General features: G+C 43.2%; 6 protein-coding genes and 1 long non-coding RNA gene across 12 annotated transcripts; 4 read left to right on the top strand and 3 right to left on the bottom strand.

The window, feature by feature from the left end:
* The first annotated feature begins 4,160 nt into the window (after positions 1–4,160).
* Positions 4,161–9,478, top strand: rpz (rapunzel). The gene is made up of 3 exons (XM_068735166.1): positions 4,161–4,253; positions 6,830–6,912; positions 7,364–9,478. Exon 3 carries the CDS (start codon positions 7,415–7,417, stop codon positions 8,096–8,098), a length of 684 nt encoding a protein of 227 aa, XP_068591267.1. The 5' UTR covers positions 4,161–4,253; positions 6,830–6,912; positions 7,364–7,414; the 3' UTR covers positions 8,099–9,478.
* Positions 4,221–11,768, bottom strand: LOC137890875 (uncharacterized). The gene is made up of 4 exons (XR_011105315.1): positions 11,635–11,768; positions 10,951–11,067; positions 5,471–5,529; positions 4,221–4,670 (listed from the first exon to the last, which is right to left on the bottom strand). It is a non-coding gene; the product is annotated as an uncharacterized lncRNA (long non-coding RNA).
* A 312-nt stretch (positions 11,769–12,080) lies between these two features.
* On the top strand, positions 12,081–14,955 carry LOC137890873 (protein rapunzel-like). Its single transcript, XM_068735165.1, has 3 exons — positions 12,081–12,165; positions 13,271–13,767; positions 13,933–14,955. The coding sequence occupies exons 2-3, from the start codon at positions 13,274–13,276 to the stop codon at positions 14,621–14,623; spliced, it is 1,185 nt and encodes a 394-aa protein (XP_068591266.1). The 5' UTR covers positions 12,081–12,165; positions 13,271–13,273; the 3' UTR covers positions 14,624–14,955.
* Positions 14,956–28,631: 13,676 nt separating this feature from the next.
* On the top strand, positions 28,632–32,397 carry rpz5 (rapunzel 5). Of its 3 annotated transcripts, XM_068735281.1 has the most exons (3): positions 28,632–28,782; positions 29,241–29,279; positions 30,304–32,397. In XM_068735281.1, the coding sequence occupies exon 3, from the start codon at positions 30,371–30,373 to the stop codon at positions 31,550–31,552; it is 1,182 nt and encodes a 393-aa protein (XP_068591382.1). In that variant the 5' UTR covers positions 28,632–28,782; positions 29,241–29,279; positions 30,304–30,370; the 3' UTR covers positions 31,553–32,397. The 3 variants fall into 3 exon arrangements, with proteins under 3 accessions (XP_068591382.1, XP_068591381.1, XP_068591383.1); XM_068735280.1 differs by lacking the exon at positions 29,241–29,279; XM_068735282.1 differs by lacking the exons at positions 28,632–28,782; positions 29,241–29,279 and adding an exon at positions 28,807–28,873.
* Positions 32,398–32,688: 291 nt separating this feature from the next.
* Positions 32,689–38,854, top strand: rpz4 (rapunzel 4). The gene is made up of 3 exons (XM_068735283.1): positions 32,689–32,773; positions 35,959–36,022; positions 36,205–38,854. Exon 3 carries the CDS (start codon positions 36,225–36,227, stop codon positions 37,398–37,400), a length of 1,176 nt encoding a protein of 391 aa, XP_068591384.1. The 5' UTR covers positions 32,689–32,773; positions 35,959–36,022; positions 36,205–36,224; the 3' UTR covers positions 37,401–38,854.
* A 6,505-nt stretch (positions 38,855–45,359) lies between these two features.
* LOC137891708 (high affinity immunoglobulin epsilon receptor subunit beta-like) lies at positions 45,360–48,763 on the bottom strand. Of its 2 annotated transcripts, none has more exons than XM_068736457.1 (6): positions 47,815–48,763; positions 47,624–47,734; positions 47,353–47,409; positions 46,673–46,837; positions 45,903–46,019; positions 45,360–45,664 (listed from the first exon to the last, which is right to left on the bottom strand). In XM_068736457.1, the coding sequence occupies exons 1-6, from the start codon at positions 47,917–47,919 to the stop codon at positions 45,593–45,595; spliced, it is 627 nt and encodes a 208-aa protein (XP_068592558.1). In that variant the 5' UTR covers positions 47,920–48,763; the 3' UTR covers positions 45,360–45,592. The 2 variants fall into 2 exon arrangements, with proteins under 2 accessions (XP_068592558.1, XP_068592559.1); XM_068736458.1 differs by having other exon boundaries at positions 45,360–45,661; positions 47,815–48,744.
* A 14,620-nt stretch (positions 48,764–63,383) lies between these two features.
* Positions 63,384–66,731, bottom strand: LOC137891226 (membrane-spanning 4-domains subfamily A member 8-like). Of its 3 annotated transcripts, none has more exons than XM_068735741.1 (6): positions 65,847–66,731; positions 65,656–65,766; positions 65,385–65,441; positions 64,705–64,869; positions 63,925–64,041; positions 63,384–63,686 (listed from the first exon to the last, which is right to left on the bottom strand). In XM_068735741.1, exons 1-6 carry the CDS (start codon positions 65,949–65,951, stop codon positions 63,615–63,617), a joined length of 627 nt encoding a protein of 208 aa, XP_068591842.1. In that variant the 5' UTR covers positions 65,952–66,731; the 3' UTR covers positions 63,384–63,614. The 3 variants fall into 3 exon arrangements, with proteins under 3 accessions (XP_068591842.1, XP_068591844.1, XP_068591843.1); XM_068735743.1 differs by having other exon boundaries at positions 64,723–64,869; positions 65,847–66,730; XM_068735742.1 differs by having other exon boundaries at positions 63,384–63,683; positions 65,847–66,725.
* Between the last annotated feature and the right edge of the window lie 3,673 nt (positions 66,732–70,404).

Below are 70,404 nucleotides of genomic sequence, written 5' to 3' on the forward strand. Positions count from 1 at the left end.
AAGAAAAGAAAGTTGCTGCCATCTTGGTGCAGACTACAGAGCTCCATGTTTATTTATTTATTACTATTATAAAGTATAGGCGCAACATAACTCTCGGCTACAATCGTGTGTTTATGAAGAAAAAAACACCCCACAGAGTCTTCTTTGGGTCCGAAATCATGTTCATCAGGCAGACTATATATAACATTACATTTTACATGTTTAAGTCATGTTCACCGCTAATTGTGTTATATTACATATAAAATGCTGATTACTGAGCTTGATAAAAAAAATAATTTAAAAAAAATCTTGGCAAAAATGCAAATAAGCATGTTTCCCAGATCTTCTCCTTTTAACAGTGCTAAATTCAAAATTGAGATCACATCTGTTGCCTCCACACAGCTCTCAACCGTGTTATCTGCTGTAACCTGCTGTATGAGAGCAGCACGCTAACCAGTGGGACAAGATCACATGCACTAAAAGACAAGCTCACATGCACTAAAAGACAAGCTCACATGCACTAAAAGACAAGCTCACATGCACTAAAAGGCAAGCTCACATGCACTAAAAGGCACACAGCCCAGCTATGTCAACAAAGCACATGATGCTCTGATAACATCTGTGGTGGAAAAAACTATTCAATAGTACAGAGTGAGTCCTATGATAGTGAAATTAAGAAACACACATTGAAGTATTTATTCTCTGCGCAGAGAAGGTCCAATTGTGCAATGCGGTCTGAAGGAAGAAGGCACCCAGAGTGTTGGTTGTGTACGACTTATAAAAGCCTTGAGCACATGGTGGGCTAGGAGGAGTTCATCATTAAGACATTTGGACAACAGTGACCACTCTTTGATTGACCATTGAAAGGTTCAATGGCTGCAACCCATTCAGCTCTTATCTAAGATGACAATATCATGATTAAGCCACACACACACACACACACACACACACACACACACACACACACACACTTTGAGTGGACCCTCACTGACCATGTCTGACATTGATTACAAAAAGGGCCAAAACACTGAGTGGTCAGACAATAAAAACAGATAGATAAGTCATAGTGGAAATTAGCCAACACACACACACACACACACACACACACACACACACACACCACACACACACAGCTACTTTATCCTCTGCTCAGGTAGATATTACTCGACTATATCTTTACATAATAGTTATATGATATATTGGCTCTGAATATAGAATAGAAAAGCTTTAAATGTCAGTTAGTGGCTATGTGTTGCACTGAGGGTTCATGAGATTTTGTCTGATCTGCTTGTGTGATTACAGATGCCGTCTGCCATGAAACAATCATGTCTCCCGTGCCGCAACGGATGATGATGATTCTGAAGCACTCAATGAGGTGGTTCTACCTGGCAGCAGACCGGGGAAGTTCAAGGAGGCGCACCACTGTCGACATGCTTACTGAAGAAGCCTGAACAACGTTTTAAAAGTTTACATCGGTTCAAAATGTAACAGGATTCCCTAAAGACGTTCAATGTCTTGTGTTCTTTTCATTTAATAAACAAAACTGTTTTTGATACTATGGTCACATTTATTATTTCCATTAAAACCTATTTAATATATGCTGTAATGACCTCTTGTTTAAGATTATTTTTTGCCTTTTATTAGATAGTCAGGACGGACAGACAGAAAAGGGGGAGAGTTTGGATTAGAAGCCAGGGAGCTGCTGAAAGGATGTTTAAAACCTAGGAAGGGAAGTCATTGAGTCATTTTTTTTTTTTGTATGAACTGTCATTTGTGTTACATCATAGTTAAATTCTGTAACTATCCCTGTGACGAACACTGCATTCATATCACTTTGGTTATGGTTTCTCAAAGTTATCATTTTCTTCCTTTAAACCTTCTTTACTACATTGCATGCCTCTATAGAACACCAACCCCATTAAGATTGAATACACATTTTGAAGCAATATAAAGCTATTGTACAGTAGTACTCAATCAATACAGCGCCCCTAGAGTCTGACATCTACAACTACAACCAAGGTAATGGTACAAATATGAGAACATCTCCATGTAAATTACAGATGAAGAATTACTTTCATTTTTACTTGAACGACTTACATATTTTATCTTTCTTGGAACATGTTAAATAACAAAAATAATGTAAAACATGATTCTGGTATTGTCTTTTGTATTGTAATCAAACAATCATGTCTAATCTTTGTCTCATATTTTTATTCTGGAAATGCTGCACATTAAAAAAAACAACCAACATTTCCATTTGTTTTATTTTTTTTATTTTAAAATGTTTACACATTGGGTGAAATCAGACAATATAACGTATGCTTACAGTATATTGTGAAATAAAGTGTTTTATACAAAGTCGTATCGCTTGATTTGTAATCACACGTCTGTGCCTCTCGTGCTGTTTATACTCACCGCCTCGAGACATCATTAACGCGGCTTTCAAACCGTCAGCAGAGAGCTCCTCCTGCCCCCCAGCTAAAAACAAAACAAAACAAGACAATCTTGCAACAGAAGTGGGTTGTCATCCTTCAGCCTAAATATTACGCATGTTGACCGCCGAGCGACGCACAGCTGATCTTGCACAAGAGAGGTTATTACAGTATTATATAGGACCTGTGAGTATTCATCGCGCTGTGACTTCAGTCTGAAATGTGATCTGTCTGACAGCTGCTGCGGCAAATGCACAATGAGGACAGGCGTGCGTCCGGCTCAAGCTCCGGCTGCGGTGCGGCATAAAGAGGCTACACATTACATGCGCCTGCTTTTACCGACAGTACGGTCTGAGCGTTGATGTGGACGGTCGTTTCTGAGCAGACAACGGAGGCTTTCTTGTTTCTAACGGACACTCGTGTTTTTATTTCTATTTTTTCTTCCACTACAAACCGCGGGGAGGACAGTGACTCTCTTGTGCTGCTGTCGCCTGAGGCTTGGTGTCTCAGAGAGGGGATGCGGGGTCTTTAACTTGCTGGAGGCTCAGGTCTGGACACGCAAGGAGGCAAACGCCCATCGTGTTTGTGACTATCTGCTGTGGTAATACACGACGTAAACATCACAGGCATTAGTTAGGCTTTGAAGGGAACAGGGTTGTTCTTTAACGCTCTGCTGGCAGCTGCCATCAGAATTTGCATAGAGGTTTGTTTTGGGGAAAACAGCTTCAACTGCCGGCGCAGTCGCTCCACATTTCAGAATCCAGTAGATTTGTCTGCATGGATGTTCGTATATAAAGCATATACATTTAAATTTTGTGCTACAGGCCTAAATTATTGCTCATTCAGGTCTGGATACAGGACCAGGCAAATGGCTACTTTGGCGCACTGAATTGGTGCGTTTACAGCTCAGGTTTTTGCCTGTTTGGTTGGTAAGAATAGACGATTTCAATGTCTGAGCTTCGCTACTAAGTATTAACACAACTATATCTAAGTAATTAATATATATTTAAATACGTTAAGTTACTTACATCAAGGTCCAAAGCACTATCTGTGCGATTTGGTGTATTTTTCAGAATCCGATTTGCTTATGAATACACTTTAAATTCGACAATTATTGAGTGTAGCCTTTAATTTTTGAGCGCAATTGGTAAAACTTAAACAGAATTATTATCATCATTACTTTTTAAGCCGGATAAACTTCCCTTTTTAGCCTCCAGGAGCCTTTAGAGAGCTCTCTGTGTCTTTGGGTGCACCTGTGCACTTTTGGAGAGGTCCATTTGGTTCCATAGCTCTCTCCTTTCCTGGATGGATTCTACGCTCGTGAAAGTATTTTCCTTCCCGTTTTTTTGGTCCAGTCCACATGATAAGGGTCTCTTTGACTCATAAATGCCACCAATGGGCTATTTGTAGCCTCCCAAAGATGCTCCATGGCTTGACAGACGCACAAAGGGTAGCAGAATGCGCCGGAGTACTTAGCTGCGCATGGACTGACAAATGCTCTTTACTATCAACTGTATGAGTACTAGATGGGCCAGAATAAGTTGAAACAATAGGGGTGGGACATGGTGTATTTGAGGAGTGGGTTTTACTTTTTAATGTTATTGGCACGTCATTTTAAAATGGCAATTTGGAGCTTATTGGTATTTGGAGCTAAAAAGGCAATTTCTGGATTTTGGAGGCTATATGGGCTCTTTATAATTAATTTAGTCCAATTTGTTCACCCCTACATATTCAACATACATGGAAGTGTCCTTTTTTGCAGGGATTGCTGGGAAGAAGAAGGAGGCTACCGAGGTTGAGACTTTGGAGAGGGAGGTATAGCCACCAACCACTCTCAAAAAGGTAAGAAATCCTCTCTTTTGCTGTGGCCAATGGTGCCCAATGTTGTCTGAGACGCAGATGGAGACTATATACTCCACATTTAGACAGAGAAAGTGAAGTTATCAGGTATATTTTTGGTGTCTCAGCAGTGTGATTGAGCAGGGAGGGCCAGGGCACTATGGTGCATTAACAAGGAAATATGGAGGCACGGCTAGGGGGAGCCATAGCTGGGCCGGGAGGCGGCTGTCTGGCCCTGAGCTCTTAGCAGAGGAAGGGGGTTGTTTTGCTTGTTGTGGTACTCATAATCAGAAGAACTCCGGAAGATACTTCATTGTTGTACGTTAGCTTTCATTAGTGAACGTATTGTTTGAGCCGCAGTAGCCTCAAGGCTGTTCACTTCCTTAGGAAAGTGTCCCAACTGCCACACAAGGCTGTGATCTGTAGAGAGAGAGCAAACCGCCAATGAACACAAAGAAAGTGGCAGGAAATCATTCAAATACGTCATGAAAACGTGAATTATGTGCCGGGGGGACACTTTTAATAGATAAACAACGTGTAAATGTGGGTTAGCCTAGCATTGCTGCTATCATAGAAAACATTCAAGATGGCCACTTCACTGAAGGGAATACAGGTGAGGGCAGCGTTACACTTCCTGATTAGACACAGAGCTGCTTCGTTGACAACCGACACAGAGTCAAACGTTTCTTCCCCAGCAGGGACTCAAAACTTCAGATGTTCTTTTAGTTTCTGTTTGTATAGAAGCACAACATTGCAGAAGCTGAGTCACCCATTCCCCAACTTTTAGGCCGAGACTTTCTCGCTGAGGTGTGGAGGTTCTGTGCTTTCTTTAAAAAGGCCATGCTGCTAGAGAGCAGTGATTGGTTAACCCACGAGGAGCTGTTTTTGGTGTTATCATCTCTTAATTAATATTTTTTATTAACATGTAAAACCAATATGATTACACATCAATCCTTAATGGTCTTCAGATTGATTATAACATGTATTAAGACAAGTATTTATAGGTGATGATTGAATTTAATTTGCACAAAGGGTTAATTGTCTGTTGCAGATTAAAATGCAGCTGCAGTAAGATGTACGATTCACCAAAAAAATCATCCAATTTGTTATTAAATATAGCTCGGATCATCTAGTATTAATAATGTATCTTCCATTGTTTGGTGGTGTTGTGCCAGAGAGGTAAGTAGTGTAAAATAAGCTGTAATTAACCCTTTCATTACCTTCCTCACCTCCTGTTTGATGCGTCGAGTCACGGAGCACTTCTGTGGTAGAACAGCCTCTGTGAAAACAGGGACACAATAATTAAAATATAACACACATGCATTTCATTTTAGCATTATTTTGCAGCTGCAAAGTACCGACTGTGAAGCAAAAAACTTTTTTTTATCAGTAGTTGTTATTTTTCATAATAGGAAAATACAAATAAAAAGGCATTTATGTCTTTCAGCACAAATGCAACGGTGATGTCATGCAGAAAGAAATGACGGCATTTAGCAAAAGTGACATTTCAGAAGCGTCTCGTGTGGATTTCATCTCATTTTACAGGATTTGTTTTGTGTGTAGGTTTCACTAGTATTTAAATAAAGTTAAACATTTGCTCATTTTTTGTTGTTTGAATTTATGCATTTAAGCACATCGTCTACACTCTGAAGCTAAAGGGTTAAATCCTGCTGCAGAGCGTCACTGCTTTCAGTCCACAGTGATGGTGCTGAAATCAGATGGTGGATATTATGGGTGTCTTTACAGGTTAAGTTACCGCCATCCTCTGGTGGACACGGGTATTTAAAAAAAATAATAAAAGGACGAAAACAAAACAGAAACGCAAACCGGTCTGTTTCTTACTGCGTGTCTCACGGCCTGTTTGAACGTGCACAGCCTTGTGGTCATCAGCTGTGTGGGTCCCCAGTGTCAGCACAACACATTTGTTGTGATTATCTTTGTGGTTATGTTGTAATCTCAAGGCTGGTATGTGTCTGTGGTACCATGGCACGCATTGCCGAGCCATAACTGACTGACTGAGGTGTAGAAGAAGATAACAGGGTGCTGTTCCTACTGCTGGGAACACGAGTCAAACTCCTATATTATGCTTGTATTTGAGGGAAGACTCCCCTGTTTAATCCTGCTTCAACAAACACAAGTATCAGGTGTGAACAGAGCTTTTACTGCGCCCTCTTGTAGTCTTGCAGCTCTTAATTCTGCCTCTAAAGTATCTTGAAACCATGTCGTGTGTTGAGCGGTAGCATCGCTTATGTAACAAACAAGTCTCACGGCTCAGTCAGCCGTGGCGTATTTGCCTTTCCACCGTCCCGCCCTTTAGCTGCTGCTTAGCATGCCTTCCCTTATTTAGCTGTGAGGAGCTATCGGCTCTGTCCATAGAAACGCACACGGAGCAGCCTGGTGCTGAAAGGCTCCAAGTGCTGAATGAAGCTCCGTCAGACAGAAGCAGAGAGGCTGTTAACTCCTTCACTGCTAAGAGCTGCAACCAGCAAGGGACAGGAGTCTGTTCACTTCCTGGTTCAAAGAGAGAATGAATGAATGATGCATTCTGTGTTTGAATCCCCGTGTGTCTCGTGTTTCAGGAACCATCCTGATCAGGACCAGAGTCCCTTTCTCACTGCAACAACTCCAGCACGAGGATCCTGAAGAACAGAAGAGATTTGATGTAAGAAGCCACGAGTCTTCTCCAACAGTTGAACAGCAGATTCATTTCACCGACTGTCGTCTGTCGTGTTCAGATTATCTGTGAAGCTGCCGTGAAAATGTGTCTGTCAGAAGACTGAGAGGAACTAATCAGTGATAAGCTTCTTTGGAGCGCAACTAAATACAAGTTGCTCTGTGTAAAGAGTGTCAGTCCAAATGTTATTGTTTCTGTTGGATCAGTTTTGCATGCAGGCTTCAAGCGGATTTAAAGCTGTGAAACTGTTGGTCAAGCTGAGCCTTGAGACGTTTTGTCCCTTTTTCATGGCTGTTTTCTGCACATTGATTCACAAGTGAATCTCATAACTGTTAATTACATTGTCTACCTGCCCTTTGACTTCTTTGATGAATCTTTTTGTCCATAAAAACGCAGTAGAATTTCACAGAGCCCAAATATGATTCCTTCTCTTTCACAGAAGTCAACATCTGCACACAGTGACCTCAACATCTGCACCAGCCTGAACAATATGATGGAAGAGGAGATCCTCGAGGACCACGCCAAGCTGAAGCAGGGCCTGGTCAAAGTCCTCCAGTGTGTGGCCACCATCTCCTCGGCAGCAGCTGTGGTCAACCCCATTTTTGGCGTGGCCGGCTCCCTGATCCGGGTGGTGCTGCACCACATCGACGACGAGGACATCCGCACCCTGAAGCGCGAGTTTGGCTCGGTGCACCGGGCGCTGGACGAGCTCTCTCAGATGAACCGCAACACGCTGGTGCAGATCAAGAAAGAAACGCTGGACGGGCAGTACTGCCGCGTGGAGGAGAACCTGAAGAACCAGTTCAGGAAGTTCATGGAGATGGTGGAGGCGCGGCCGGAGCACCGCGAGCGCAAGAAGGACGACTTCGAGGAGAGCTATTCCAATGACTTGGGAGACCAGAACCTGCACACGCTCTACGACGGCGTGGTGGGCAAGCCCAAGCTCTTCAGCAGACCAATCCTGGAGGTGTACCTGAAGCACTCGCAAGGCGACCGCCGCACCCTGGAGCGACTCTGCACGCGCCTCACCTACCTGTTCTGCATCGGCCTCATCGCCCTCATGGGATACGCCGCCGTCATCGGAGACGACGAGGAGAGTCTGAGCGAGGAGTGGGCCGAGAAGATGGAGCACGTGCAAGAGAAGATGCAGGAGGCTCTCTGCAGGTGCAAATGAAGAAGAAGAAGAAGAAGAAGAAGAAGAAGCCTGAAGAAGAGCGTTCTTTCTCCTCTGCTGCTTTTCCTTTCATAGTCAGGACTCGCATGTCCACATTCCCTCTGCAACTGCTCCCTCTTGGCCATTTCTCTCCGTGTAAACGTCTACAGCCACTGCTTGAATGTTCAGTGATAATAATAATGAGCAACATGTATCATTATTTTCCTTTTGAGGTAAAGAAAACTAAATTAATTAATCACAAGTCTACTCTGAATGCTACATTTTGAGAGGCAACTGGATTTTAAGGAGGAACGAGAAACAAGCCGACGCTGCCGTCATTCTAATATGTCTCCACTAGAGGGCCTCATATTCAGTCCGTGGAATTTGAAAAGGCTTTCATATATTTGGTCTCATGAACAACAGCACACACACAATCTGGTCTATTTGAACACTACATCACCATGGAAGGAAACACAAAGTCAAATATTAGAATGAATTAAGATATGCACTTCTATTCTCACTACCAATTGTTTGTTTATACACAACTGAGATGTTCTTCACTTTATTTTCTATTACATGTGCAGGAGGTGCACCGACTCTGGCTGTGATATATATAGATATAGATATATATAGATATAACTATCAATGGGCTTATTATGGGGTAAGGCAATTAAGAGCCTTGAAAACATTTAATATCCATTATTAGAGTTTTTTTCTTCTTTTGTTATTACAGGTAAGCCGGAGCATTGGGGTTAAAGTTGTGTCTCTTGTCGTCCGCTCACTCGTCTGACCAACAGTGCCTAAATGTGCCAATAGTTTTGTATTATTTTTGTATTGTCATTTTAAGGGTTTTTGTCTTCATCATTTAACTGTGATTGTTTAATGCATTGTGTTTTGAACGGTCTTTACACTACAGGTTTGAAATGTGTGGTTGAAATATTTTTTTGTAAATGTGTGTCTTCTTTGCTTGTTTTCAGCAAACTGGTGGTATGGGTAGTACGGGTGGGTTTAGATCGCTGCATCAGGACCGTTCAGTCAGCAGAGTTGTAAATTAGAACAGTCAACCAAACATGTGACCAGTAAACAATATCTGATTGTCATCACAGGCTTTCAAATCTATCAGTTTCTATATATTTTCTTCATATTTCACATATCTGTCTAGCCCGTTTTGCTCTCATCCCTTCAACTCGACTCTGTTCTAAACTGCTTCATGGTTCTGTGGCGTTGTGCCACATCTCTTATTGTTACAACGGGTTCGGTATACGCGACATAAACATGCTGTCACAATGCTGTCGATGTAGAGGAATATTATATGAACCTCTTGAAGGCTTTATGTGAAATGCCACATATGTGAATATGTTGCCCTTTTTTGTTAAATAAACGTTGAGTGAATAAAACTGAGTTGGAGTCGTCAATTATTTAAGAGTTTGACCGGCCGGCACAGAGACCTGACCTGACCTAACACCCCCCCCCCCCCCCATCACATCTGGAACATCCGCTGGGAGCCAGTCTTCAGTGTCGGACCTCTAAAGGGGAGCAAACCCCTGCAACCAAGCGCCAACATGTTGAGGATAGCATCCCTGAAGAGAACGGAGGCTTTTGTAGCACCAGATGCCCTTGGAATGAAATGTTAAACTATTGCATTTGGCCATATATTTAGCTATATGACATTTATAGTGAATCATTTTGAAAGCACTAAACAAATGCCAAAAATACATTGCATGTGTAGAAAATATATATATATATATATATATATATATATATATATATATATATATATATATATATATATATATATATATATATATATATATATATATTATTACTGCTGTGTTCAATATAAGCCAATTTCTCCCTAGAAAGTTTGGTGGAATGAAAGATTTAATATTTGCTTTCTAACTGACTTGTACACACAAACAAACACACACTCTACTGCCAAACAGGCGCTGATGTTGAATCACAATTATGCACCGAGGAGAAAAATAGAAATAGAAAAACAAGACAAAACTCAAATAGTTCAATGTAAGTGGAGAAAATATTTGTTTAGTTTTATGGCAGGTTTTGCTTTTTGATGCAATTTTTTGGTTTTAAAAATATTTTCATTCACTATCAATGTTTGTTGTTGGATTATTTGGATATTTTGTTAAAATCGAATTCAGCTTTTTTCCCCCAGTTTTCCAACTTCAAATGTATTTATTTTCTACTTGTTCCAACACTTATTTTTAATTGATACGATACTTACAGAGTAACATATTAAAAGAATACTTATTGTTTTGTATGACTGGATCATTCCAAATAATATCAATAGTTTAAGAGACTTTAATTGTTTTATTTTCCCCAAAATTGTGCCTATTTGGCATCTTTGTAAAATGAGAGCTTTTTATTGGTATCAAATGTGAATTTTAGAAAATGTCCATAGATGGTGCCTATAGAAGTGAGCTCAGGGGGGAATGTAAAAGGTGCAATTTACTGGTTTGAACGCAAGAGGGCGTAAGTACTTCACTTGCTTCATCGTTACACCTGTTATCGCTGAACTCCCTGAGGGCCAACAGGAATGAAACACCACAGCTTCCACACTGACGAGCTAAAAGAGCCTACACTTCCTTCTAAGAGCCCAAACAGATCTGCTACACGACCTGTCGAACGCAATCCAAATTATTAACAGGATCAAAAGAGAGGGACATGATTTACCTCAGGTGAAGTAAAATGGGCACACGGCCTGGGTTAATACCTCTGGTATGGCCCTCATGCATCGTTTTCCAGCTGAACAGGTTTGACTCACAGCTCAGAGTTAAGGGAACCGAAACCGGAAAATGTGCATTGCAGGCGTTTGAAATGCAGATCACTGAGAAACAAAGACTTGAGGTTCTCACCTACTCCGCAGACTGAACGATGAGTGTCTTTGAGCCACAGACGCACGTCGTCCATCATGTGATGGAGCTCATCTTTCTCTCCATGACAGGAGCTCGTTTCGGAGAATCCATTTCCACCTGAAGAAAATAAATGTACTACTTCAGAAATTCAGATAAAAGTGTTTAGCATGAAACGAAGATAACGTCTTCGTATATGACGTGAAGCTCTCCGTGGTTTGGAAGACAAAACGATTTGCGTAATGATATTTATTTTTGTGAGGGAGGTTCAGTTGGACGCGCAGGGCGCGTCGTGTGCGCGCAGATTTAGGGGATGTGAGGTTTAATTTCACTATAAAGTCCTCTGAGTGATAGAAAAAATAAACGTTATTCAGTGTTCATTTTGATTGTAGAAGCGTGCTTTAACCTGATCTATTTGTGACGAAGTGGAGCGAGGTGGCGCACACATAAATACACGCTGTGTGGTTGACTAATTCGCTCCCTGAACATTTATATCTTTATAATATTTAACACATTCTGATCTTATTACAAATCCAAACGTTTAGCGTGTATTTACTTCACACCACACCTTGGTGTACAGCACATCCAGTTATGGTTTAAGATGAGGTTGTGGGTACAATACAATAAAAAGATGATATCAATTAAACACTAACAAGACAAAACAAATTCGTTTCTCAATCGTCTTACCTGAAGTTTGGATCCTTTAACATTCAACAACAGCTGGACCGCATGATGGTGATGATGAGACATTTGCACCAAGAGCGCAAGAGACCTCTCAGATTTAAAAAAAATGCGTCGAAAATATGTTGAAAATGATAAACAGCAAAACAGAAAATTAAATTCAGCTCCGGTTAGTTGAGAAGAGACTGAATCGTCCTTTCATGGTTCCACGAAGACCGAGAAGAAAATGGAACCGACCACATATGTCACCTCTAGCAGTTTGTCTGTCTGTGCGTCTCTCTCCCGCTCTCTCTCTCTCTCTCTCTCTCTCCCCCTCTCTCCCCCTCTCTCCTCCTCTCTCTCTCTTCCTCTCCCTCTCTCCTTTGCAGATATTGAGTGCGCATTTCTTCTTCCTCTCTGGATCCTACTTTTGGACCCCTCCTCAGAGAGAACCGTGGGAAAATCCTCAAACTTGCAGGAAAAAAAAGAAAAAAAAACTTGTTTGGCAGCTGTTGGAACTCATCACGCGAGAAGGACCATCCGATTTATTTCATTCAGGTACAGAAACAGCATTGTTATTATAGGAATGTGATGAATGTCCTTATCTCCCATCAGAGGGGGTAAATATGCTGCAAGGTGTGTCCGATGCTCAGGGGAATTGTGCGTAAAAAGCCTCTCGTTGCGCATTTCTTTTGGGTGCGCATGACAGTTAAACATGGTGCAGCTTGTTCACATGACAAACCCTTTTTTTAGTTAAAGGATATTTCTGTCATATACACTATGTATTTATTTGATGAATTGATTTTCAGTTGTTTGCTTATTTGCCACATCTAAATATAGAAATAGCATTTTTAGATGAACCAAATTAAAGTCGATGTTAATTTGTCGACGCATCATCTGAGGTCCATCGCACATCTGAACAGAGAAGAGCTCATTTATCTTGTTGTAAGCGAGGGGATGATATTTTGAAACCTGGTTTGGCCTCGGTCTGTTCTGTTCTGTTCTGCTCTGAAATGAGTCATAGGCAGACCCAAGGGCATGTCTCATCCAAGTAATCTCGGCCCCCATTTTGTTTATATGACATCATTACCTTGTTCACCATGTCAAGGTAAGGTTTTTATATCCTGCATTGAAGTCTGATGTCTATATTAACCTTCATAGTTATCTCCTGAAATGACAAAAACAGAGATTTTGTAATTTGTCTTCTGGGGCTGCAACTAATTATTTTCATTGTGGATTATTTGTTTAATTGTTTCTTCAATCAAAATGTAAAAAATAGTGAAAATGCTTCAAATGTCTTATTTTGTCTGACCAACACTCATAAATTGAAATATATTTAGTTTGTCATCACAAAAGACAAAGAAAAGCAGCAAATCATCCCAGCAGAGTGTGTTTGATTTGTTTTTCAAGCAAAAATGCCAAACAAGTAAGACGATTTGTTTCAGTTCTGGAATATTTCATATTAGTGGTTGACAAGCCTTAAAAAGTTGAAAACCACTGTATTAGATAACGGCCAGTCCTTCCTCATTATTGATGAAAACGTCTATTTTTCATCAATAATTTAACAGTATAAAGACTTGGACCCATTTTGTCACATGCTTCATATCATTCTCCCCGATGTTTATTCGTATCCGACGCCACTTTCTGTCCCTCTGTGTCTCAGAACATGACCACTTCATTGGAGAGGGCCGTGGCCCAGAAGAAGGAGGCCATCGAGGCAGTGATGGACATGTTTGAGAAGGGGGCCGAGGTGTTGGCCAGCGCTGTGGGCGAGCTCTTCCCCCTCTGTGAGGCCGCCGCACCGGTTCTCCGCCTGGCCTTAGACAATGTCCACAGCAAAGAGGTCTTCTACGTCAAAGAGCAGTTCCTGACGGTGAGGAACAAGCTCGACGTGCTCTCCACCCAACTGGAGGACATCGACTGCGAGATCAAGAAGGGGAGACTGGATTCCCAGTACTTCTCGGTGGAGGAGAACATTAGGAACCAGTTTCGGAAGTACATGGACATCTTGGAGGCAAAACAGCAGTTCAAAGAGGTGAAGACCAGACTTTTTGTGGAGCACTTTGCCAAAACTGGAGGCGAGAAGAACCTGTTTGTGCTGCACGATGCTCTGATGGGGACAAACAGCTTTGGGGAGTCGGTTTTAAAGTTGGTTGAAAGGTAAATTGTTATATTTCATCATATTGATGTTTCTGGATTCATTGCAGCGGTCATGTCGGTTCTACTCCTTTGCTTGCTTCTGACACAATCATCACTGCAGGTTTCTCTGGATTGGAACACAAGATTAACTTCAATATAAATGTAAATGGTTCCTGTGTTTTGCAGGTACGTAGCGAGGAACCGTCGTCTCCTGGAAGATTTCTGTGTCCGGATGAAGGAGCTCCTCTGTTTGGGTCTGATTGCTCTTTTGGGCCACTGTGCCTTAACCCAAGGCCAAGAGGAAGAGGACAACAAAATCCAAGAGTGGAGCAGCAAAATTGAAGAAGTAGAGTCCAGGATGAAGACAACCATCGAGTCCTGTATCGCCGCCTTCCCAGAGCAAGCAAAACTAGACGCTCAGCGCCTCCTGCAAGAAAAGGAGGACGAGAACCTGCAAGACACGACTCAGCAGCTGCTTGAATTCTTGATGAAGAAGTATGATTGGGTCAGCTGGTCAGTGCGGCTGATCAACCATTCAGGGAGTACCTACCGGAACTGGCGAGCAGGGGAGCACTTTCACCACGTGGCGGGACAGAACTGGTTCGAGGTGCTTCAGGTGAACAACATCAACCTGGTGGTGTCGTACAGCACCAAACCCCAGGCGGTGCCTCGTGACTGCATCCGGCAGGCGATGGAGGGCCAGGGGAAGAAGGGAAACGCCCCGGCGGTGGTGGAGGTGTTGGAGAAGCAGCTGTGCGGGTTTGTCGTTCACGCCGTCAGTCGCCACAAGGAGTCTGCGGCTGCGTGGAGCTTTCCTGAAGACTGCCACTACTGGGAGAGACACAAGAATGTGGCAGTGTGTGTGCACTCAGAGTAACGCTGACACCTGGTTAAAGTTTTACGCTTTTACAGCAGAGGGGTGTATTTAAATTGAGATACTGTAGATTTTTGTTGTTTGTCCAAGAGTGAGCTGATAATATCGGCATGTAAGTTTACCATTAGAATAATGAATCTCAGAAACTAAGGATGCGCTGATCCGTCTGACGGGTGTCAGCGCCGGTACTGACCTGAAAAGAACCGGGTATCGACCACATGTCACCAATCCAAATTAAAACCATTTTCACATTTCAATGTGCAAAATATTTTATATTCATCAATATTTGACAGCTATTATTCACTTCAGTCACTCAAATGACACTCACAGCAGCCCCCCCCCCCCCCCCCCTTTTTTTTTTAGCTACTCCTTCACCTTTGAGGTGTAAGTCATAGATTTTTCATAGATAGTTAAAAAGCAATGTATAGCCAATGGTGGAAGAAGTATCCTGATCCTTTACTTTAGTAAAACTACCAGTGCAACAATTTATTTTAATGAAACCATGAAGTCTCTTTGGTTGAACTGCGATCGGCTGACACACATCTCAAACGAGACAAAGGGACCAAACTAGACACTGCTTTCCTGCAGCGGGTCATAAGCCAAAAAGGTGGGTAACCACGGGTTTAATCTTGAACAATTCATTGTATTTTACAGGCATATCATATGTTTCTTAATTTAAAATCTTTATCTGAAGAGTAACTATAACTGTCAGATCAATGTAGTGGAGTGAAAAGTACAATATTTTCCTTTGAAATGTTGTAGAGTAGAAGTATTAAATGGCTTCAAATGGAAATACTGAAGTAAAGTACAAGTAGTACATTACAGTACTTGATAAATTCTACGATATGACTCCCATCAGATCCATGTGAGGTATAAAGATTTTAAATGGGGGGGGGGGGCAGCATTGGTTCTGGATCGGTACTCTGTATCGGCCGTTACATCGAGACTACATATTGATATCAGGAGAGAAAAAGTCAGATCGGTGCATCCTTATCACAAACAAGTATTTCAGAAAATGTGTTAAAATCAGAAATGCACTTTTATCAGCTTCCTGGGTTGTGTCAACTTTCTCTAAAGTGAAGATATTTGAATTATGACGCAAATTTATTTTATGTCGTAGCTTTTTAAATATCAACTGCTTGCATATTATGAACCGTGGCGCTGTGCATCTGTTTGTAATTTATGAGTAACTAACCAGGCCCTTTTACACTAACACTGTACTGTCTATAATAATGTGAAGTGTCTATGCTTTTACCGCAGCTGCATACAGTAATAATCCAGTCTCCCATGAGAAATGGCTTCTGCACCTACAGCTCTAAAGAGATGGTTTTGCTGAGGCTGCATCTACTGAGCCGTGCTCCCATTTTGTCTCCGCTCAGCAGGCTGGCCTACATAACTCTGACAGAGGGACAGAGGTTACTTTTTCAGACGTGAAAAGACAAAAGGCTTGGAGTTTGGCACCGGAGAGGCAACAATGTGCCTTGTGTTCTAAACACATTTAAACCCCTCGAACCAAAACCACCAAACCTCGCTGCTCACCAGTGCTGTGCCTATATGTATGGAATGGATGAGAAGGGATTTCATCTGCAAGATTCTTCACCTGTGCATTTTATTTTTTTGCCGTTTTGTTTTGCACTTCCCAGCCTTATGTGAAGATTTTTTCTAAACGATTATATATGATTTTTCTTTGATTTTCATGATATTCTTCTCATACTAAACACTCATTTTTTTATGCTTATTTAAAAACAAACCACCGTGATTTTTTTTTGCCAGATGTGTAAAATAACTTCACTCCCTGCACAGCCATAGATGTTAGAAACCTATTACAACACATACTACTTTTATGAACAGTGTAGGTTGAAATCCACTGTGTTACACCGATCAATGACATAAATGGGCCTTCAATCATATCAAAATGTCATGCATTCTTACTTAAACCACATCAACTTCTATGTTCAAACTAAACACTCTGAATAAAGTCAGTGCATGATCAATGTTCAGCAGACTTGTTATGCTTTATGACAATTATTGACCAAATACAAATAGTTAATGGATGTGTAAACAAGTATAATCTAATATCTGCCTCGCTTTTCTTGTACAAATGTGATTTACGCATCACTGTTAGCATCTGTGCCCATTAAAACAAGGCAGTGCACCCTCAGCAACAGGCACGCCGACTAATTCAATTGATATTTTACACATAAGTCAGCATTTCCTGACCGCAGCTCTGGTTTGATAGTCTATGAATAACCTTTGGCTGAGCTAATATCCTGCAGACGAGCTGCAAAGTGCTTGGCTCAGCAGGATGGCATCAGTCATATATGCCTGCCTGGTGTAGGTGCAGAGCGGGTAGAGACGGCCATCATTTCATATCTCGGTGGATCTGGAGGGTCTTTAGCTGCTCGTAAATCCAGCCTGTCAGAATCCATCAAGTGCTGTCTGTTATATACAGCGCAGTGCAGGAGGAAAGCAGTGTGCGGAACCATCGGAGGTTTCTGTGTCTGCAGTGGAAAATAGCTCCTGGTGGGAGCATGAGGTTATGAGGATACAATTTAGGCATATAACCAAATTTAAGGCCAAAATAATTCATTTGATTTTGAATGATAGACTGGCTCTGGTTCAAAATGATGCCTGCGAGCACATCTAAAGCTCACTGTATTTACATGATGTGTTTGTTTTGTGCAAAAACAATGAAGTGAAAAAACGACTAAATCTAAAAACTAGATTGTTAAATAATAAGACATGTTGGTTGACACATTGTATCACCTTTCGACGGATTTACAGTCTTATGCTAAGCTAAACTAAGAATGATGTTAGCTTCATTTTTAGCGCGCAGACATGAGAGCGTTGACCTTCTCATCAGCTCTCTAACGCTCAGTATGGAAGCAAAGAAGCGTTTTACCGAACACGTCAAAGTATTCCTTTAATTAGTGAGCTTCAGCAGTGTTGGTAGGTGTATTTTTTTTTAGCTTTGCATGGAGCCAGGCTAGCTGTTGTCCACTGATTGCCGTCTTTATGCTAAACTGAACAAATAATTTCCTGACTCCAGCTCTGCATTTAACACAGACATTCATTATTTCATTCTAAATGAAATAGACAAAACCAAAACAAAGGAAAATGCGTCAGTGTCTAAATACTTCTGGACGCTGCACCTGCTACCTCGTTGGCACAAAGCCTTTTCGTAATTGGAAATCCCAGACAGGTGACTAACACGCTTTGATTGATCAGTTCTTAAATCCTACGCTGAAAAAACAGAGAATATGGAGCAGACAGCGAGATGGGTGTGCCAGACAACAAGCTCAGTCTTCAAACGCACCACTGAACCAGTCCGAGACAACGGACCACTGAAATGTTGCAACACGACAAACAAAACTGGAAACTTGCTGTTGTCAAAACGGGTGTTGCCCGTTCACCTGCTATGATAGCCGACATGTACAGTTTATTTAAATTAAATTCACCCTAATCTCTTCATTTGTATCTTTTAATCCAATGTGGTGGATGCATTTGGATGCTAACTTCTACATTATTACCAGGAGCGTTAAGTATTTCTGAGGTTTTTCTCCTGTGTGGACTTAAAGAGCAGCGGAGGAGGCCTGCACTGTAAGCCACAGGATTCATTAGTGGTTGTGTGGGCTTTGCCTAGGTAACAACTATTGATCCAAGAGGCTCTTCCCCCTGCGTAAAAGGCTTTGGCTGTGGAAGCACGTCAATCCTGACTGTCAATATGGGAAGACTAAAGCATCGGTTTACTGACAAGATCGACTGCATCCATCCTGTGGCGCAGGAGCCAGAGTTAGCTTTGTTTTGTGGTTAAAGGAAGGTTGCTGTAAGGTTTTCTGGACGACAGAGTGACGTCTGATGAGGGAGCGGTACCAGAGGTGGTTTGCAGACAGATGGCGCTATCAACATTCAGATCTCAAGGCAATCGAGTTTTTAACAAAACCAATTTAAGAAATGATCTGTCAGCCTGTTGCTATGGGCCTTATTGATTGACATTTGTAGAGTTACCCTACCTTTGATGGTAACACTTTATTTTAAGGTACATCTATTCACCATTAATTAGTTGCTTATTAACATGCAAATTAGTAACATATTGGCTCTTAATTAGTCATTATTAAGTACTTATTAATGCCTTATTCTGCATGGCCTTATTATACAACCAGTAAGCCATTAACTAAGAGTCTTCCCTCAATAACCGGGAAAGAAAGAATTACAATTTTATTTTTATTTGGCAAATTTAAAAACAATATTTTGAGATTTCTTGTGTAGATAAACCTTACACTTAGGCTACATAACGTAGGTGGTAGGCCTATTTTGAACGTGAACGTAACCACTGCATTTGCAGAAATATTTTCTCAAAATATTGTTTTTAAATTTGCCAAATAAAAATAAAATTTTAATTCTTTCCCGATTTCAGTTCAACAGAAAACATGAAATACCACAATGTGCTGTCAAGATGGGTTTTTTTTGGGGGTTTTTTTAATGGTTAATCGGGTAGACTATAGGTCAGACTATGAAAACAGTCTGCTCTGATGACTCACTTCACCCTCTCGTCATTTAGCGAAGCGACCCGGCTCAATGCAGTCCCCAACCATAGTTTCGAGGGGCGAGGGAGCTCTCCTCAGCCAGGGAGATGCTGCTGTCCACCATCCGATCAGCAATGTCAGATCTTGTTTCATCTTCTGTTATATTATATTAGAAAAGGGAAATATTTGTGCACAGGGGAATAAATCACCTGATGCAGTAATTATAGAGCAAGTTTAGGCTGTGGAAGTGCAATGTTTGTACAGTTCAGTACATTTGTTCTAACCTTTGACAAGTCATGTTGAGCTGTGCAGGTTTTATATTTTTTTGATTTCAATTTTTTGTATTTTTGTACTTTATATTGTGCAGTGTTTTTCAACAATAGAGTACCTGTATTATCATACTGTATGACCTGCTTATACATTTGATATCATATTGTATGACATATTTACATACACTGATACAGTTGTCAGTGTTTGAAATTTCAGGAAGACCCCATTACCTGTTCGAGCAGTATTTGTTGTCAGCCTTGGGAAAACCTGAACCAGTGGTTTAATAAATGAGGTATTTGTACTTGTGCTGTCTTTGTTATTCTACCACTGAATGAGAGGGAACCTATAGATAGATCCATTTTTTCAAAGGTGTAACCCATCACTTGTTTATTGCAGTAGTTATGTGCTATAATATATTAACTAATTGTGAAAAGGAGGCAACTTTAGATTAGGGAACATGTGTTGGTTAATAAGTGTTCAACTATTAGTGAATTAGTAATGATCAAGATGTCACTTTAGTATGGGGAACATATTCTAAGTAACAAAGACTTAATTTAGAGTTATTTGGACACTGTTAACATTTGTAGTTTTGTGTTTTGTTATGTAAGAACAGACCATATTCACTGAGTGGTATTAAGGGAGAATAACTATTCTTGGGGTACTACCACCTTATAAAGTCCATACTAAGCAAAACATATTGAGATCGTAATTCATATACAACAACTTCCTTACTTAGTACTAATAAGCAATAATTCTGAGGTTATTGAGGGAAGACTCTTAGTTAATGGCTTACTGGTTGTATAATAAGGCCATGCAGAATAAGGCATTAATAAGTACTTAATAATGACTAATTAAAGAGCCAATATGTTACTAATTTGCATGTTAATAAGCGACTAATTAATGGTGAATAGATGTACCTTAAAATAAAGTGTTACCGTAATCATTTTAAAGCAAGAAGATGAATTAGAAACATGCAAGTCTGCATTGCTTTTTGGACTATTTCAGGTTTTATTTCATTCATTCATTCAGAGTTAACATTGACTTTTACTTTGGAGCTTCAATGCAATTAAAGTGCAAAAGGTCACAGTGTCATACTGTCGATCACTGGTCTTCACCATTTACCAGAAAAAGTATTGGAAGCAGGTACAAATGTTTGTGTTTGCACAAAAAGCAAAAGCCTCCATGATGTAAACCTGGAAATAATAAACTTACATCCCATCGAGAAAAAAAACAAACTACTTTCAGTTCACAAAACCTTTTCCCAGCATCTCTAAACGCTGTCCTTTCCATCAAGCTGAATCTCCTCATCTCCAAGAGGAGATAGAAAGCCAATATCAATATTTCATAAACAAATGAAACACTGGATGGAAGCTAGCATCAGAGTGGCCCTGGAGGAGAGAGTCGATCAATGGTAGGATAGCTCTGTCCGCTGCTGTCTGCCAATCCACAGGCCCACACAGGATAATGCTATTACCCATCAGTCCGAGTGGACCATCGACCAGCCTGCTGCTCTTTGAGTGGACTAATCCGATAAAAAGCATTAAAACATTTGTTCGGTGACACACTGGCTGCAGGTCTGAGCCCAGAACCTGGCTGACTGTTTTAGACGTAAAGGACATGTGATTTTGTTGACTTTAGTTTTAGAGTTAAAACTTTAGAGTTTATTTTAGGCTACAAATGTCCTAGAGACCACATCTGGCACCAACATGGAAGTCCAACACATGACTGAGTGTTTGAGGGTTGTCTAGATACAACAAAAAAAACAAACTGGATCTGATAAAGTGTGACTTGGTGTGGGTGATTTAATAAATGCTCTAATTTAATGGATGCAGGGCAGAAAAGTAAACAGTAAGCAGGAATAGCATCTTCTCACTGTACACTCCTCCCAAGGTGTCACGACACACATATGTGACATCTTAAGTTACACTCTCCAAGCTGACGAGAGGCATTTAATATCTCTGATGACAAACTTAGATGTGGTGTTAATTACTTAATATAGGGACCAGCAGTGGTGGAGGAAGCGCTCATATCTTTTACTAGTACTACTGTATTAACAGCAAGCAAAATACTTAAAGTATTAACAATACTTGTTGGGCAGACTGGTCTCTTTCAGAGAGTTATAACCTGACAAAACATTACTATTGTGTTTGTAAAGTTGTGTCACCATATTGTTGGTATTACAGCAAAAATGTCATTAATGGAGGAGGTAACATAAATGTAAATATATATTTGTTAAGCTAGGAATTGAAGCCATACAATGTTGTAGCTTTCAGTATTGACAGCAGTGTTACCTGCTGTATGCTGTACCTTCATGTGGATTGTGAGTGGAATGTCTGGGGAATCCATCTGTCAGTAAAGCTTTTTAAGTGGAAATCCACTGGGTGGTAAACATGTGTTTTAGTCATCTGCAGCGGAATATCAGAATATTAATTTGTGTTCTTGTTCACCCTGACCTCCACTTACCTCACGCTCTGTTTCTGCTGCTAACCCATCTGTTTTTTATATTTTAAAAGAAACTTTACGGGGCGAGAAATCCCCCCACTTCCTCTGGTTTCATCAGAAACCGAAACTAGGTGAGCCTGGTTGTGCAACACTTAATGGAGGAGGTGAAGTTGTGGATCAAGACCCTAAGGGAGTGAGAGGTGAATGAGCAAAAGCATGAGAAAGAGGAAATGAAAGAGAGGAGAACCAGGAAACGCCACGTCACAGAGAGTCATTGCTTTCAGTGGGTTAATCCTTCACCATCTGAATCAAATCCTCATGAGACCATCAACAAATACAGAGGATCAGATGCAGGAGCGGACTTAATGATTTAAGGGCCCGAGGCAAATACTTACATGGGCCCCCCAAGAGCCTAAACTCTATTTTCAAAAACAAAGACAAAAGTTGCTGCTGGAGCTGATCAGTCTTCACTGATCACTGTCTAGGAATTATGATTAATACTGCTCACTTGTTTTGACAAATACATTTTGAGGGAAATGTAATTGCTGCCCAGATTGTTCAGCAACATAGTTCTCTAGTGGAGGAAGGGCTGTGTTTTTACAGCACACACAATGAGTAAGGGTGTAGTCTGGCTGGATGGTGGGCGCACAAAGTGCAGGACTTTGATAACAAACCAGGTTTAAACTCAAACTGACCCTGACCTAAAATGTAACCGTAAGTGTAATATCAGAAATCATGTCTATTTTTGAAATGGGCTTCTTCTCCTCCATTTAACCAGCTGTTTACTGTAAGTTAATGCTAGCTAGCTAACACTAGTTAGCTTTTCCATCAACACAACTGCAAAGTAGAGTTTCCTTTTGTCCAGCTGACGTCTCAAAGGAAACTGCTTTAATGTGAAATCTGTCATGACTGCCATCAGCTGGTGTCTTTGCTCTGCCCAAAGCAAAGACTGGACAGTTGCTACTGTTTTATCATTTGGCATCGAGGATGGAAAAGTCTTTTACGCCTCCAGATGAAAACTATTGACAGCCCTTTGCATTTATTATCGGCAGGCCTATTTTGCCCTCTGCTGGACAACACAGAAACGCAACGCACCTTTGTTTTCTGTGTTGAGATTTGATTTCATGTCACAATGACAAAAAAAACACTGCATTCAATAATTAAATACAAAAGGCAAAAGGAATGTAATTTAATGTGTATTTTCCAATAAATTATGACAATTCTGTGTTTGATTTGTTTCCATTTTGGCATTTTAAAATCCTCCATATTTCCTCCATTTTGTCTATTTACTGCATTATTTACCTTCGGCCCTCACTAACAGTTCAAACAGAGCTAATGTTTGTTTAGTAGAACTTGATTTCATAGCAGCCATCGTAATAGTTATAGCAGCAGACGGACTCTTTGTTGAAAACACATTGTGGCACAACTGAAAGGAAGGTGAAACGTAATGAAGTGTTTATTCAGTTCAGAGTTATGGCTGATATCTGAGGTGGATGTCATAGGACAAGGAGATTCGTTAAAGCAATGAGCTCCTGCATCCGATTGTTTTTCATTTGAATTTTTGTGTAGGAGTCCACTCTGTAACTAACACAGTGTGGTTTTCTAAAGAAGCGGCGGTATAATTTTAGGAGGAGGCCTGGTGGATGACGATGTGTGACCTCAACATTCAGGCAGGTTCTGGGAGTTCCCCCCCCCCAAGCAGGAGTATAAATAGCCCCCCAGGCTTATTTCTCTGTCCACAAAAGCATTAGTGAATTACAGATGTAATTGCTGCATTGATCTGCTCTGTGAAACATATCCCCAGCATCAGTTTCTATTGTTTTGTCCCAGCAGTATTATCATGCAACACTACATATGTCTTGTCTCTATGAATAACTGTAGATATGACAGACTGCTCTATAAAGGACAGACAGGGGAGCATGTTAGAGCCACAACTTTTATTGTGGAAATAAACTGATCTAAAATAATATATCATTAAGTTAACATGATTAGAGAATCTTGAATTAGTTTAACTCCTGTATGTGCAGCATAAAGAAGAACATAGAGGGCCTTTTTTGGAGGCTTTCGGTAAATCAGGAGTACAACAATATGATTAAACAACAATAATCAGTTGTGAATCATGAGCAAAATGTTCTTGTTGCTTGTAAACCTGAACGTCTCTTTGATTATTTTACAACTGGAAATTGTTGTAATTTAAAGGACTTTAAACTCACTGGTCAAGTTACAGCACAAGTTAATAAATAGTGATAGCGATAACAGTCAGCGAAGAGGAACTGATAGCAGATCTGTCACTTTTATTTGACATGAAACCGGCCTTGAAATGCACTATGGAATTCCTTCTGTCCCTGCCCTCCCTTGCCTTCTTTAGACCAAGTGATGTTGTAGTCTGTCACCGAACGCCATGTTCTCTGTGACCTGGAAACATCTGGAGAGAGGAGGGGGAGGGTTGACATTACTCAGTGAAAACACCACCGTTGAACCGAAACTACAAATATAGCTTCCATGCTGACGTTCAGGGTTGTGTTACATAATCACCAAAAAAATCCCTGATGGCAAGATTTTGATGCAAAGAAGAACTGACACTCTCAGTATGAAAAGTTTGTGTGATGCCATTTTTCTTATGCCCACACTAGCAGCTCTGTGGCAATGTCTGTCAGTCCACTACTATGACCCAGACTTAAATATCTCAACAGCTAATGGATATATTAGAAATGTTTAAAAGATATTCATAGTCCCCAGAAGATAAAACTTAAGGCGATCCTCTAACTTTTTACCACATTGACATTTGCGTTTTTTTAGTAAAATGTCTCTATTGAATGGATGCCATGAAAGCTGATGCAGACAATCACGTTCCATACAGGGTGAATAGTATAATCTAAATCAAATGTTTATTCTCACTTTAAGGCCCCATTTACTGCTGGTATTTAACATGTAATCTGGCCTGGGTAACCAACTAGCTGGAAATAAATAAACCGCTGTGGTGACTCTAAACTAGAACAGCTGAAAGAAGAAGAAAATACATTGATATATATTGGTGGGTCTTTGCATTAAAACCTGATGTTAAAATATGTTCTTGTTATCTGGATTGAAGGAGCTTTTGCTTGGCATTTAAAGAATTCGACCAGCTCTTATCATGGCTGCAAGTCATTTCACTCGGTTAGGAACCTTCCAAAGAAAAAAAAATAATTCGACCTCAGCCACTCCCTGCAACTACTTTTATCTTTTACTGGGATTGTTTAAGCTCGCAGGAAGAGGCAGAGTTAGTTGACCTTTCATCTTGTCGGGTGGTTTTTGTTTCTTAACAATGTGGTCTTCATCTACACTTGAATGAGATCTGATCACAAAGCCTTCCACATGAATTTACACCTTCCTTTGATATGCCATTCTTTTCTCAACATAATGATCGAGATACAGATCGCATTTTAATTTTAAGTTGCGAACGGGTCATAAGACAGATCATTGTTCGTGTGACGTTTTAAATGTTTTGGGATGAAAGAGTTGTAACATCACTACTCAGTCACTGCAGCATTTCACATGCCTGCAATGTTCACCTTCATCAAATCTCACGATGTGGCAGCAAGAGCATAAATGCCTTCATGAAATATTTACACCTTTAAAAAGGAAATAGAGGCCACAGTCTTACTCTGTCTCTTTAAAGACACGCACTTTGTGGACATGTTGGAGAGATATTTATTACCTCTAGAAAGCTGGCTGATGTATCTGATGTATCTCATTATTTTACTAAACCCTGCTTAATCAGCTTGTCTTCATCCAAATACCTCTGTTCTATTTGCATCAAGTCCTTGTGAACACAACCCTGCTTTTCCTGCAACTCAAATCAAAGCAGTTTAAGAGGAAATGTTGATAGGTAATGATCTGGGCACGGACCAACTTTGTGTCTGCTGTTTGGGGCCTCTGGCAATATCCCACAATCAAGCATCCATTACACAAAGAAAGAAGTATAAATGTTACAGCTCAGCTGTATTCAAAAGACCCGTCAACCCCCACACACATTTCTTTTCCCATGGGAGTCAAATCCAGCATGACGGGTACTAAATCCAATCTTTCCCACAAACAACTTTCTATCTATGAAGCAATCCTACTGATGTAATGCGGAGGTGTGGATACATGCAACCAAAGGTAACGTCTGTAAGCACACGTCCCCTTTTTCTTTATGTGACTATCTTGATTACTTACTCAGCCTGTTTACCTACAACCAAAATAGTTTCCAAAAGAATTATGTTGAACAGTTTGCACAATTAAACAATTGGCAATATATCCTGGTTTGAGCAGGGCATCAACATTTTTTTATGGCTTTGTTTAAAGCTCTGCCAAAATGAAGTCTTGTATTTCAGGCTGAGTATCTTTGTATTTTTCCTGTGAAGTTCTGCATTAGAAACATGTCTATTTTCACTTGTATGTGTTGTTCATGAAAATACCAATCATCAGCAAGGAATTTAAGTTTCACCCATGTTTCCACCTGGGGAGCATGAAACCACGAGCAGCAAAGGCAAAACTTTTCCACAAATTCAACACTTTTCCGTTGATGCTGGAGCTTCTTTTATAGGCCGCGTTGTTTGTTTGGTTCCGAGCTACGTGTGTTCTGCAGATCGGACATGAAAGAAAGTCATGTCTTTTACGAACGACATGTCTAGAGAACAAACACGCAGCACAACACCCATAAAAGCAAGTGAGGTCGTCCAGCTGAGTGACGTCACGTTCAGGCCTCTACGGTGTGTGTTTACCAGCGTCAGCCTGTGCCACCCATCACGCCACATACTGTTGAGTCCCTGCGAAAGCCACTCTCCACTTTCTGATGGTTACGTCAAGTGTGAGATCTGACTGAAAATAGTTTCCAAAAGAATTATGTTGACCAGTTTGTACAATTAAACAATTGGCAATATATCCTGGTTTGAGCAGGGCATCAACATTTTTTTATGGCTTTGTTTAAAGCTCTGCCAAAATGAAGTCTTGTATTTCAGGCTGAGCATCTTTGTATTTTTCCTGTGAAGTTCTGCATTAGAAAGATGTCTCTGCACCTCTCTTTTCTTATTATATGATAGACAACGATTCAAAGTTCCTCTTATACAGAAGTGCTTTCTCTTGTGTGCTGACTGGGGGCTTTTCCTGTGAGCTGAAGAGACATCGTGTGGCGAGGAGGAAACACTGGGCATTGGCTAAGGTCAAAAAGATAAAATGTGGTCAATAGCTTCCTCGGACCAGGAAGTAATTTATCTTTTCAGCCTCCCAGACACAAACAACAAAGACGGCACAACCTCTGTTACTGGGTTTTGTCATTAGATTTAGTCTCATGAGACAAAACAGCCATGAACTTTACATAAAATGACATAAATGCCCAAAAAATACTTTGAAAAGCTTCTTTTTTTCCCTTATTTTTACAGATTGTCGATTCAGGATGCAGCTGCAGTTCACAGATAATGCATGAATTTTCACTTGTATGTGTTGTTCATGAAAATACCAATCATCAGCAAGGAATTTAAGTTTCACCCATGTTTCCACCTGGGGAGCATGAAACCACAAGCAGCAAAGGCAAAACTTTTCCACAAATTCAACACTTTTCCGTTGATGCTGGAGCTTCTTTTATAGGCCGCGTTGTTTGTTTGGTTCCGAGCTACGTGTGTTCTGCAGATCGGACATGAAAGAAAGTCATGTCTTTTACGAACGACATGTCTAGAGAACAAACACGCAGCACAACACCCATAAAAGCAAGTGAGGTCGTCCAGCTGAGTGACGTCACGTTCAGGCCTCTACGGTGTGTGTTTACCAGCGTCAGCCTGTGCCACCCATCACGCCACATACTGTTGAGTCCCTGCGAAAGCCACTCTCCACTTTCTGATGGTTACGTCAAGTGTGAGATCTGACAGAGGGACGACACAGGAACAAGGCGGCGGCGGACGTGCTCGCCTGACCCGCCTGCGGCCGGCTGACCAGTATCAATTTGCAGCAGACATCCTTCCCTCCTCTTCCTGTTCCCGCCTCTTTATGATCCATTAAAGAGCACAGTTGAAGGTGACATCGGGCCGCGGGTGTCACGGCCTGCTTTATAAAGCACAAAGGCCATGAGTGAGCTACGACTGTCATGGCGTGTCCTCGGAAAACACAGGCCGCCTTTCACTGAGCAGCACTGTGACGGCCTGAGCACTGCCCCCGCAGGGCTAATGTCATCCCACTTTGCAATGCTTGAAACCAGTAGCCAATCGCTTTCCATCACTAATTATCACATTCAGAGTGAAGTAGGTCAACATTTACAAAATCATCTCAAAGGGCCTTTCTTAAAAAGTACGATTTATTTTAACATTTAGGGTACAAACTTGCTGGGAATCCAAACTTGTTGCAAGCAGAGGTAGCTTAATTGGGCTTTTGGAGCATAGCACAGTCTCTCACAAGTTAAAGGAACCAGTGCAGTGGCCATGGCAACCTTGTACGAGCCATAACAAGAGGGGTTTTGTGCTCATGGGTCGCTTTGCTGAACCCTGCTGCCATTGGTCTCCTTTTTATTCTCTCTCTCACTCTCCTTGTCTGTCTGTTTCTCTTTCTAACACACTCACACACACACACACACACACACACAAACCAGTCTTTTTTTTTTTTTATTTCCCAGGGTGCTTGGTGTCCCTGCATGGGGAGTGTTTACAGGATGTTATCTGTGTCAGTGCCGGCCCCTCATCCCTCTGAGTGGGTTTTTTGAGGAATGCTGGAACGGGATGGAGGAGTTCCAAAGGGGGAGTGACGAGAGAGAGTGAGACAGACAAACACCGGGAGAGAGAGAGAGAGAGAGAGAGAGAGAGGGAGAGAGAGAGAGAGAGAGAGACTATATATACATCCCAAGGAGGCTGGTGCTCACAGGCACAGCTGGACTACTGGATAACTGGACCGTAGCCCACTGGATATTTAGTTAGAAAGGTGAGTTCATCTTTTTCTGCTCTAGTTCTTTATTCAGCATCTCCATCATCTACTTCACCACTTCACCATCATTCATAGTTTTCAATAAAAGGTAAAGAAAAAGAAAGGAAGAAAGAATGAAAAACTTAATATTCAGTGTTGTTTGTTCAGCTTTTCCCACTCGTATTAAAGCTGGCCTTCTTTTTTTAATTTCCTTGAAAGTAAATTGTTTTTCTACAGGAAGAAAAGTCAAAATGTAAGTGACGTTTAAGAGGTAGTGATGATTCCTTTGGGGGATGTGGTCTTGTGGCTTACGTGGTTCCTATTGAAGCTCTGTAGCTCTGTAGCAAAGCATATCACATTGAAGGGGGAGATCAGTGTTTGTGTGCTGTGTTGGACTCGCCTTTTTTCCTTTCACAAAATATATTTCACTTTTTGAGCTGAAAAAAGACAAACTTTTTTCTTTTTGGTTTTACAAGGGAAGATATTTTCAAATCACAAACCAAGAAAATTACTCAGTAAGTATTTTCTTTCACTGTTTTTTATACCTTACAATTATAATGGAATTGAATTCTGTTATGTAATTACAAATTTTAATTGGTGCACTTTTTTGTTATTGTTATCACACGGGAATGTGGATAAATGCTAAAAGCATTGATGGCATGTGGCTGAATAAAGTAGATCTAATTAGTGTAGTGCTGTAAAATGACTCCACTGATCTCATCACTGCAGCAAATATTGGTGAGTCTATTTTCTGTGGTTACACATATAAACTTCTCTCTCTTTTTCATACCAAAACCTCAAAAAACACATTTGTATGTGTTGGGTTTTTAATTACATTGGCGCTGTAATGATTAGAAAAGTGTGATTGCATTATTGAACAAGTGCAGCGGTGGGGATTTTCTTCTCTCAGACCTGGGTGTGCCTTTTTCTGAACTGGATATGGGCTCCAGGGAGCGAGAAATGAGTTAGGTCATCTCTCTTGTGTCTTTTACATCGAAAATCATACTATCGTTACCAAAGTAAATCCCCTTTCTCTCACCATGTTGTGAACATCTGTGTTTGCTTTGCGTCTTGGCTATTGTTGGAGCAGTTAAAAAAAAACGAAGACATCCCAAAGGGCCAATACTGCAATGTTGCACAATACGTCATAATTCACGAGCACACACATCATGTTTGATATTTGTTCTGAATTGCCATCCATGTGTGCCTCGTTTGTGTACTTTCATGAGCTTTTTTGTCAATGCCACCAAGGCTTACAAAAAAAAAAAAAAGTGAGTCCCTGTCATTAGCGGAGGCTCTGAGGGTGCGGCATGAAACTGGATGCCAACATGTGCAGACATGACCTGCCGTTTGCTTTATTGTAGGGTTTTGTTTGTCAGGAACATGTCCTGTGAGAAAAAAAAATACTCTATGTCAGCTGATTACCTTTGTTTTGCCAAATTTAAGTTGAAAACAAGCACCGAATGTTTTCTGAAATGTCATCAAATCTATAAAACTATGATGAACTTTACAAGGGTTTCATGTTTCTTCTTCTTTCAGGCACCAGCAAAGTGTCTGGCAGTGGAAAACAATTTAGATTAGTTAGTGTGAAACACATAATACGAAGATGAACAGTGTGGCAGATTGGCTCGTGCAGAACAGGGACAAGGTCGAGAAAGGTGTGAAGATCATGGGGCAAGCCTCGGAGGTGCTCGCTGCCACTGTGGGCCAGCTTCACCCCATCTTGGAGGCCGTGTTCGTGGCTTCAGCAGAGCTACTCAGCAACCCGGACAGCAAAGAGGCTCGCTACCTGACTCAGCAGTTCGAACTGGTCAACCAGCAACTCGAGGGAATCCAAGATGAGATTGAACAAATTGCCCTGGAGCTGCAGAAGACGTCGTTGAACAAGCAGAACTTCGATCGGGAGGCGCAGATGCTCAGCCAGTACGAAAAGTTCCAGGACTTTGTCAACGCCAAGCCAAAGTTTAAAGAGAAGAAAATGGAGAAGTTCCTCAGCCATTATGAGAACACCGATGCCGACTTGAACTTGGACGCCCTATACAATGCCGTCATTGGGGACTGCACCCCGGGAGACCCCATGCTTGAAACAATAGTCACCACAGAGCAGAGAAGCAGAAGGGCAGTTGAGGATTTCTGCGCCCGGCTGAAGAAGCTCTTCGTGGTGGGCATCATCGCCGTCATGGGCCACTCCGCCCTCAAGGAAGGGGTGGTGGGGGAGGAGATGGCGAAGAGGTGGCAGGGACGGATGGAGGAAGTGGAGAAACGAATGAAAGCGGCCGTGGATGACTGCACAGAGAACTTTGCCGATCAAGCCAAGCAGGACATGGAGCACCTGCTACAGGAGAATCCCGGCCCCATCAACCCCGATTTCCCCAAATCCCTTCTGGGTCCTCTCATTAAGAAATACGACTGGGTGAACTGGTCCATCAGGGCCTTCAATGACAAGGAACGCATTTTCTTTTTCAACTGGCTGGCAGGAAAGAACTGCCACGGAAGTGGAGGAGACAACTGGTTTGACATTTTGACCAAGAGCAAGATCAAAGTGATAGTCTCTTTCTGTGTCGACCCCAAGCCCATTAACAAGAGTCAGATCCAGGAGCAGATTGAAACTCTGAAGATAAAGGGGAACATGCTTGATGTGGCTCATGTTCTGAAGAGGAGCTTCCCCAACTGCCTGGTCCATGCTGTCAGCCATTACAAGGAGGTGGTGGAATCCAACAACTTTCATGAGGATTGTTACTACTATGCAAAATACAAAAAAGCCTACCTGTGTATCCACTCTGAGTAGGCTCACAGCCGCATACAGGAAGAAAATGAGCAACACATACATTTATGAATGTCTTTACCAGAGACCTGGAAATATTTCCATTAAATATAGAAAATTAATTCATAAATATTATCTTTGAAAATATGCTCTGTCAGGTTTCTGGTTTGTGATTCCTTGTCTTGCTTGTAATGATTTTTGATTCTTTTACATATATATCTTTTATCTGTTGATGATACAGCAGCTTCAGGGTGTTTTGTTTTTTTTCAGAGCCGTACATCTCTATGCCAGCTTTGACATAGAGTTGTGACTCTCGTAATGATTCTGTCCCCATTGGATATGACTAGGGTTGGGCGATGTGACGATATTAATCTGTTAACTGTGAAGGGCTTTGCCATATAGTTTATACCAAGGCACCCTTCCCCTTCAATACCTTTAAACATCTCTAGGTGTATCGGACCATTGTGGGCAATGCAGTAAATCAATGAGCAGGACCCAGATTTGTCCATTTGGGTTATTTTAAGCTTTCCAGTTCTTTGAAGCTTTTTTGAAAACTGTAGAACGAGTAAATAATTGGACCTTGAGTTGGGGTTTGTTTTGTCATTTCTTGTATAGTTTCTCAATTTAAGAGAACGTATACAGAATATCACAAAACGAAAAAATGAAATACTGTGTTTGCGGATTATATCGATATCGCCCACTCCTAGATATAAATGTGTGTAAAACAAAATCAATTCTAATATTCTTGCTGTTTTTGGTGCAATATATTGCTGCAGGGCAAACGCCCCAAATCCGTATCTCACAATCAACTTCATCAAGATACTTATGTATATTTTACTTTAATTTGTAATAAACAAAACAAATATGAAGGGTTTTGGCATCATTGGTCTTCATTACTCAGTTATTCAAAACGCACTTTTTGAGTTTAATTAGAATTATAGAAAATCATGATTCATTTGTAAGCATAATGTTCTGCTGACTACAATTCAGAACAAATCTCCTTCAACAGTAATAATGCTTTAATAACAGGCCTTTGTTTATCAAATGCGTGGAGGTTGATCTGTAATAATATCGCCACAGCAACAATCTATTATGCTCACAACTTTTTTTTATGCTCCACCACACAAGTTTTCTTTTTTTTTTCTCTTTCTGACTGGGTGTGCCTCTGTAACACGAGAGCCCACATGACCAATAGGAAGACAAACAGTCTGGAAGTTACTCTATTTGTTCCGCAAACTTTTTAAGGTGAGTCCATTTCTGTTCAAAATGCTTCGTAGTAAACATGCTCATATAGGTAAACTGTGGTGGTAGCGTTAAGACACTTCAATAGAAAACGATCGATTCAACTTCATCGACTCCATTCCAGCCTCTCGTTATATAATCGAGCTTTTTCTTTTCCCCCTCTTTGACAGCGTTTAATGTGTCAATATGTCAAATGCGCGTATTTTGTTAACGCAGCTTCATTTAATAAAGTGAAGTGGGTGATTAGACGAATCTGCAAAAAAAATTAATAATGAATGCAGTTTAAAACTAAAACGTGTCGATTTTTATGGGCGTTGGTTGCCAGATCTGGTGCCACCGCTTCGCTTTTTTCCAGGAAGTGCTTTAACTTTTTAAAGGCGTTATCCACTTGTGTTGTAACAGAAAACCCGGTCTGTGGTGTTAACCTGCGATGTTTGTTTGTCTCTCTGTCCATCGGCTGTACGATGATACAATTAGAGGCCTTGTACACGGACTGATCGATACATGTTCCATTAAGAGGGCGCATTAACGTGGCCAGACTGAGTGGTCAGCTGTCAGAGGGTTTGGTCATCTTTGTGTTCAGAGGAAGCTCTGCCACTCAGCATAAATGAAACATGGAACCATCTGAGCTCTAGAGACATTTTGTGTTTGTATGAAGATGTTTTTTATTATTGTCACACATGCTGTTAAACGGAATTGCCTTTACAAAATATCAAGAAATGAACATGTTTCTAAAGTAACCTATACTGTTGTTTTCAATCAGTGCATTTCGTTAAATTATTAGTTTGAATTAAATACAAGTGCAGACACACCACTGTAAACACTCAAGTAAAAGTCTTGCATTCAAAATGGAGGTCAAAATCTACAGCCTGTGGTCAAAATACAGAAGAACTATCAGCTAAAAGTACTAGTTCTGCAGAAAAATGTCCCCCGTGACTGACCTATTATGTAGGGTCACAAGACAAAAAATGTTGGAAACAATGCTTTTTTTTTTTATAAGGTTTAATGTATATTTAATCTGAAAAGTAGCTGTTGAGTATAGAGTACAATGTTTCCCTCTGAAATGTAGTATAAATAGCATAAATCGAAATATTAAATACCTCAAAGTTACAGTACAGTACAAGTCTACAAGTAAATCAGTACTTCAGTTACTTTTCACCACTGAATATAAGTGAAAATATTAGTAAAAAAACAAGACTTGTTGTTCGTGTCTGTAGGCTGGCATTCATATCTCTGAGATGCACCTCCAGCTCTCTGTTTCTGAAAATGTGATTTCTTCAAGCATTTTCATGTTTGAACTGCGTGAAGGTGCTTCACATGCACTCAGTCTGCAGTTACACCACCCCCGGGACCTGGAGAGAAAGAGAAAGAGATCGATAACATCAGTGGAAAACAGGAATCACAGTTTTAGCACGGTCAAATCAAATAAGATACGGTGACTGTAAATGCTTAACATCCTGCTGGAATTTCCTGTACTTTGTTGTTTTTGTTGTCAAGTCTCACAAGGAAAAATTATGCAGATATCACATATTTTATATCACAATTATTGCAGAAATAGAACTTTGTGGTTGACATTCAAAGGATGCTTTGTTTTGGCTAGTTTGCCAATTTGAAAAAAGCGCTTGCTGGCTTTCTTGCCAAGAGTATATGAGAGGATCAATATCACTCTCATGTCTGTCCTTTAAATACGGAAGCTACAGCTAGCAGCTGGTTAGCTTAGCATAAAGCCGGGAAACAGGGGGAACCAGCTAGCTGTTTAAATCTCCTAATCTCACGACGGCCAGACATGAGAGTGGTATCAATGTTCTAATCAACTCTCAGCAAGAAAGGGAAAAAGTGTATTTCCAAAAATGTTGAACTACCCCCTAAATCTTTGTTCAGATCTGTGAATCCATGTTGGAATTCAATCACTAGTGTTGACATCCTTCCTGATGCCTACAGATGAGTCTGACTGCTGCAGAGGTGTTTGATGCATCAGGCTGAGAAATGGGTGCCATCTTCTCACAGAAATCTTCTGCGGTCTAGCTAGATCACCCCCACAGAGCACACCTCAGCAGAGAGACGAACGAGCTGACAGATTATTTTCCATTGTCTTGTTGCTGTGGTAACTTGCTGAGTTTCACTGGAAAACGCACCCTTGCCCAGCAAGTTTAACCTCTTCCACTTAATCACTTCCCACGCCTGCTGCTTCATTATTGCCTGGGCTGGCTGGAGAAGAAACAGATCTGCTCCTTAAGCCACAATTTAAAAAAACCCTCTCTGATGCCATAAACCTGAATTAAAACACGTGAGGACAGCTCCATTAGCTTGAGCTGCTGTGTTGACATTGAATGTGAGGGTGTGAAGCCAGTAGAAGAGTGTACACTCATTTAGATTTCCACCTAAATTACACATTTCCAGTTTTGCAAAAGGACATGTCTGAACATGCCTAGAAAATGAATATGGGTTGCTCTCAGTCAGCTTTTTCTCCATTTCCTGATCTTTGGGAGGAGCTGTTTTGTTAAATAAGATTTTCCAAATCCAATGGACCTCTTGTTTTTCCAGTGCAACACAGGATGTAATTTCCTTAATACAAGGACCCATCTAGCATCACTAAACCCTTTTTATATTTGTATTATTAGGTTAGGCCCCTTGAAAACAATGATTTACCCGAAGAGAATATGTGACTTTTTTACGGACAGAATAACTACTGTCCTAACTTACAGTCCACTTAGTAATCTCTCCCAGACCTTTCAACCATAGAACATCTCATTGTTGTTGCTCAGTTGTCATGAAAATAAATCTCTTGACGCAAACTCAGTAGCTGTTATAACTTAATCTGTAGCACTTTTATACCTGTTAGCTTATAGTTAAAGCAAGTTTTCCATTTTGACATAATATTCACTTTCTTGCAGAGAGGTAGATGTTTCTGCTCTTCATGCTAAGCTAACTGGCTGCTGTTATACTTGAAATGATTGACTGCACTGCTTGTTTAAGACCAATAACAGATACCTCCTCAATGCCCACGACGTAAACCTATAAGTTTCATTGCACCACCTCAATGAAACTGTCAATTTACGTACAAATAACATACAAACAATCCCTCCGTCACTGCTGAATTCCCTTTGCATTGTTGAGTCATTCCTCACTGGGTGTGTCCATCAGCCAGCACTTGAGCTCACTTGGCTGTTTCTCTGTTTCCTTATCAGTTTTTGCTGTGTTGTAAGAGGAGCGAGAAAGCAGGCCGCAGTCCAACAACACTGAAACAGAATAGTAAGTAGATCAAGAAAACACAACATTTGTTACCGTCTGTAAAACTGAAAGTTCTTAAACTTTCTGTCTCATTTGTGTTCAGTTTTTGACCTGTTTCATTGTTCTTAGAGAAGGTTTTCTTGCTTAAATATCACAACAGACTGTTTCTAACCATATCAATATGTTTCTCTTTTTAAAATCAGCCTGAGAGACATCAGCAAAGATGGCAAACCAGCTACAGAAGCTTGTAGCAGATAAGAAGGATATGGTGGAGACTGTGATGGAAGTGTTTGAACATGGAGCTGAAATGGTGGCCAGCATCGCCGGCGACCTTTTCCCCATTTTCGCCATTGCCGCTCCAATCGTTAAACTGGCTCTGGACAATGTGGAAAGCAAAGAGGCGGTGTTCATGAAGGAGCAGTTTCAGAAGGTGCGAGAACGTCTGGAGGTGGTCTCCGAGGAGATCCAGCGGATCAACGAGGAGATTAAGAGGAGCGGATTGGATGCTGTGTATTTCCCAGTGGAGGAGAACATCACTAACCAGTTCAGGAAGTACATGGACATCCTCAACGCCAAACCCAAGTTCCGGGAGGTCAAGAAGAAGCTTTTCCTGGATCATTTTGCCAAGACCGGTGGTGACAAAAACCTTAACACCCTCTACAACTCTGTGACGGGAGATAACTTCTCCGGGGAATCTGTGCTCGAGATCACGCTGAACTACGAGGAGAAAAGTCGCCGGCCGGTGGAGGACTTCTGCGCCAGGCTGAAGAAGCTGTTCTGCATCGGGCTCATCGCTCTTTTGGGCCACGCCGCTCTGAAGGGGTACGACGAGGAGGACGCGCTTCTGAAAGACTGGGGGGAGAAGATGAAGACTGTCCAGCTTAAAATGAATGCCGTCATTGAAGACTGCATCATCAGCTTCCCCAAACAGGCTGAGATGGATTCCCGTCGACTGGTGAGGGACGAGTCAAACTTAACCAACCAGCAGCTAGCTGATGCTATAGTAGAGAAACTAAAGAAGAAGTATGACTGGGTGGGCTGGTCCGTGCGCGTTTTCAGGTCCCCTTCAGGCCCGTTTGCCAAAAAGAAGGACTACCACTGCCCGACCGGGAAGAGCCGCTTCCAGGTCCCTTCATCAGATGAGAAACTTAACGTCTGGGTGTCCTACAGCTCCTCGCCCGAGCCTGTGGATAGCAATCACATCCAGCAGCTGATCCAGAGTCAGAAGAAGCTCACGGTGGTGGGTGTAGCCGAGGTCCTGTTTGAGAAGTTGCCCGGCGCCTGCGTGGTCCACACGGTCAAAACCAGCAAAGACCTGGCCTGCTCCAGGAGCTTCACAGATGAGCTCCACTACTGGGAGGAGCACAATAACTTCTACGTCTGCGTTCACTCGGCCTGAAGATATAAACGCTGAAAAAACTCTCAAAAGTCTATCCTTCAGTTTGTAGGTTACTTCATATTTACATGGATAATCACAGAGTCTATCGCTGCCTTAGCCTTGAAATACTACACAGTTTGTGCCTTATCTTTTTTACCAAATTATTCTGTTTTTCTAAAGATGTTAACTGTCAAATCAATTTTATTCATACAGTCCAATATCACAAATTTGTCTTAAGGGGTTTTACATTCGGTGCAGCATACGACACCCTCTATCTTTATACTCTAGGGGGAATAATTTAGGGGGAAAAAGGAAGGGCTCCCTCTCCCAGGACGGACAGACATGCAGTAGATGTCATGTGTACAGACTTCCACAAGAAAGTAACTAGATTCTTCACCTAAGAATAATGACATTTGACCCCTTTTGTTTAGGCTGTATTATATCCCTGTGTCTCTTTTTGTTATGAGATTGCTCAATGGTGTACCGTTATAATCTCAATAAAGTTCACAGTCGATGAGGAATTGTGGCATATGATCTACGACTGTGTTTTCGCTGTTAATTTCAGGGGGACGTGGTTGTTTTGTTTTGGGAAAGCTGTTGACCTTGAATCCGGCTGTCTTACAGAGATAACGTGTTGCTGGTGGTGATAAGCGGTGACCTCGCCTTGCTGAGGACGCATACATCAAAGCTATGAGAGGAAAAATGTCTCCAGATATTTTTCCCAGACTGACAGAAACCTTCATTTTGATTTCACTTCTTGTACTCATCTGAGAAGTATAAACCGCGTCGCTGCCTGCTGTACTGCACAAACAAAGCAGAAGAGACAAGGCCCCAAAATAACATTTGCTGTCGTGAGCTGGTACCCATGAAACTTTATTTACACACCCTGCCACGAACATGCCGAGACGTAGTGACGGCAACACTTTGTTTACAGACAGATACCGAGCATAGCTACTCTTGTGTCACGTCTTTACCAATGTGGTTGTGCAACACAAGCTGGAAAGTTGTACCTGGTCATAGGTGGAAGATTTACTTTGTTGAATTGTGGAAAAGGTAAATCATGAGTTGGGATCTTTTTCTTTTTTTGGGGGCGGGATTTTTGATCAAAATGTGTACAACATCAACACTACTTTGTAAGAACGATGTCATGTAGACACTGATAAAAAGACACCACTGGCCTGTTATTGTTTGAGATCTTTTGGGGTTGTTTTTTTTTTTTTAAACCGCTGTAATCTGTGTGAGTTCTTTGTGTATTGTTTTTATGTTATCACCTATAAGTATAACATTTTACTATTTGACCAAAACATGCACCATATTTACTGTAGCTATCGATACTGAAATATTGATGAAATGTTTATCTTGCACTGTTTTGTATTACTTCTATTTTCATACAGTACATTTGGATTATCAGCGTCTCAGATTAAAAATCCTGTTGGAACACCAAAACAATGAATGTAATAAATCTTCCAAATACACACCGTCATAAGTCATTTGTTTGTTTATTTTTGTGACTGACTCACAGTTGGTCTGATTTGTTATGACACACAAAACCTCTGACTCTCCGTCTGGCTGAAAATATTAATAAAATCTGATTTTGTCCTTTTTTGAAGGGGGGGGGGGTTATGGTTTTGTGTTGGGAATAATACCTGCTATAAGTAAAACAAGACCTGTGATACTGCATAACTGCAGTGTTAATAATAATAATAATAATAATAATAATAATGACAGTGTTAATCATGAATGTATTGTTTAAAATAATAACAATTACAACATATCTGGTTGCTAATATTTGTGGCTACTCTTCTTACCCAAATGTGTGTGCTGTTTATGTATTACACTAAAAAGCTTTTCCTTTAATACGATGACTGTTGAAAGCTAAATGAACTGAACCACATCAAATTCCGGTCCACTGAGGTGTCACAGAGCGAAAGGATGTAGCAGCCAGCTGCTCTGTGGAGAAATCTTACATCGTAGGTTAAAAGAAAAAGAGAGAGAGAGAGAAGAGAAAAAGGATATTCTGGTTAGCTGGTTTGGAAACACCCGTAGTGCTTTGTAATTATGTGGCTGTGGCTTTTCTATGTTTGGCGTATAATGACTCAAGTGCCTGAACAGAAATGAACAAGTGCAAAGGAAAACAAGTGGGTCCAAGATTGTCGTCTAGATGACAATTTTTACTGCGTTTTCTCGGATTTAACATTTTAACGGAAGCAATTTCTGATCAGGTGTAAAGAAAAGTCAGTAAATTCTGTGGATCAACGTAGATAAACCTAGATTCAAAGATGTCATATTTCGATTTTACTTTGTTGACTTTTTGATCAAAATAGACATACTGCCTCTCTAAAACCACAAGCACCTGCTACCTGTAAGGGGATGTGATCATTTAAACATCTGTAAAGGCCAACTGAACTCAGGCTGAAAAAATCAAAATAAATCAAATTTACAACGAAAGAGGAAACTAGTATTGTATTTCAGGATAATGATATCGGTTCACTAGAGACAACCCATCAAACCAACCCTGTCTCCTACAAAATGACATTCCCATACAACTAAACTGCGTTCTCAATTACGTTTTGAGGGAAATGTTTTGTCTCCTAGATTACAGTTTTAACAACCCCACCCTGGTGGTCTGCATCCAACAGCTCCTGAGATCAATCTGAGGGCTCACAAGACAGGTAACAAGGTAGCAAAGAAGAGAAGCGAACAGGATTGTCTTGTCTTGTCTCTTTTCTTGTGAAATACAGTGTAGTTCCACTTCTTCAGGACATTTTAAAATGATCTCAGAAGGTGAAACTCACTCTTTGCTTGAAATGCTCTCAGCTTATAGAATACCGTATGTAACCTGAATCGAGGAACTAGGGGTTGTGAGATGACTCTGACAAGTTTATGAATCAAACGTGTTGGAAACCTGTGGTGTAGTGCCACATATTCTCTGTATCTGCATCTACTCCTACACAAGGTCACTCAATTTATTTATACAGCAAGTCGAAAAAAAGTCTCGCCAGACTGTAAAGAGACAGACAGGCAAACCCTGAAATAGGTGCACAACAATAAAATGTTCAAGAACATGGACAATGACGTGGAGTTAAAGCTTATAAAACTAAAGGAGAGATAGCATTTTGTTCAGCATAAGATATACAAGGAATTATTTTACAACAACAGGAACTTTGTCCAGTCTTTTGATGTGAGGAAAAATACTCAAATTACCAAATCTGGCTTGCAGAGGAGACAGGCCTGGATACCTGTTTGCCAATGGAACAAGACTGAGACAGAAGGAATTTAGAACTTTCCCTTTGCTTTTTAATGTAGCAAATCGCTTACAAGTGCTTCCCAATTTTCCACTGGCAAGTGACCGAGTGATGTCAATGCTCAGTAAGCTGAGCCCCACAAAATGCTTTATCAGCAACTGTGAGAAAAAAAAACTACAGAAAACAAGCCTGAAAATGATCAACATTGACAAACATCTGCAATATGGGAAGACCTCTTAGAATTTTCTGGATATATTTCTAACCTGCAGTAATATATTACAGTTGCTTATTAACAGCAGATGAAATGCATTATCATTCTTTTGGAGTCGCGTTTAAGGCCATCTGATGAACACCAGTCCAGAATTCACTTTCTTTTAGCTCTATTTTTGGTCTCCACCACCTCCTGCTCCACTATGTTCACCAGCTAGCAGCTACCTGTGACTGTCTGCTGTTTGGTATTGAGCAGGTAGTGTACAGCTGTCTGCTGCGGCCAAAAACAACAAGCGAACCAAAAGGGTAAAGTTTTCATGATTTTACACCTTGACCATAAACATAACCTTGCGGAATATTAATGTCGACGGGATCCATGAGGAGAATGACGGACACACCAAGACTTTGACGTGGTCCTGATCTGTTCTCCCTCTGAAAGGCTGCTACAGGCCGGGTTCTGTCTACGCCCAGGTGGGTTAAAGGGGCTGCTGACACAAAACATTGGAATAGGGGAGGTGATGCCTTTAATCAGACCAGAATGACTCTACCATGAATATGATTTGGCCACACAGAACTGCATTGAGGCCGGCCCGTCAGTTGACCTCAGGAACGCAGAAAAAAACATCACGTGGCAATGAAACGATTCCACCGCTCTGCAGGAATACATTGTGCTGCCGACCGTCACCGCAGCGTAATCCTCAACGTTGCCTTCATTCTGTCTCAATAGGAATAGCAGTCATTTAAAAAAAAAAAAAAAGTGGTCACATATTTGAATCGGATGGTTCAGGTCAGATGGTGCGTGGGAGGGGCCAGTTTTCTGTGGGGCATCGTCTGCTCAGGGCTAAGACTAAATCTTATTTTAAGATTAGGAAACAAACATGTTTGGTGTCTATCCATAGACTACACAGCCACCGTGACATCATTGGTTTGTGGACTGACATTTTGAAGCCTTGAGCTCTGAATTTTGGCCGTCGCCATCTTGGTTTTTGGCCGTCGCCATCTTGGTTTTTAGCCGTCGCCATCTTGGTTTTTTGCAATCGGAAGTGACATGAGAGGGTGGAGCTAAGGACAACAGAACACGGATTAAGACATTTTTAGCCAGTTACTAATATGTTTATGACCTCGCTGGATCACAAGATGACAATAATCAGTTTATTTTTCCATTAATTGTTTTTAATTGGCTCTGTTAAAGCTGCTCTACTCAATGTTTTTTACCAGTTGATCAACAGTTTGGGTTTTTGGTTGATAATATGTCAAAGTTGTATTTACAGTTTGCTGCGCTGCTCCCATGTGGCCAAAAAACGATTCATTCAGTTTTAAAGTTTTTCATTGGTGTCACTAGTTTAATGAAAATAGTATGACTTCTGCATTAAGTAAACTGAAAGCCATATAGAATTTGTGGGATAAAATATATATATAACTTCTTGACGTATAATCTCTGTCCTCAAACACCATGTTTTTCACTCGGCACATTTCGGACCCCTTCCTCACCCTTGTTACTGTGATCCTCTGTCCTCCCTCCTCACATACCAACGTTTGGGCATGACCCAGCAAGTTTATGTGGCACTGCATTCTGACTGTGTCAGAGGAAATCCTCTAGTATGGAGCTTTACAGGGGTGTCACAGTTAAGTCTGGTATAGTCTTCAAAATGTAACCTGAGGCTTCGTTCAGATCCTTTCAAACCGCTTTTCTTTCAAACATTGTATGAGCAGTGACTCCAATGTCTGTTTGGCAATATAATAACAAACAATGACACCAGCACAAACTATGCAACTCCTTCAGTCATCCTCTCCACCTCTTCAGTATTTAGAATAACTCCTGACTAATTTCTGTCCCACTACGCAGCAAACCAAAAGGTGAGAAAAAATGGACAATAGAGTCCCCAATTGTGGAGCAGTACATCTGTGGCCAACAGTAAAACAACGTATTTTTAAAAGCCTTTTTTATGTATCTAGATAAGTATGGCTAAGAGCAAGGCTTTCTTTTACAGGAAAGCCTTTAAATATATATTTTTTAAACACATTAATTCATCGCATGTGAAGGACATAGCTCCCAATAAGCTAGGGATGGGTTAAATGCAGAAGTTACATTTTGTATATGTGTATGTGTATATATATATATATATATATATATATATATATATATATATATATATATATATATATATATATATATATATATATATATATATGACGACAATAAACTGAACTTTTATTTTTTTTTAAGAACATATGACACGTTTATCACATGTTGAACATCATTTCACGTGTTAAAAAGTCACATAGGCATTTGGTTTTTATACCAAATGTGATAAATTCACATCATATTGGCGCTTGTGATTTTCGGATATTTTAGTGAAATGTAAGATAATTTGACATGCATGAGCTAATGTGAAACAGCTTTACCGATGAATTCACATATATGCATGTGAGGTATTAGGACAGTTCATATGTGAAATACTGTGTGGTATTTCACATGTAAATATAATATTCCAAGTATGAAAGCATGAACTTCACAGGCACTTTTAAGTAGGGAAGTGGGGGTTTAAGGGCTCAAGGGTAACTCAGTGGTAATAATAAGGGTGCTCAGTATATATCTTCCTGCTAATTTGTGAAAGTGTCCGCCTCCAATCCTGTGTTTTGACTTTGTCCCCGAGAGCTGTGCCTTTAAACACAGGTTACGCAGACATCTTACGCCTCATCATTCAGGATTGATAGTACATGAAAAACACAGACATACCTGTGGCTCCGCCTTAAGCCGCTCTGTGTGTTTGTAACTATTGTGCAACAGGAATTCAACATGAATCAATGAGTACATTCGAGGCACCTGCTGTCATTTAAATGAGAACAGAATCTTGTAGGCTGCACCAAATTAGGACAGGTGCCTCCGTCATCTCCACGTGTTTGAGAGTCTAGAGTTTATAACAACAAAACTCCGGCTCTGCCCAATAGCTTCCCAGAATTCACAATTTCCTCTCAGCTCAGTGTTGCAATATTTGAAAACTACACACAGTTTTTAATGTATGAGTGCTTCACAAAATATGGGATTGTATCTTTAAAAAAACTAAAATCAAATGAAGTCACGTCGCTTGGTTTGTTAGTTGGATGCATTTAGGTGTGATTAAAGAGTACTTTTCAGTTAATCACTGTATCTAATTGTATCTATTGCAATAAAAACCAAAAAGCAAACCTCAGATTGACTTACATTGTTGCCGAAACTTTGAATGAGTTCAGAAAAACTTTATTAACGTCAGTTTTTCTTAAAAATCAATGCAAAACCAGAAAAAAAGTTCAATCTGGAACCCAAAGCAATGATTCAGCACTGTCGTTTGATGGCCTCAGTGGTGAGCCGTGCATTGTATACCTGGGCCTTCACAAATATTTGTCTTGAATTAAGTGTCATGCTTTGTCTCCTCCAACATTCCTCTCATTTTACCCCAAGCTTAGGACCAAAGTTTAAATGCTGAATATATGTTAAGAAAACAAGTATTTGTACTTAGCTGTCACAAATACTGCATTGACATTTACCATTTATTTAACCTTTATTCAATATTCCTTTTCAGTGATTAAAACCTATACCATCAATATTAATGAAGCTAATATCAGTACTGGATAAAGTAGAGCTTGCTCCCTTCTCAAAGTAAGTAAAGGTGTAGATGCACAACTGAAGGAACAACACAGCAGGTAACGTACAAGAGCGTGTGTGTATTTAAGAGAATGGACACCACCTAGTGGCAAACAATGTCATTACAGTCCTGCAACACAGCATACCCTCACCAGAGTTATAATTAGGTGTTGATTCAAATCTATTATTATGTGCATCACATTCTTATCAATGAGAGTAGGCTTAATAACGGAATACAAAAATGTTTAAAATCAATTCTCGTATTTCCTACGACCTACGTTCTCCTACAGGTATGGTAAATGGTAGTGTTATGATCATTCAAAGCATGTATCCAGGCATGCAGATGGTTTGGGTTATAGCGATGACTTCCTCCCAAATACAATTGAAGTGAATGGAATTTCTTTTGGCAGGCTCACAGAAAACCGGCATTTGAAAATTAAAACTTTATCCACTTTCAAATTCTTTAGACAGTCTTCACCATTTTTACATTCTTATAAAAATGTGTATAAAACTCGTATACAATTGTAAATAAAGTTGTAAAATGACTGAAAGGACCGGAATTTAATAGCCATTGTAATATGCAAATTTTCCAGTGGCTTATTTGTAACATTTTCAGCAAAACGTATAGGGGGGATACAAATTCCTCCAGAGTGATTTTTCGGTCCGCTCTAAAACATAACCCGTCTCTATAATGCAGTGTCTCTGCTGCGCCATCTCGTGTTTTATTTTGTGTACTTCAGATTGTGCGTACTGTAATACCCTTGGTGAATATGGAGAAGTTACTACTATCCCAGAAAGGCCATGCTGATGATTTAGTTTTAATCTGCCAAGAGTTTGATTTGTCTGTCTCCTCAATGAAGTGAATGGAATCTCATTCTTGAAATTTGAAAAACTCAAAAACATTGTCAACATTTTTACCTTTATTGAAGAAAGTTTACATAATGTTTATAATCCAGAAGTTGATAAAAGAGCGGACGGAACTTTCTCTTCAGCATATAATTGCAGTGTATTTGTGATTAGAAATAAAGCAGTTTTGATTTGTTTTAAGCTGATATGTTGAAGGATTACAATGATGTGTTGCTTATCATACTCCTACACCATCCTCTTGTGTTTGGATGCATGATTAATAGATTTTAAGCACCAGGACTGGTCATGAGGACTTCCTTCAACACTGGCTGGTAAATGTCCTCATCTCTGCCTCCCTGCTGACACACAACAAAGTAAACTTACATAAAGTGACAACATGACAAAGTTCAAGAAAGTCAACTTTATAGTGTTACTCATGTTGTATACTACACTCACTGATCTAACCACATACTGTACACCTACTACAACTACTTCCATTACTAACGCTGATGTTGGATTTCCTGCAGATACTAGGACTACTACTTAAAGTACTATTGATCAGTAATTGACGTGGATTGTGCTCGGGTGTGTTCGTACCTCTTCCTTCCTCATGTTGAAGAGAGCTCTGATGCCCAGAACAGTGACGCCGATGCAGACGCACAGCTGGAGGACAGTCAGGACGATCATAGTAATGTCCATGGCTGTCATCAAACGCTGATACACGACAAGAAAGAAAGAAAAAGAAGGAATTCAGTTTGATTTGCAGATATTTTAAACTAAACTTTAAAATGTGAACGTTAATGATTTATCAGGTACAATCGAATGCAGACAGATTCCTGCACTATGAAACTGCCAAAGTCGGTTTAGAATTACACGATCAAGACTCCGCAGAATGCTCCATACTGTATGATTGTGTTTTCAAGTTTAACATTAAAGGCTGGAAAAATTCAATATTTTTGTTATTGTCAACAAATCTCATTAAAGGACAAAAATAAATATTGAATTCAAATTCCTCTGAGTTCCATTCTTTTCCATAGATTATCTATTTATTTTTTTAAAAACAGCTGAAAATAGTCCCAACAAATGCTCTATTAACTCCTCTGAGTAACAATTGCTGAAGACTACATTGTCCAGGTTTTGTGGAGCCATTAAATAAAAAAAGAAATCTAAATATGTAGGAAGTTTTTTAATGATTTATGACTTCAGCAGAAACGACTGAGCTTGGAGCTGAGAGCCACAGACAGAGTAAAGAAGTTGAAAAGTGCGGATAGACGGGCTGAACTAACATTATTGGTTCGTTGTTTTTAACAGGATGTGTTGACAACAACAAAAATAAAAACAGCTTTATCCTTTAAAGGTATGCTTACCTGGAAAAAGTATCTCACATATTTGCAGTCGTCACCAGAACGATGAGCATTGTACCCGTCACAAAACCTGGCGTTAGAGACATCGTTAATGTCTGTGGCATACATCCCAATGCCAACAACGCCGAAGATAGATCCAACTATGTTCACCAACACAGCAAAGCCCACCTGAGAGGAAAGAATACGTTATTCTTTTGACTTCACAGTGTCCCTTTTTCTTCTTTTCGTTAAACCTTAGTTTCAAACAGACAGGAGTGGACATTTATTTATTCATTTGGCGCCAGGTGCACAAGAGGGAGCAGGGAGTTCAAAATGTTATGATTGCAACAAATGCATTCTTCAATTTCATAATCAAAAACATTATTCATGAGCAAAGATCTGCTGCCTGTTTCATAATATGCGACAGAATATAAAGTGAAAATACGAGAAGAGACTGTTGGTCAGAATGACGCTGTTTTATAACGTTATTGTTAATTCTTTAACCTGACAGCGAGGAGAAAATCAGGTCACTGATTGACAGGCACATGCAGATGAACTAATGCAGAGAACTTCTGCAGCTGCATTTAAGTCACAGCCCACGTCATCCTCCGACCCCCCCCAGCCAGACCAGCCGCACCAAACGCTTCAGTAAGAGAGCCAGGATAAGAGGTGCATGTCTGAAAGGGCCTTTAGTCTTTACTTACCAAGCAAGGACAGGGGAACCGGTTGGCAAGAAGGGACAGGATTCCAGCTACGATGAACTGAAGAGAGGACATGAGAAAAAGAAGCCAGTGATATTTCCACGAGTTATTCTTCAAACAGCCAATGGAGCGTTTAAATGCATTTTAAAGTTCTGGTAATTGTGTCCGTTTCATGAGGCGTTACAAAAACATCAACAAAACCCCTGCTTTTGCCTTGGCTCTCTATAGTAATATGAAACCAAAGCAAAAGAATATTCTCCCAATATTATTTTACCACGCCGCCCAGCCAGTATGCAGCTCCCAAATGGGCAAAATCCTCAGGATGAAGGCTTGTTCGTCCTGGCCCAAGTCCGATGTTGAACAGGCCCACCATGATCTGTATAGTCTGTAAAAGATTCAAAACATTTAAATCTCTTTGTTTTAGACCTGGACATCTTAAGACTTTTAATAAACAGTTTCTCTCACCCCAAGAGCTGAAATTGTATTGCTCTGCATCAGCACCTTGTACCCTGAGGAGCACATCGGACTGCAGCAAAGAGTCTTGAGGATTTGACACAGAGGTGGTAACATGCTCTTACTGTCAGTCGCCACGGTGAACACAGTCACTCCCTTGTCTCCGACAACATCTCTCACACCTGCAACATGACATGGAGATTTCGGGATGGACGGCTGGATAGATGGAGTATTTATTAATCCCGTTGGGGGAATTGGCAGAGTTAGGGCAGCTCACTCACACATACATCACAAAACAAACACCGTAGGGACACGGTGCAAACACCTGCAGATTTATAGATGGCAGATTATGGACTTTTTAGTAATAGCCAGCAGAGGGTCAGTGTTTTGGTACTCCAGTTATTGCATAAGGATTTTCTTTATTTTTTGTTTACATCGAATAAAACTACTTTTGACTACAAGCTACGAGCCTCATCATTGGACAGCTAACAAGACAACTTTAGCCTGCAAGAGCACGTAAGTTGGACATGAAGTGGCCAAGAAGGACGGTAAAATAAGCTGCCACTATAGGAGCCTTTAAACAATAACAAAATACTAACAACAAATCAACACCTCCTACACAGAAACGAGTCTAGCTTTCCGTCTCCTTGGTAACAGAAGTGAAACTCCTTCCTCCCTGTTATGTATCCATGGAGATGAAATGTTTGGCTTCAAATCGAAGATTGAAGCCAAACAGTTAAGGACAGTCGGTGTATATCTACCAGAGATCATCTAACAGAGACCATCTTCAACACACAACAACAGTCTTTTTAAAGACATATATTCTACCGATACCATCGGTCTTTTTCAAGACTCTTCTGTTAGCGCCATGGACATCCGCAAGAACGTTCCTTTTCAAGACTCTTCTGTTAGCGCCATGGACATCAGCAAGAACGTTGAGTGCAAGATCACAGTATGTAATGCTCAGGGCACCAGTAGCATCATAATAAAGCCTACTGCTACACCCAGTGCCATCTCCCCACCGCCGCAGGCCGCTACACCCGGTGCCGTCTCCCCACCGCCGCAGGCCGCTACACCCGGTGCCGTCTCCCCACCGCCGCAGGCCGCTACACCCGGTGCCGCTCCTCAGGGCCGACCTCCGAAAGCCAATCCTCTTAAAGTGAAGCTCACCCTTGCCAACGCCGAGATTGAGCGCCTGAGAAAGCGTGTCAGAGACCTGGAGGCATCCCAACAAAGGTCTGACAGTGAAAAGTGGAGCTTCTGTCAAAGGGTCCATGATGGCGAGGTTAAATCAAGCCGTCTACAGAAGAGTCTCATGGTCGCTGATGAGCGCATAGACAAGCTGAAGGGTCTGAAGGGGACAGCGATCATCAACTACAACAAGATGGTTGAAGACTACGCAGGAAAACTCTCTGCTCTCAGCGAACACAACGAGAGCCTCTCGCTGAACCTGAAAGACTCTGAAAACATGCTCGTTTCCATGCAAGCCATCAACCAAGGTCTGACCGATAAATTGAAAGAACAGATCGCTAGGAACCACATGTTGTGCGATATACATCAGAGCCAGGAGGCAGACATATATCAGCTGAGAGAGGACAACAAAGTGCTGCTACATATCTGTCTGCCAGTGGAGAAAAAGAAGAGGTGGTTCTTCTTTAAAAGGTTGGAAAAGCAGGAGAGAAAAAACAAAGTGAAGGAGGAGAAGGATGAGAAAAAGGAAACTGGGTGCTTCAGCTTTCTGTCAAGGAAAAGACATGACAGAAATGTGGACGGGGCTCAATAGAAACATCTTCCTCCCCGCTTCACCTCCCCACCTCCCTCCCCAGTCTCCCCTTCCTTCATCCACCCTCTGCCCCATCTCTCCTGTCTATCTCACACACCTCAACAACCCAGACCATCGCGGCGCAGCCGCCGCTGCCACATGCGTCGCTCCACTCCGGACTCGGAGCAACCGACCGCAAGCAACAACGGCTAATCGTCGATCAGCCTGACCTCCGGTGTAGGACCCCGGTTTACCACACCGTCGAGCTGCCTTACCTTCGTTGTTGGACCTCGGGTACCACACCGTCGAGATGACTTACTTCCAGTGTCGGACCTCGGGTACCACACCATTGAACTGCCTTACCTTCGGTGTCGATCCACAGGAATCACACCGTCGAGCTGCCTGACCTCCGGTGTCGATCCACGGGAATCACACCGTCGAGCTGCCTGACCTCCGGTGTCGGACCTCGAGTACCACACCGTCGAGCTGCCTGACCTCCGGTGTCGATCCACGGGAATCACACCGTCGAGCTGCCTGACCTCCGGTGTCGGACCTCGTGTACCACACCGTCGAGCTGCCTTACCTCCGGTGTCGATCCACGGGAATCACACCGTCGAGCTGCCTGACCTCCGTTGTCGGACCTCGGGTACCACACCGTCGAGATGACTTACTTCCAGTGTCGGACCTCGGGTACCACACCATTGAACTGCCTGACCTCCGGTGTTGATCGACGGGAATCACACCGTCGAGCTGCCTGACCTCCGGTGTCGGACCTCGGGTACCACACCGTCGAGATGACTTACTTCCGGTGTCGGATCTCGGGTACCACACCGTCGAACTGCCTGACCTCCGGTGTCGATCCACGGGAATCACACCGTCGAGCTGCCTGACCTCCGGTGTCGGACCTCGAGTACCACACCGTCAAGATGACTTACTTCCGGTGTCGGACCTCGGGTACCACACCGTCGAACTGCCTGACCTCCGGTGTCGATCCACGGGAATCACACCGTCGAGCTGCCATACCAGCATCCTGTTCCCCGGAACCCCGACTCGGAGAGCAAGTCCGCCTGAGCACCTGCGTCCGGAGCAAGTTCTTCAGTCCGGCCGTCCACCAGAGCACCGGTGTCCGGAGCCTTTCTGCCCTCCGGTGTCGATCCACGGGACATCTCGCCGACGATCTGCCTGCCCTCCGGTGTCGAGCTGCCGCTTCCGAGTCGCAGCGACCTCCAGTTCCCGCCGCCATGCCAGCATCCTGTTCCCCGGAGCCCCGACTCCGAGAGTCCAGTCCGTCTGAGCACCTGCGTCCGGCGAAAGTTCGGTCGTCCAGCCGTCCTTCTGGCTGACACAGGTGCTCAGAAGGTAAGCTGGACGACAAAACTTGCCCCAGACACAGGTGCTCAGGCAGACCGGACTCTTGGAGTCGGGGCTCTGGGGAAAAGGATGCTGGCCCAGTTCAGCAGTCCAGCCGCCCGCCGGAGCACCGGTGTCCGGAGCCCTTCTGCCCTCCGATGTTGATCCACGGGACATCTCAACGACAACCTGCCTGCCCTCCGGTGTCGAGCTGCCGCTTCAGAGCCGCAGCGACCTCCAGTTCCCGCCACCGGGCCAGCATCCTGTTTCCTGGAGCCCCAACTCCGAGAGTCCAGTCCGTCTGAGCACCTGTGTCTGGAGCAAGTTCGGTCGTCCAGCCGTCATTCTGAGCACCTGCGTTCGGCGAAAGTTCGGTCATCCAGCCGTCCTTCTGGCCGACACAGGTGCTCAGAAGGTAAGCTGGACGACCAAACTTACCCCAGACAAAGGTGCTCAGGCAGACCGGACTCTCGGAGTCGGGGCTCCGGGGAAAAGGATGCTGGCCCGGCGGCAGAAATTGGAGGTTGCTGCGGCTCGGAAGCGGCAGCTCGACAGCGGAGAGCAGCCAGATCAACGGTGAGATATCCCGTGGATCGACACCAGAGGGCTGGTAGATTGACAGGTACTCGAGGCAGAAGACGGTACTCGGGTTAAAGCTGGTTCGGGAATCAAGACGGAACCTCCAGGTCCAGCCGCCTCCGAGTCGCACCGAATTCCAGTTCCCGCCGCCGGCCAGCATCCTGTTGTGAGCCCCGACTCTGAGAGTCCTAGTCTGGTCCGCCTGAGCACCTGTGTGTGGAGCCCTTCTATGTCCCGTGGATCGACACCGGAGGGCAGGCAGATCGACGGTGAGATGTCCCGTGGATCGGCACCGGAGGACAGAAGGGCTCCGGACACCGGTGCTCCGGCGGACGTCAGAACTGCCGAACCTGCTCCGGACACAGGTGCTCAGGCGGACCGGACTCGGACTCTCGGAGTCGGGGAACAGGATGCTGGCCCAGCGGTGGGAAATGGAGGTCGCTGCGACTCGGAGGTGGCTGGAACTGAAGGTTCCATCTTGATTCCCAAACCAGCTTTAACCCGAGTACCGTCTTCCGCCTTGAGTACCTGTCAATCTACCAGCCTGTGGGGTCGATCCACGGGACATCACACCGTCGATCTGCCTGCCCACCGGTGTCGATCAACAGGACATCTCACCGTCGATCTGCCTGCCCACCGGTGTCGATCCACGGGACATCTCGCCGACAATCTGCTTGCCCTCCGGTGTCGAGCTGCCGCTTCAGAGTCGCAGCGACCTCCAGTTCCCGCCGCCGTGCCAGCATCCTGTTCCCCGGAGCCCCGACTCCGAGAGTCCAGTCCGTCTCAGCACCTGTGGCCGGAGCAAGTTAAGTCGTCCAGCCGTCCTTCTGAGCACCTGCGTCCGGCAAAAGTTCGGTCGTCCAGCCGTCCTTCTGGCTGACACAGGTGCTCAGAAGGTAAGCTGGACGACAAAACTTGCCCCAGACACAGGTGCTCAGGCAGACCGGACTCTTGGAGTCGGGGCTCTGGGGAAAAGGATGCTGGCCCAGTTCAGCAGTCCAGCCGCCCGCCGGAGCACCGGTGTCCGGAGCCCTTCTGCCCTCCGATGTTGATCCACGGGACATCTCAACGACGACCTGCCTGCCCTCCGGTGTCGAGCCGCCGCTTCAGAGCCGCAGCGACCTCCAGTTCCCGCCACCGGGCCAGCATCCTGTTTCCTGGAGCCCCAACTCCGAGAGTCCAGTCCGTCTGAGCACCTGTGTCTGGAGCAAGTTCGGTCGTCCAGCCGTCATTCTGAGCACCTGCGTTCGGCGAAAGTTCGGTCATCCAGCCGTCCTTCTGGCCGACACAGGTGCTCAGAAGGTAAGCTGGACGACCAAACTTACCCCAGACAAAGGTGCTCAGGCAGACCGGACTCTCGGAGTCGGGGCTCCGGGGAAAAGGATGCTGGCCCGGCGGCAGAAATTGGAGGTTGCTGCGGCTCGGAAGCGGCAGCTCGACAGCGGAGAGCAGCCAGATTAACGGTGAGATATCCCGTGGATCGACACCAGAGGGCTGGTAGATTGAGAGGTACTCGAGGCAGAAGACGGTACTCGGGTTAAAGCTGGTTCGGGAATCAAGACGGAACCTCCAGGTCCAGCCGCCTCCGAGTCGCACCGAATTCCAGTTCCCGCCGCCGGGCCAGCATCCTGTTATGAGCCCCTACTCCGAGAGTCCGAGTCCGGTCCGCCTGAGCACCTGTGTCCGGAGCCCTTCTATGTCCCGTGGATCGACACCGGAGGGCAGGCAGATCGACGGCATGATGTCCCGTGGATCGACACCGGAGGGCAGGCAGATCGACGGTGAGATGTCCCGTGGATCGGCACCGGAGGACAGAAGGGCTCCGGACACCGGTGCTCCGGCGGACGTCAGAACTGCCGAACCTGCTCCGGACACAGGTGCTCAGGCGGACCGGACTCGGACTCTCGGAGTCGGGGAACAGGATGCTGACCCGGCGGTGGGAAATGGAGGTCGCTGCGACTCGGAGGTGGCTGGAACTGAAGGTTCCATCTTGATTCCCAAACCAGCTTTAACCCGAGTACCATCTTCCGCCTTGAGTACCTGTCAATCTACCAGCCTCCGGTGTCGATCCACGGGACATCTCACCGTCGATCTGCCAGCCCACCGGTGTCGATCCACGGGACATAACACCGTCGATCTGCCTGCCCACCGGTGTCGATCCACGGGACATCTCACCGTCGACCTGCCTGCCCTCCGGTGTCGATCCACGGGACATCTCACCGTCGATCTGCCTGCCCTCGAGAGTCGATACACAGGACATCTCACCGTCAAACAAAATCAAATAAATAATCAAATCAATGTTCTATGTTTCTAGATCTCTAATTAAATGTGCATCATATTAATACAATTGTATGACATGATGGTGACTATAAAGAAGAAGTACTGGAATCTGTTCAACCCTCCTGCTATGTTCGGTCCTCATGTACAGCAATGATGTTCCCTGGTGAATTTGACCCGGCCCATGTTTAATCATCCAAAAGTGGTCAGAAACCAAAAAATCATAATAAATATAGTTTGTAAATTTGGATAACTCACTCGATTTCATGAAAAATACAAAACAAATGTTGGCTACTTTGGAAAAACCTAGATATAAATTGCATCAGTCTACCAAATTGTATTTTTTTACATTTTGAAACTTTTGATGTACTTTGATGTAGATAAATATGATGAGACACCTCTGCTGTTCAGGGTCATATTGACCCGCTCACTCAAAATCAAGCCAAATCAGTCATAAGGATTTGTATTGAAAGTAAACTTGATTTATGTTTATTTATCGTGTTAAGAAACAGACATTTACAAAAATTAACAAGAGGTGAGCGCAATGAACGAGGTGTGTGTCTTTGTGTGCGCTTGTCTGTGTATCTGCGTCAGCACACGAGTGACATGTCGTCACGGTGTGCTTTGTTCAAATACCTTTTGGCACTGTCTTTATAATATTTTCGGATCGACCTACATATGTGAACAAACATTCTCCTTGATGGAGTTTAATTAATCCAGATCCTCTCTCACTGACGATCAGCTGTCAGCTGTCCTTCACATCTCACCTCACACATTCAACCTGACTTCAGTTCATCGTTCACTGAACTGACAAACAGAAAATGAGGTCATTGGACTACAAATAATAGTAATAAAAGTACTAATCTATCAGATACATGATCCCTGTCAGTGTTTTACTATTATATATGGATATTACAAATGTATATTTCTTTGGATCACTATTCCTGCTGCAGATGTTTCAGGTGTAGCTTATTTTAATTCTTTTATACTCTGTTGTTCAGTTTGGGTAGTTAGGAAGGGTTTGAACAATTATAATGAGCAAAGTAACTAGTAACTAAAGCTGCCAGACAAATGTAGTGGAGTAAAAAGTACAAAGTTGAATAAAAGAGAAATACTCAAGTAAAGTACCTTGGAATTGTACATAAGTACAGTACTTAAGCAAATATACTTAGTTACATTCCACCACTGATCATAATATTTACTCTTACCACTCGCAGCTTATCAAAACCAGTGGCGGGCCGTGCATTGTACGCTATAGACAAATTAACAATAGTAACGCTATCACTCCCTCCAGGAAATACACGACAGCTTAGTTGTTGTTACTGACGGATTTATTCGTCTGTCAACACCGAGAGGGAAAATGAGTCCACTTGAAAACACATGAATCTTGTGAAAGTAGATCACTTAAAAACGTAAACTTAACTTTAACAGTTTAACTTTAACACTTAGCGCGGAGTATGTAGACCAGGCCTGGCCAACCCGCGGCTCCCGAGCCGCATGCGGCTCTTTGCCCGGTTTCATGCGGCTCTTACGTTTATATCGAAGTTTGTATTTGTGTTTTTTTAATGTGCGTCTTCGCTTCGTTTGAGTTCAATACGGTATTTTCGTCAAACGCGCATGTGCGTGTTCGCTTCGTTTGAGTTCAATACGGTATTTTCGTCAAACGCGCATGTGTGTGTTCGCTTCGTTGGAGTTCAATACGGTATTTTCGTCAAAAGCGCATGTGCGTGTTCGCTTCGTTTGAGTTCATTACGGTATTTTCGTCAAACGCGCATGTGTGTGTTCGCTTCGTTGGAGTTCAATACGGTATTTTCGTCAAACGCGCATGTGCGTATTCGCTTCGTTTGACTTCAATACGGTATTTTCGTCAAACGCGGATGTGCGTGGGATGAAAATACCTCTGTGTCAAGTTTGCTCTCAAAATGTCAGGAAAAAAATGCACAGAAAAACGAAAATATGAAGATGAACACAGGACGTTTTTAACAGAGTGGGAGAGTTTATATTTTTTTGTTGAACGTAATGGAAAGCCATTCTGCCTTATATGTCAGGCGTCATTAGCGCATTTCAAAGCTTCAAATCTTCAGCGCCACTTCAGCTCACTCCATGCTAACATCGACCAGGAATTTCCAAAAGGGACTGAACTTTGCAAGCACAAGTTGGTCACTTTGAAAAGTCAGGCAGAAAAGCAGATACAATTTTTCCAAAAATTTACGAAGCACTCAGAGACTGTAACGCTTGCATCGTATCAACTGGCTTGGAACATTGCACGGGCCAAAAAGCCATACAATGAAGGGGAGTTCGTTAAAAAATGCCTCGGTGACGTTGTTGAAATCTTGTCTCCTGGAAACGACAAACTAAAACGAATGGTATCAGACGTCCAACTGTCCCGCCACACTGTTGAACACAGAATATCGGACATTAACAAGGCTATTGAATCACAGTTGCACTCTGACCTTCAAGCATGTGAGTATTTTAGTGTCGCATTGGATGAGAGTTGTGACATACAAGACAAGCCTCAGTTGGCAATATTTGCACGGTCTGTGTCAAACGATTGTTTGATCAAAGAAGAACTCCTTGATATTGTGCCATTAAAAGACAGAACCCGTGGCATAGATGTGAAAGAAACAATGATGGCTGCATTTGCGAAAGCAAATCCGCCCATACCAAAACTAACTGCAATAGCTACGGATGGAGCGCCAGCCATGATCGGATCTGTGAACGGGCTTGTGGGGCTGTGCAAAGCTGACCAAACATTTCCCGAGTTTTGGAATTTCCACTGCATCATCCACAGGGAGCAACTCGTGTCTAAATCATTGAATTTAAACAATGTCATGAAGCCTGTGATGGAAATCGTCAACTACATCCGCACACATGCGCTTAACCACCTGCAATTCAAAAATCTCATCGCTGAGCTGGACCAAGGGCTTCCAGGTGACCTGCCGCTGCACTGCACTGTGAGGTGGCTGTCAAAAGGCCAGGTACTCTCTCGCCTCTTTCAGCTTTTGGATGCCGTGAAACTGTTCATGGAAGAGAAGGACAAGGACTATCCCGAGCTCTCGGACCTCGAGTGGATTATGGATCTGGCCTTTTTGGTCGACATGCTGAGTCACTTGGACAGACTGAACCTGACCTTGCAGGGTAAGTTAAAAATGCTGCCTGACCTGGTGCAAAGTGTGTTTGCATTTGTCAACAAACTGAAGCTGTTCAAGGCGCATATTCAAAAGGGAGATTTAACACATTTCCCCACTCTGCTAGAAGCCAGCGGGCAAGTCACCAGCGCCGCCCTGAATAAGCAAAGAGTCAGATATGCAACACTGGTTGAAAACCTGCACGAAAGCTTTGTGGCCCGGTTCCGTGATCTACAACTGAAAAGGCCACAGATTACATTCCTCGTCGACCCATTTAATGCTGAGACGGACTGTTTGAAAGCCCCGCTAGTCACAGATGAGGCTGCGGCTGAGTTGGAGATGATCGATCTTCGTGAGGAGGACCAACTGAAACCTGCTTTAAGGGAAGATACCATTGAGTTCTGGAAAAGTGTGCCAATGGAAAAATACCCCAATGTCAAACGGGCTGCGCTTAAGATACTGTCAATGTTTGGGTCAACATACGTCTGCGAGTCTGTGTTTTCTACCCTGAAACACGTGAAATCAAAGCATCGATCTGTTCTGACTGACACCGATGTGAAAGAATTGCTTTGAGTGGCAACAACGGAATACAAGCCAGATTTGAAGAGGATTGTTCAAGGCAAGGAATGCCAGAAGTCCCACTAAGTAACATGCATAGTAAAAGAAAAACGCTATTGTAAATTATTATATTTTAGTTTGTGGACTTGGTTGAACTGAGAGTTTGTCTGTGTGAGACAGTGCACACAATGTTCATTGTTGAAAATGACTGGCCTGTGGTCTTAGTACTGTAGGAGTCAACTTCTGTCATTATCATGTTGGTGTGTGACATTTACAATCAATCTGGCTGAGCAAAGGTATGTGTGTGTGTGTGTGTGAGGAAGGGATGGGGTGATGTTCATGTGTGCCCATGTGTATGATGTGGCTCTTTGCGGTAACACAGTAAAAAATGTGGCTCTTGGTCTCTGACTGGTTGGCCACCCCTGATGTAGACCGTGGCCGCTTCGCGCGTCTTCTTGTTGCTATGCACCGGCTAAATGTGTCCCCAGCGCAACATAGGACGTAACAATAGTTCCTATCACATATAAAACCAAACGAAAATTCATATTCATAAAAACAACTTGTACAAATAATAATAATATATAAACAAGCATATTAAATAATGACGTAAATAATATGTATGGCTATTAAAGCTACTGCAGTTCACTTACCAAAGCTGCTGTTCACGATTTAAAGACAAGTCCATCCTGCTTTCTTTGTTAAAACCTCTTGGGCCCGAGCGCCCCCGCCGGCGGGGTCAACGCATTCATCCAAAAATCCACCCACTCATAATGTGCACTCATCAGTAACGAATATAATGATGTCGCATACCTGCTCAAACTGCTGCTCCTGCTCTACAAAGTCATCTCAGCTGTTTGTACAAACTCCAAACACAACTCAGACAAAGCTACATATAGTACCAAATATCAAAATCCATATAGCGTCCCCTAGGCAGACCCACTCGCCACATTTATGCCAATAACGTTTTGAAAAAGTCATTCAATGCTAACACCCGTTAGCTCAGGAGATCGCTAGCAACCAAACGGTCGCAGCCATGTTTTTCACATTCCGCTACGACACAGCCTCGCAGTGTTACTTACAAAACAAAGCCATCATCATAATCCGCGTTATCGATCACATCATAAACCAGCTCCTTCCTTTGAGATGTTCTGCAGCAAAAAATAATATTAATCCGTTCATGTTTACTATCTATCTGCGCAGCGGACGCCGCTCTGTGTGAATTCAAAGGTCCCGCTGAGCTCATGGGCCTCGTGTGTCTGCTAGCTGAAGGGGGAGGGTGAAGCGCGAGCGGCTCCTGCCCCGTGTCTAAGCGGGGAAGTCGTACGCACCTAACACGGTGGTCACTCCGTCGGCTGTCCCACCGGCAAGGATTAGATTCCTTTTTCCGCTGTCGGGACAATACCGTCGGTCTTTTATCTCACCCCGTGGCTTAATCGTTAGGATTTCGGAATTATTGTATTTTTAAGAGTCTTTTACGGCAAAGCCCTAGGCGCTCTTAATGGCATGCAACTCTAACACCCTGTATGTAATGGTTATGTACTTTGTCTGTACTTTACTATTGCCTATTGTGAACATTCTCACCATTTTATGACTAACTCTGCCATGTCTTCACCCAGGGAATTTACCTTAAGCTCCTCTGCATGCTTCAGTCGTCACATCTCATCACACCATTTATGGACAGGAGAAGAGGGTTAAATTGTTTTAAAGGACCAGAATACTTTATTTGGCTTCAGACACAAATGGTAAGGCTGTGTTTTTATTCAAGTTTCTCACATAACAATCACATACTACAATCTCAAGTCAATGAAACAGTCTGTGTGCTACAACAACTAATTCTAACACTCCTACTCTGAAGGGGTCTTTCCTCTAATCAGTTTTCACTCATTTGCAATGCTGTATAATCCAGGTCTCTCCTCCCCTCCTCTTCTCTTCTCTCTGCTCTGCTCCACTGTCTTCCTGCATGTTTTTTGCAGGCTCTCACAGTCAGCTCTCTGACATTCCTACGTTTTTGGGGGTCTATCTTTCCTCTTCCTCATGCTTCCCTCTCTGATAGCAGAAGGGTCTTCTGTCCTCCTATAAATGGGTAAGACAGCAAATGGGTCTTCTTGTCTATTCAAGAAGTCTATCCCATTCTGTAGTTGTGAAAATATACTTTTATATTTTCATAAGTTTCTACGATCTCTCAATAAGGGTTATACGTCTCAGCAAATCGGATTTTAGAAATTTGACGTTTCTTATTCTGATTGGCTAACGGATTCTGTCAATCAAAGTCACGTTGGGTCGTCTCAACAGAGCAGGCTGTGACACGTCTATGGAAGGTTCATTGGGTCAAATCGGCTCTTCACACAGTCTGTAAGGCCCTGGAAGAGAAACAAACTGGAATTCAGACGAGAAAATCCCATGGATGACAGACATAAACAGTCTCAGAGAGGATGCAGGCTCTCAAAATGATGCCAAACTGCTGTAATTGGATAGATTGAACACTATTAGTGATAAAAGAAGTGAAATATATCATTATATACTCTATAAAATTACAATGGAACAAGATTACATTTTGGTTGACCTCGTCTGACCTCTCTGTACTAGATCAAGATGTACTAGATAAAGCTTCACTTTATCAAAGTAAACATTTGTTTAGAGACCCTCAACATATAGTGCTATGATCTGGGAGAGCTTGAAAGCTCGTATCTACAGGATTTCTAAAAAGAAATATCCTGTAATTGCTTTTTTTTCCAGGCCAATATTAGAATTTTCAATTTGTGCTGTGTGCCATCTTAATTTACTCATAACCAGTAACATATATACTGATATTTACACATATCAACACATCTCACAAGTATTAGGGTTATTTTAATTCCAAAGGTATTCAAATAGCCCTTACAGTTGCAACGCTACACTCATTATCGTATGGGTATGCTATTTTCGAGCTGAGGCCTAAAAATAGGGCTAGGGTCCAGAAGGTTTTAATAAAGAGTTTAATGACACGGCTGTTCAGTACATCTGTGCGTTTTAGTTCCAGTAAGAAGTCCTTCTCCATTCATGGATGAATATAAAATAGCTATAACTTTGTGATTCTGTCTAGGCCAGCAGAGAAGGCTTTGCTGGCCCTTACGGCCCACCACTGGATGGCCTATGAAAAATGGTAAGAGATACAAATAAGTGTAATAGAAAGAAATGAGAAACGGTTGAAGAAAGATCATATGCAAGACCGTCACTTGATCTGCAGACAGACTCTCTGACATAACAAACTGATGGTTTAAATAATTCTGTTTTTGTTTTCTTTTGTAAGTATAAGAGATAAGACAGACACCATTATCCAGCATTCTTTATGTTTTTCCCACGCTTTGACTTTTGACTTTCTTGAATTAAGTGTCATGCTTTGTCTCCTCTAACATTCCTCTCATTTTACCCCAAGCTTAGGACCAAAGTTTAAATGCTGAATATATCTTAAGAAAACAAGTATTTGTACTTAGCTGTCACAAATACTGCATTGACATTTACCATTTATTTAACCTTTATTCAATATTCCTTTTCAGTGATTAAAACCTATACCATCAATATTAATGAAGCTAATATCAGTACTGGATAAAGTAGAGCTTGCTCCCTTCTCAAAGTAAGTAAAGGTGTAGATGCACAACTGAAGGAACAACACAGCAGGTAACGTACAAGAGCGTGTGTGTATTTAAGAGAATGGACACCACCTAGTGGCAAACAATGTCATTACAGTCCTGCAACACAGCATACCCTCACCAGAGTTATAATTAGGTGTTGATTCAAATCTATTATTATGTGCATCACATTCATATCAATGAGAGTAGGCTTAATAACGGAATACAAAAATGTTTGCAATCAATTTTTGTATTTCCTACGACCTACGTTACAGGTATGGTAAATGTGATGAAGGTGCTGGAGAGGCTGGTCTTGGCCCACCTCCGACCGCAGGTGAAATCATCGCTGGACCCTCTGCAATTTGCATACCAGCCTCATGTGGGAGTGGACGATGCCATCATCTACCTGCTGCAACGAGCTCAGTCGCACCTGGATGGAACCGGTGGCTCTGTGAGAATCACTTTCTTTGACTTCTCCAGTGCATTTAACACCATCCAACCAGTGCTACTGAGTGAGAAGCTGCGGGAGGTGGGGGTTAACGCGTCCACCGTCTCCTGGATCACTGACTACCTCACAGGAAGACCACAGTTTGTCCGACTGGGCCGTGTGCTGTCTGACACGGTGGTCAGTGATACTGGAGCCCCACAGGGAACTGTTCTGTCTCCCTTCCTGTTCACCTTATACACCACTGACTTCCAGTACAACTCGGGGTCATGCCATCTGCAGAAGTTCTCTGATGACTCTGCAGTGGTCGGGTGTATAAGGGACGGACGGGAGGAGGAGTACAGGGCAGTAGTGGATGACTTTGTGGAGTGGGCCGGTAGAAATCACCTGCTTCTGAATGTGGCCAAGACCAGAGAGATGGTGGTCGACTTCAGGAGGAGGACGACGGCTCCACAGCCACTGAGACTTCTGGGAGAGGACGTGGACATGGTGAAGGAGTACAAGTACCTGGGTGTCTCCATCGACAGCAAACTGAGCTGGAAGGCCAACATCAACGCTGTGTACAAGAAGGGGATGAGTCGACTCTTTTTCTTGAGGAAACTTCGATCCTTCGACGTGTGCAGCAAGATGTTGGAGATGTTCTACCAGTCTGTTGTGGCCAGTGCACTGTACTTCGCCGTAGTCTGCTGGGGGAGCAGCATTGGAGCCGGAGACACCAACAGACTTAACAAACTGGTTAAGAAGGCCGGCTCCATCATCGGCTGTAAACAAGACTATCTGGAACAGGTGGTGGAGAGGAGGACACTGAAGAAACTATCATCCATATTGGATAACCAGGACCACCCTCTCCACCACCTACTGCAGGGACAGAGGAGCACTTTCTCCAACAGAATGATCCAGCTCCGCTGTCATAAGGACAGGTACAGGAGAACATTCCTGCCTACTGCTATAAGACTGTACAATAAATCACCTCGGGCCAAATCAAATCGTTAAACCTCTGCACTACTGTTTATTTAGTTGATTTAATATTATTCTGTTCTATTCACTGTGTATATAGTGTGCATTTTTTATATAACATCTTTACTATATTATAATTGTATATATTGTGACGTGTATTTTTCTTTTCCTTTTTATAGAATATTAAGATTTTTTTACCTTTGACCTATTGCTGCTCTGTAACCTATTGCTGCTTGTAACAAAATAATTTCCCCTCGCGGGATCAATAAAGTTAGTATCTATCTATCTATCTATCTATCTATCTATCTATCTAAATGGTAGTGTTATGATCATTCAAAGCATGCATCCAGGCATGCAGATGGTTTGGGTTATAGCGATGACTTCCTCCCAAATACAATTGAAGTGAATGGAATTTCTTTTGGCAGGCTCACAGGAAACCGGCATTTGAAAATTAAAACTTTATCCACTTTCAAATTCTTTAGACAGTCTTCACCATTTTTACATTCTTATAAAAATGTGTATAAAACTCGTATACAATTGTAAATAAAGTTGTAAAATGACTGAAAGGACCGGAATTTAATAGCCATTGTAATATGCAAATTTTCCAGTGGCTTATTTGTAACATTTTCAGCAAAACGTATAGGGGGGATACAAATTCCTCCAGAGTGATTTTTCGGTCCGCTCTAAAACATAACCCGTCTCTATAATGCAGTGTCTCTGCTGCGCCATCTCGTGTTTTATTTTGTGTACTTCAGATTGTGCGTACTGTAATACCCTTGGTGAATATGGAGAAGTTACTACTATCCCAGAAAGGCCATGCTGATGATTTAGTTTTAATCTGCCAAGAGTTTGAGATGTCTGTCTCCTCAATGAAGTGAATGGAATCTCATTCTTGAAATTTGAAAAACTCAAAAACATTGTCAACATTTTTACCTTTATTGAAGAAAGTTTACATAAAGTTTATAATCCAGAAGTTGATAAAAGAGCGGACGGAACTTTCTCTTCAGCATATAATTGCAGTGTATTTGTGATTAGAAATAAAGCAGTTTTGATTTGTTTTAAGCTGATATGTTGAAGGATTACAATGATGTGTTGCTTATCATACTCCTACACCATCCTCTTGTGTTTGGATGCATGATTAATAGATTTTAAGCACCAGGACTGGTCATGAGGACTTCCTTCAACACTGGCTGGTAAATGTCCTCATCTCTGCCTCCCTGCTGACACACAACAAAGTAAACTTACATAAAGTGACAACATGACAAAGTTCAAGAAAGTCAACTTTATAGTGTTACTCATGTTGTATACTACACTCACTGATCTAACCACATACTGTACACCTACTACAACTACTTCCATTACTAACGCTGATGTTGGATTCCCTGCAGATACTAGGACTACTACTTAAAGTACTATTGATCAGTAATTGACGTGGATTGTGCTCGGGTGTGTTCGTACCTCTTCCTTCCTCATGTTGAAGAGAGCTCTGATGCCCAGAACAGTGACGCTGATGCAGACGCACAGCTGGAGGACAGTCAGGACGATCATAGTAATGTCCATGGCTGTCATCAAACGCTGATACACGACAAGAAAGAAAGAAAAAGAAGGAATTCAGTTTGATTTGCAGATATTTTAAACTAAACTTTAAAATGTGAACGTTAATGATTTATCAGGTACAATCGAATGCAGACAGATTCCTGCACTATGAAACTGCCAAAGTCGGTTTAGAATTACACGATCAAGACTCCGCAGAATGCTCCATACTGTATGATTGTGTTTTCAAGTTTAACATTAAAGGCTGGAAAAATTCAATATTTTTGTTATTGTCAACAAATCTCATTAAAGGACAAAAATAAATATTGAATTCAAATTCCTCTGAGTTCCATTCTTTTCCATAGATTATCTATTTATTTTTTTAAAAACAGCTGAAAATAGTCCCAACAAATGCTCTATTAACTCCTCTGAGTAACAATTGCTGAAGACTACATTGTCCAGGTGTTGAAGGAAATTGTGGAGCCATTAAATAAAAAAAGAAATCTAAATATGTAGGAAGTTTTTTAATGATTTATGACTTCAGCAGAAACGACTGAGCTTGGAGCTGAGAGCCACAGACAGAGTAAAGAAGTTGAAAAGTGCGGATAGACGGGCTGAACTAACATTATTGGTTCGTTGTTTTTAACAGGATGTGTTGACAACAACAAAAATAAAAACAGCTTTATCCTTTAAAGGTATGCTTACCTGGAAAAAGTATTTCACATATTTGCAGTTGTCACCAGAACGATGAGCATTGTACCCGTCACAAAACCTGGTGTTAGAGACATCGTTAATGTCTGTGGCATACATCCCAATGCCAACAACGGCGAAGATAGATCCAACTATGTTCACCAACACAGCAAAGCCCACCTGAGAGGAAAGAATACGTTATTCTTTTGACTTCACAGTGTCCCTTTTTCTTCTTTTCGTTAAATCTTAGTTTCAAACAGACAGGAGTGGACATTTATTTATTCATTTGGCGCCGGGTGCACAAGATGGAGCAGGGAGTTCAAAATGTTATGATTGCAACAAATGCATTCTTCAATTTCATAATCAAAAACGTTATTCATGAGCAAAGATCTGCTGCCTGTTTCATAATATCCGACAGAATATAAAGTGAAAATACGAGAAGAGACTGTTGGTCAGAATGACGCTGTTTTATAACGTTATTGTTAATTCTTTAACCTGACAGCGAGGAGAAAATCAGGTCACTGATTGACAGGCACATGCGGATGAACTAATGCAGAGAACTTCTGCAGCTGCATTTAAGTCACAGCCCACGTCATCCTCCGACCCCCCCCAGCCAGACCAGCCGCACCAAACGCTTCAGTAAGAGAGCCAGGATAAGAGGTGCATGTCTGAAAGGGCCTTTAGTCTTTACTTACCAAGCAAGGACAGGGGAACCGGTTGGCAAGAAGGGACAGGATTCCAGCTACGATGAACTGAAGAGAGGACATGAGAAAAAGAAGCCAGTGATATTTCCACGAGTTATTCTTCAAACAGCCAATGGAGCGTTTAAATGCATTTTAAAGTTCTGGTAATTGTGTCCGTTTCATGAGGCGTTACAAAAACATCAACAAAACCCCTGCTTTTGCCTTGGCTCTCTATAGTAATATGAAACCAAAGCAAAAGAATATTCTCCCAATATTATTTTACCACGCCGCCCAGCCAGTATGCAGCTCCCAAATGGGCAAAATCCTCAGGATGAAGGCTTGTTCGTCCTGGCCCAAGTCCGATGTTGAACAGGCCCACCATGATCTGTATAGTCTGTAAAAGATTCAAAACATTTAAATCTCTTTGTTTTCGACCTGGACATCTTAAGACTTTTAATAAACAGTTTCTCTCACCCCAAGAGCTGAAATTGTATTGCTCTGCATCAGCACCTTGTACCCTGAGGAGCACATCGGACTGCAGCAAAGAGTCTTGAGGATTTGACACAGAGGTGGTAACATGCTCTTACTGTCAGTCGCCACGGTGAACACAGTCACTCCCTTGTCTCCGACAACATCTCTCACACCTGCAACATGACATGGAGATTTCGGGATGGACGGCTGGATAGATGGAGTATTTATTAATCCCGTTGGGGGAATTGGCAGAGTTAGGGCAGCTCACTCACACATACATCACAAAACAAACACCGTAGGGACACGGTGCAAACACCTGCAGATTTATAGATGGCAGATTATGGACTTTTTAGTAATAGCCAGCAGAGGGTCAGTGTTTTGGTACTCCAGTTATTGCATAAGGATTTTCTTTATTTTTTGTTTACATCGAATAAAACTACTTTTGACTACAAACTACGAGCCTCATCATTGGACAGCTAACAAGACAACTTTAGCCTGCAAGAGCACGTAAGTTGGACATGAAGTGGCCAAGAAGGACGGTAAAATAAGCTGCCACTATAGGAGCCTTTAAACAATAACAAAATACTAACAACAAATCAACACCTCCTACACAGAAACGAGTCTAGCTTTCCGTCTCCTTGGTAACAGAAGTGAAACTCCTTCCTCCCTGTTATGTATCCATGGAGATGAAATGTTTGGCTTCAAATCGAAGATTGAAGCCAAACAGTTAAGGACAGTCGGTGTATATCTACCAGAGATCATCTAACAGAGACCATCTTCAACACACAACAACAGTCTTTTTAAAGACATATATTCTACCGATACCATCGGTCTTTTTCAAGACTCTTCTGTTAGCGCCATGGACATCCGCAAGAACGTTCCTTTTCAAGACTCTTCTGTTAGCGCCATGGACATCCGCAAGAACGTTCCTTTTCAAGACTCTTCTGTTAGCGCCATGGACATCAGCAAGAACGTTGAGTGCAAGATCACAGTATGTAATGCTCAGGGCACCAGTAGCATCATAATAAAGCCTACTGCTACACCCAGTGCCATCTCCCCACCGCCGCAGGCCGCTACACCCGGTGCCGTCTCCCCACCGCCGCAGGCCGCTACACCCGGTGCCGTCTCCCCACCGCCGCAGGCCGCTACACCCGGTGCCGTCTCCCCACCGCCGCAGGCCGCTACACCCGGTGCCGCTCCTCAGGGCCGACCTCCGAAAGCCAATCCTCTTAAAGTGAAGCTCACCCTTGCCAACGCCGAGATTGAGCGCCTGAGAAAGCGTGTCAGAGACCTGGAGGCATCCCAACAAAGGTCTGACAGTGAAAAGTGGAGCTTCTGTCAAAGGGTCCATGATGGCGAGGTTAAATCAAGCCGTCTACAGAAGAGTCTCATGGTCGCTGATGAGCGCATAGACAAGCTGAAGGGTCTGAAGGGGACAGCGATCATCAACTACAACAAGATGGTTGAAGACTACGCAGGAAAACTCTCTGCTCTCAGCGAACACAACGAGAGCCTCTCGCTGAACCTGAAAGACTCTGAAAACATGCTCGTTTCCATGCAAGCCATCAACCAAGGTCTGACCGATAAATTGAAAGAACAGATCGCTAGGAACCACATGTTGTGCGATATACATCAGAGCCAGGAGGCAGACATATATCAGCTGAGAGAGGACAACAAAGTGCTGCTACATATCTGTCTGCCAGTGGAGAAAAAGAAGAGGTGGTTCTTCTTTAAAAGGTTGGAAAAGCAGGAGAGAAAAAACAAAGTGAAGGAGGAGAAGGATGAGAAAAAGGAAACTGGGTGCTTCAGCTTTCTGTCAAGGAAAAGACATGACAGAAATGTGGACGGGGCTCAATAGAAACATCTTCCTCCCCGCTTCACCTCCCCACCTCCCTCCCCAGTCTCCCCTTCCTTCATCCACCCTCTGCCCCATCTCTCCTGTCTATCTCACACACCTCAACAACCCAGACCATCGCGGCGCAGCCGCCGCTGCCACATGCGTCGCTCCACTCCGGACTCGGAGCAACCGACCGCAAGCAACAACGGCTAATCGTCGATCAGCCTGACCTCCGGTGTAGGACCCCGGTTTACCACACCGTCGAGCTGCCTTACCTTCGTTGTTGGACCTCGGGTACCACACCGTCGAGATGACTTACTTCCAGTGTCGGACCTCGGGTACCACACCATTGAACTGCCTTACCTTCGGTGTCGATCCACAGGAATCACACCGTCGAGCTGCCTGACCTCCGGTGTCGATCCACGGGAATCACACCGTCGAGCTGCCTGACCTCCGGTGTCGATCCACGGGAATCACACCGTCGAGCTGCCTGACCTCCGGTGTCGGACCTCGAGTACCACACCATCGAGCTGCCTGACCTCCGGTGTCGATCCACGGGAATCACACCGTCGAGCTGCCTGACCTCCGGTGTCGGACCTCGGGTACCACACCGTCGAGCTGCCTTACCTCCGGTGTCGATCCACGGGAATCACACCGTCGAGCTGCCTGACCTCCGTTGTCGGACCTCGGGTACCACACCGTCGAGATGACTTACTTCCAGTGTCGGACCTCGGGTACCACACCATTGAACTGCCTGACCTCCGGTGTTGATCGACGGGAATCACACCGTCGAGCTGCCTGACCTCCGGTGTCGGACCTCGGGTACCACACCGTCGAGATGACTTACTTCCGGTGTCGGACCTCGGGTACCACACCGTCAAACTGCCTGACCTCCGGTGTCGATCCACGGGAATCACACCGTCGAGCTGCCTGACCTCCGGTGTCGGACCTCGAGTACCACACCGTCAAGATGACTTACTTCCGGTGTCGGACCTCGGGTACCACACCGTCGAACTGCCTGACCTCCGGTGTCGATCCACGGGAATCACACCGTCGAGCTGCCATACCAGCATCCTGTTCCCCGGAACCCCGACTCGGAGAGCAAGTCCGCCTGAGCACCTGCGTCCGGAGCAAGTTCTTCAGTCCGGCCGTCCACCAGAGCACCGGTGTCCGGAGCCTTTCTGCCCTCCGGTGTCGATCCACGGGACATCTCGCCGACGATCTGCCTGCCCTCCGGTGTTGAGCTGCCGCTTCCGAGTCGCAGTGACCTCCAGTTCCCGCCGCCATGCCAGCATCCTGTTCCCCGGAGCCCCGACTCCGAGAGTCCAGTCCGTCTGAGCACCTGCGTCCGGCGAAAGTTCGGTCGTCCAGCCGTCCTTCTGGCTGACACAGGTGCTCAGAAGGTAAGCTGGATGACAAAACTTGCCCCAGACACAGGTGCTCAGGCAGACCGGACTCTTGGAGTCGGGGCTCTGGGGAAAAGGATGCTGGCCCAGTTCAGCAGTCCAGCCGCCCGCCGGAGCACCGGTGTCCGGAGCCCTTCTGCCCTCCGATGTTGATCCACGGGACATCTCAACGACGACCTGCCTGCCCTCCGGTGTCGAGCCGCCGCTTCAGAGCCGCAGCGACCTCCAGTTCCCGCCACCGGGCCAGCATCCTGTTTCCTGGAGCCCCAACTCCGAGAGTCCAGTCCGTCTGAGCACCTGTGTCTGGAGCAAGTTCGGTCGTCCAGCCGTCATTCTGAGCACCTGCGTTCGGCGAAAGTTCGGTCATCCAGCCGTCCTTCTGGCCGACACAGGTGCTCAGAAGGTAAGCTGGACGACCAAACTTACCCCAGACAAAGGTGCTCAGGCAGACCGGACTCTCGGAGTCGGGGCTCCGGGGAAAAGGATGCTGGCCCGGCGGCAGAAATTGGAGGTTGCTGCGGCTCGGAAGCGGCAGCTCGACAGCGGAGAGCAGCCAGATCAACGGTGAGATATCCCGTGGATCGACACCAGAGGGCTGGTAGATTGAGAGGTACTCGAGGCAGAAGACGGTACTCGGGTTAAAGCTGGTTCGGGAATCAAGACGGAACCTCCAGGTCCAGCCGCCTCCGAGTCGCACCGAATTCCAGTTCCCGCCGCCGGGCCAGCATCCTGTTGTGAGCCCCGACTCCGAGAGTCCGAGTCCGGTCCGCCTGAGCACCTGTGTCCGGAGCCCTTCTATGTCCCGTGGATCGACACCGGAGGGCAGGCAGATCGACGGCATGATGTTCCATGGATCGACACCGGAGGGCAGGCAGATCGACGGTGAGATGTCCCGTGGATCGGCACCGGAGGACAGAAGGGCTCCGGACACCGGTGCTCCGGCGGACGTCAGAACTGCCGAACCTGCTCCGGACACAGGTGCTCAGGCGGACCGGACTCGGACTCTCGGAGTCGGGGAACAGGATGCTGACCCGGCGGTGGGAAATGGAGGTCGCTGCGACTCGGAGGTGGCTGGAACTGAAGGTTCCATCTTGATTCCCAAACCAGCTTTAACCCGAGTACCATCTTCCGCCTTGAGTACCTGTCAATCTACCAGCCTCCGGTGTCGATCCACGGGACATCTCACCGTCGATCTGCCAGCCCACCGGTGTCGATCCACGGGACATAACACCGTCGATCTGCCTGCCCACCGGTGTCGATCCACGGGACATCTCACCGTCGACCTGCCTGCCCTCCGGTGTCGATCCACGGGACATCT

Source organism: Cebidichthys violaceus, unplaced genomic scaffold (assembly GCF_023349555.1).
Source record: "Cebidichthys violaceus isolate CVI_PGR_0920_01 unplaced genomic scaffold, fCebVio1.0.p SCAF_7, whole genome shotgun sequence".
NCBI lineage: Eukaryota > Metazoa > Chordata > Actinopteri > Perciformes > Stichaeidae > Cebidichthys > Cebidichthys violaceus.

Bases quoted from the DNA above. Each gene is read 5' to 3' on its own strand.
- rpz (XM_068735166.1), top strand. From the start codon at position 7,415: ATGATGGAAGAGGAGATCCTCGAGGACCACGCCAAGCTGAAGCAGGGC.
- LOC137890873 (XM_068735165.1), top strand. From the start codon at position 13,274: ATGACCACTTCATTGGAGAGGGCCGTGGCCCAGAAGAAGGAGGCCATC. The intron at 13,768-13,932 runs GTAAATTGTTAT...TGTGTTTTGCAG, and splicing joins GTTTTAAAGTTGGTTGAAAG to GTACGTAGCGAGGAACCGTC.
- rpz5 (XM_068735281.1), top strand. From the start codon at position 30,371: ATGAACAGTGTGGCAGATTGGCTCGTGCAGAACAGGGACAAGGTCGAG.
- rpz4 (XM_068735283.1), top strand. From the start codon at position 36,225: ATGGCAAACCAGCTACAGAAGCTTGTAGCAGATAAGAAGGATATGGTG.
- LOC137891708 (XM_068736457.1), bottom strand. From the start codon at position 47,919: ATGTTACCACCTCTGTGTCAAATCCTCAAGACTCTTTGCTGCAGTCCG. The intron at 47,735-47,814 runs GTGAGAGAAACT...AATCTTTTACAG, and splicing joins ATACAATTTCAGCTCTTGGG to ACTATACAGATCATGGTGGG. The intron at 46,838-47,352 runs GTAAGTAAAGAC...CTTTCCTCTCAG, and splicing joins GGTTCCCCTGTCCTTGCTTG to GTGGGCTTTGCTGTGTTGGT.
- LOC137891226 (XM_068735741.1), bottom strand. From the start codon at position 65,951: ATGTTACCACCTCTGTGTCAAATCCTCAAGACTCTTTGCTGCAGTCCG. The intron at 65,442-65,655 runs GTAAAATAATAT...TCCTCTCTTCAG, and splicing joins CATACTGGCTGGGCGGCGTG to TTCATCGTAGCTGGAATCCT. The intron at 63,687-63,924 runs GTACGAACACAC...GTTGTGTGTCAG, and splicing joins TCAACATGAGGAAGGAAGAG to CAGGGAGGCAGAGATGAGGA.